The sequence below is a fragment of the Mytilus californianus genome, unplaced genomic scaffold (assembly GCF_021869535.1).
Source record: "Mytilus californianus isolate M0D057914Y unplaced genomic scaffold, xbMytCali1.0.p SCAF_32, whole genome shotgun sequence".
Classification (NCBI taxonomy): Eukaryota; Metazoa; Mollusca; class Bivalvia; order Mytilida; family Mytilidae; genus Mytilus; species Mytilus californianus.
Genome location: NW_026262682.1, coordinates 337,876 through 409,964, shown reverse-complemented (window position 1 = coordinate 409,964; position 72,089 = coordinate 337,876). Strand labels below are relative to the sequence as shown.

At 33.5% G+C, this 72,089-nt stretch overlaps 2 long non-coding RNA genes across 2 annotated transcripts; one reads left to right on the top strand and one right to left on the bottom strand.

The window, feature by feature from the left end:
* Positions 1-36,865: 36,865 nt before the first annotated feature.
* Positions 36,866-39,319, bottom strand: LOC127736541 (uncharacterized). Its single transcript, XR_007999008.1, has 3 exons — positions 39,229-39,319; positions 37,958-38,025; positions 36,866-37,073 (listed from the first exon to the last, which is right to left on the bottom strand). It is a non-coding gene; the product is annotated as an uncharacterized LOC127736541 (long non-coding RNA).
* On the top strand, positions 38,671-40,057 carry LOC127736542 (uncharacterized). Its single transcript, XR_007999009.1, has 3 exons — positions 38,671-38,742; positions 39,599-39,660; positions 39,958-40,057. It is a non-coding gene; the product is annotated as an uncharacterized LOC127736542 (long non-coding RNA).
* Positions 40,058-72,089: the final 32,032 nt, after the last annotated feature.

The window sequence follows — 72,089 nt, the reverse complement described above, 5'->3', positions numbered from 1 at the left end:
TAGTAGGACACTGTCTAAAACAGAAAGGAAATACTCGACAACAAAGATTAGCCGTTGTTTGGGCTTTTGAACAGTATCATTTGCACAAGTAATTATGTCTATACGAATTTAATCTTACGAACATATCTAAATAAAGGCAACAGTAGGATACCGCTGTTTGAAATTCATAAATTGATTTAGAAAACACAAATCCGGGTTACAAGCTAGAACTGAGGGAAAGAATAAAATCAAATATAACAGGAGAACAACGACACAACAGACACACTAAAATGTAATCTTTTATTTAATTCCAGTCGACCAGGAAAGATTGATTAGTGGGACGCACCAAATTTTAGCCAGTAGACCAAAGATCAATTGGTTAGCATTTTGGGGTAACTTATTAAAGTAAGTATCATTACAAATGTGATAATACTCTAGTACATAAACCACCAATAAACGATTCGTTTTAATGACACACTAATACGTCCCTATTCACATTAACTTTTGAGATGTTATCAGAACTGTATCGTAAGGTTAACTGATTAAAACGTTTACATATGTTTTGATATATACATAAGGAGATGTGGTATGGTTGCTAATGAGACAGAGACAGAGAATACAACGACCAATCGTATTAACAGCTAGTGAAAGATTCACGGGTAGGATTAGAAAACGTTGGTGAATTGTGATGGTTTAATTCAGTTGTTCAAATGTTCAGTAACACTTAATTTATGAGAAACATCAATGAACACATTCACATGGAGCTATGAGGAAAACATAAGGACAGTGTTGGGGTTGTCTTTGACATAGTTGGAAAAGGAAAAGAAGTAACCCGTGGTGCTCTTCAAAATGCATTGAATGATCTATATACACTATATGGCCTGAAGACGGAACAGCAACATGATGCACATGAATTTGTACAAACAGCCATACAACATTTGATGGAGCTGTATGGGGAGGACACGTACATCAAGGTATGTCAAGTCTATTGTTTTATTGTTTTATTGTTAGAGGGTTGGATTACCTGTAGTAAACCATAATAGTAATCATTCATAACCATTGTTAAATCTACTGTAGACTCTTATATGGACCAATTATACATATAACAGTGCAGGGAGGGGACATTTCCAGTCTTTGTAATATTTTTTTTATATCATGGTTAATGGTAAATTCTACTATCAAAATTTGAATGTTAATATATCTTCCATTTATATCTAATGTACAAGTAGTTAATGACTAGTATCAATTGGAAGAACGTCTCTTCAATCAATTTAGCATTTTGATTTTCTTTCTTCATCTGGTCTGTCCGCTCGGAATCTTTTCTTCAATTTTTCTTCGGTCTTTTTAATTTTCTTTTTATGTATTCCTCTCTTCTTGTAATCACGTGTTTTCTTCGCTCTATAATATACAAATAAGCATTCGAATCCTCGAATGACATGGAGGAATCAGGAGAGATGATTGCGGATGCAAGGTCTTATATATGAGTTTCATTTGCGGAATTTCTAACCTAGCGTCTTCTTGCAGTGTCATCAGTTCCTGTTAGTTGTTTTCGCGAGGCTGCATTTCTAAAAACAATTTCGTACTTGTCTTTGAAGTGCATGGTTTCGAGGTAATAGGAGAAATTTTCTGCGCAACGTATACTTTTGGAAAAGTTGAAGACTTGATAAGCTGATAACCATTTGTTAAAGTGTTATTTAAACGGAAATTTCACTTCAACTAGATTCTGCCCTTGACATTTACATGTCAACAGAACATCCCACGTAAGGCAATCTTGTTAAATTATGAAGTCCCATTTTCTCTAAATTATAGCCTTCATGTTTATTTTACACGCATATCACCGTTCAATGCAGGTTTCTCTTTCTTCTCCCCCATTCAAGATATGACATCAGAATGGGATAAATCATATTCCTTTATGTCCATTATTTCAGCATTACCTTCTTCTAAAAGTTCAAGAAGGTCGCGCGAGATTCGTTTATTCGGGATTTGTCGAGAGAAAAGTGGCAATCCCCCCCCCCCCCTTAAATTAAATAAATAACCTGATAAGATGTGGAACGTTTCCTAACGAACTACACCCAAAGAAGAAACATTGAAACTTCCGATAGCAACCAAAAAGGAAAAGAATATGAAACATCAAAAGTAAAATGAGAGTTGATTACTTCATGGACATTTATAACCGGTTGCAAGAATTATAAAAGAAACAATAGTTCGTGATGTCCTTGAATGCCCATAAAAGAAATGACAAATGAGTCAATAATGTGAGGCACATCACCATCTGCCTCCATCAGCGATATGAACACAGTCGTGTTTTACAAACAAGACATTCTAAGAAACGGTAATAGCATCGACAACTCCTACATGTAGCGTTACAATACATCACAAATGCAGATCAAAATCGAGTCGCCATATGTTGGTATAAGAGAGATTATTTAGTATAAGTACATGCCTGCTTGTTTCCAATTTGTATAAGAAAAAAATGATTGATGAATAAATCATTATTGAATTTTCATCCACTGGCATATACATAACACTGCCACAAATCTAGGGCAATGGCTTTTCAAGTACAGCAACTGTAAAGATATTTTGTATAATGCTCGAAGGACATGTACATCTAACATTAAATATATAATAATCAAACGTACTTTCCTTGAAGGAAGTATGATAAATATCTTCTCAAAACTTCAAATGCCACGCAATCTTACTTTCCTTGAAGGAAGTATGATAAATATCTTCTCAAAACTTCAAATGCCACGCAATACATCCTCATGTTCATGACCCCATATTCTTGTCCAGCAAACGACTCCTCTGCTTTACACACTTTGCATTTCTAAGTATTGACTATAATAAAGAGTATATCAATTAAAAAAGGTGTTAAAGATCAGTGTTAAGTCGTCAAACATTTTTCATGAATCTCCACTTTTAAAGAACATTAATCCACAAAATTCAATCATATATTATAGTTAAATATGAATCATCATCTTTGAATCACCCCCAAGGGTGACTGGGGAATAGAAGTATGGTCACCATTGGTCTTCCTCCGACCGGCAGTAAAACCCGTGCTAAAGTGGGGCGTCCGTTTGGCTGTGCGGGATGTACAAATTTGCAGCCACGTCCGGTCAGAATGGGGACGTTAAATCCGATGCCTCGTGTAAAGAAAGTGCCACGTTCTTTGCACGTTAAGAACCCTTGCAACAACTCTTTGAGGGGTCCGTAGGTGACCTGTTGCAAGGCTAAATTTCTGTCCTTATCCAATATACCCTCATTTCCCGTGGCAGTCTAAATTTCTCCGACCTTAATCCCTTAATCTATTACAGAACCTACCTATTGTATTTATTGTGAACTTGTTCTCGTCCTGAATATGCATGAAATATTTGCCACTGGACGTTAAGCAACCAACAATCAATCAATCAATCAATCATCTTTGAATCTTATATTTTGCTCTCTCTGTCATATGTTTTAGTTGAAGTTTTGAACTGTGATCTATTCATATATTTGAAAGTAAAACAAACAAAACGTTTCTTTGAAAGAAGAACAAATTAATTTATTGATAATGTAAAGTAGGACCATTTAACATAATGGATACCTCAATCTTGTTTCTGAAGTCCTTGCTGCCTGATGAGGTAAACACACACAATTTTTAAACTATTTCTTTCCATTTGAGTGATTAAAACCAGCTGTAAATTTCTAATCTTTGCAAATAATAAAAATATAGCAGTTAGTTTTATAATTGATAGATTCTAATTTTCATTCTTTAGGAGTACATCACATCACAAAATGATGTTTTTAATATGATCGACAATTTATTTTATGTAACTGTAAAGGCAGTTAATTACACATTGTGTGTAATTTTAGTCCAGTTATATCATTATCTTGCATAGTTCAGAGGCTTGGTGACTTGCAGTATTTAAGATGTAAAGTTTTCTTGTACCTAGTTTATCCATGTTTATAGTCTAGGAAAGATGAACACGGCTGCTAGAAAGACAGGCATTATAACACTGCCTTCAAGAATGCAATTTTTTCAGTTTAACTATAACTTAATATACTGTATATGAATAATGATATGTTATAAATGTATCTAAACATATCAACCATGAAATGCAACAACATAATTGCAAGGATCATTTTCTTTTTCAGATCATAGATGCTTATATATATTTGTTGACAGCAACCAGACAGGTTTGAATCAAATAAGAAATTTATATTTATTCCAAAGCATGGTTTTTAGTTCCTAATTTGATTTTATAACACTTTAAACAAATTTAAATGCATTTACACTATCAACAAAATTGCTGCTATATAGATATTGAAGTACAGATTGAATACTTTATGTACTCATACAATTTCTGTGTGTCAAAGCTGTATATAATATTAATAAAATGCTCCGCTGGGCGCAGCTTAATACGACCGCAGAGGTCGAACCCTGAACAGTTGGGGCAAGTATGGACACAACATTCAAGTTTGATACAGCTCTGAATTTGGATTGTGATTAAATATTTGACACAGCATGGGTTTCTGACACAGAATGAATGTGGTCTAAGAACTTAAAAATTTTTAATTTACCTATTATGGTCCAATATCCAAAATCTAAATACATGGTTAGATTCAGCATATCAAAGAATTCAATTTTTGATGAAATCAAACAAAGTTTAATTTTGGACCCTTTTGACCTCAATGTGGACCAATTGGATAACGGGGCCCACAAATAAAAAATCTAAAAACATGGTTAGATTCAGCATATCAAAGAACCCCATATATTCAATTTTTGTTGAAATCAAACAAAGTTTAATTTTGGACCCCAACTTGGACCAACTTAAAAACTGGGCCCATAATCAAAAATCTAAACACATTTTTAGATTCAGCATATGCAAGAACCCCAAGAATTCAATTTTTGTTAAAATCAAACTAAGTTTAATTTTGGACCCTTTGGACCTTAATGTAGACCAATTCAAAAAACGGGATCCAATTTAAAAATCTAAATACACGGTTAGATCTGGCATATCAAAGAACCCCAATAATTCAATTTTGATGAAATAAAACAAAGTTTAATTTTGGACCCTTTTGACCTCAATATGAACCAATTTGATAGCAGGGCCCACAAATAAAAAATCTAAATACATGGTTAGATTCAGCATATCAAAGAACCCCTATATTCAATTTTTGTTGAAATCAAACGAAGTTTAATTTTGGACCAACTTAAAAACTGGACCCGAAATCAAAAATCTAAATACATATTTAGATTCAGCATATCAAAGAACCGCATATATTCAATTTTTGTTAAAATCAAACTAAGTTTAATTTTGGACCCTTTGGACCTTATTGTAGACCAATTTGAAAACTGGACCCAAAATTAAAAATCTAAATACACGGTCAGATTTGGTATAACAAATAAATAAATGTGGTCAAAGATTTTACAAATCTAATGCGCCGTACTGTGCAATTAAAGATTACTTCTTGAAATTTTTCAATATTTGAAATTTGAAAAAAAAAAATTATTTGAAGAATTCTTTTTAATTTCTGAAATTTGAAATGAGAAAAAATTGACCCCCCACATTTTCTTTTTACTCCCCCCCCCCCCCCTTCCCCCTTTTTCCCAAAAAAATTCTTTCCCTCAAGATATGGTCATAATCTCAATTCAAATTTCACCCCCAAGGCTGACTGGGGAATAGAAAAATGGTCACCATTGGTCTTCCTCCTACCGGCGGTAAAACCCTCGCTAAAGTGGGGCGTCCGTTTGGCTGTGCGGGATGTACAAGTTCGCAGTCACGTCCGGTCAGAATGGGGACGTTAAATCCGATGCCTCGTGTAAAGAGAGTGCCACGTTCTTTGTACGTTAAGAACCCTTGCAACAACTCTTTGAGGGGTCCGTAGGTGGCCTGTTGCAAGGCTAAATTTCTGTCCTTATCCAATATACCCTCATTTTCCCGTGGCAGTCCAAATTTCCCCGACCTTCATCCCGGACGGCCTCTATTACAGGACCTACCTATTGTATTTATTGTTAACTTGTTCTCGTCCTGAACATGCATGAAATATTTGCCACTGGACGTTAAGCAACCAACAATCAATCAATCAATTCAAATTTCCAATGGAATTTGCAACCATAATTACCCATTTAAATTTACCATAGTGCTAACTTCGCAGGTAGGTTAAGGCACTTATGGACGTTTTTTTCCATAAAATCGGCCATAATCATTATATCAGATTTTTGTATTTCATCTAGCCATATTTCTTTACCTCAATTATAAAGAAAAATGTTCATACTGATGTAATAAAAAAATTTAGAACAACGGTTCATGTTTACGGTTACACACACCTGGTTTTTCATATCACGTCATTTCTGTGGTATGTCTAGTGACATTTACAAATAGGAAAAGCACAAGTTGTTCCTCACCATTAAATTGGGATTTGTTTTTACACATCACTTCAGAAATCTACACACTTTAGAAAAAATGATACTCGCAGACCCGGCTACCTCAAGTATTATTTAAAATAAAAAATGTATTCTGTAAATAGGTCCGTTGTTGTTAAATTGCGTAAAAAAAGACTAATTTTGTACATTAATCGTAATTTCTTAAAATGCGAGTAGCAATTTTTAAAAGCAGAAAAAAATTCTGAAAAAGATGATATAGACATCGCGTTGTTATAACATATGGAACAACTTGTACTTTAGGATTCTTTGTGTTTATCAACAAAGGTAAAAATATCACCGGTTACCGTCAAACGTTATAGAGACGTCAACAAAACAGAAAGGGACGCAACTCTGCAAAGATGCGGGAAATGTAAAAACGAAACCTCAAAAACTATATGACTCGCGACTGCAATCATCATTTCTTGCAATATTTTTTGCATTCATTAAAATAACTTACCTTTATGTTGATTTATATACTTTATAGTATTCCTTTGCAATTCCATCAAGTGTTTGGAACAGTTTTAACAGATGTAGTTTACGTTTATTACTCATGATATCTAGAAAGTATCTACAATCTAAATGAACTATCTCGGACAACTGAGGAAAAGACCAAACCTGAAGAGAATATCCGTTATCTTCCCTTGTACAGGCTACAAGCTAGTGATAATTGAAATAATTAGCTCTAGTTTGTTCTTGGAGAGGAGTTGGAATTGTCAACATTCTTACAACAATTTTCAAGGAATGTGAAATCTAAACAAGTTAACCATCTATTTGAAAGATTTCTAAAACGTCTATATTTAAGTGTCATATGTGTTAAGAATAAAATTTTGTATGCATATTTAAATAATTTATGATATAACTATACTATAAATAGAGAGTAAACTATGAACTAACTGAAAATAAGCCAATGTGATGTCCCTATTATTATCTGATAAACACTAGCATAAACCCTCACACACAAGAGACAACATTTTTATTGGGTGCCTTTGGGTGAAATATTGTTGAAATGCTATTTTCTTCTTTTGAAGGGCGTTAATGTGTATGAATATTAACAATTTGGCATACATGTACATGTATAATGTCCCATATACAGTTGAGGAAAATATATCCCCACCATTTATCATTGCAATAAAATGATGTAAATCTCACTTGTATCTTTTAATGATTATGTATATTTTTTCCACCCGTTTTCCCTGCGTCTTTTGCCGTTTTTGGGTATATATTTTTTTCTGTGTAGGAAGGGACCTTTGCACCAATTAGGGATCATTCAAGGACACAGCAGCCATACTGATTACAGGAGTCAAATTTGGTAAAATTCTGTCCTAACTTACCACAATAACAGTTAATGCATATTCCACTCTTCTATATTTTATTTCCATCAATGACACACTTATAACATGAACTACTGCAACTTTGCAAAGGTTATGTTGGCCAGATCAACAAAAGACAGTGCAGCAATTGATTTTTTTTAATAATTACGATAATTCCAAAACTACATCAAATTTTGTAAAAGCAAATTATATAAATAGTGTATCAATTCAGCAAAGACATGAAAACTACAACATTTTTATGACAAAATACAGAATTCTACAGATACCATCATATGACATATTCAAAAACCAGCTCCCTAAACTTCAAAATTATGTAACAAACAGCAAATATTTTGTGCATAATGGCAAAGCTGGTGAAGAAATGAGGTTCACTGATAACTTCTCTCTATTCAACTGGCTTAAACTTCCAGAAAATGAAAAGCAAAGCCACAAATTGCAAGATTGCTCCACCTGTTTGACCACCCATGGCATCATATCATCTCTGAACAAGTCATTTTCTCATGCTTCATCATTAGTACAGATCACACGGATCCTATTAATTATCGGCCAAATGCTTTTACCAGTTGTGTCTGTAAAACACTAGAACGGATGGTCAATGATCGCCTTGTTTGGTTCCTGGAATCCAATGGGCTTTTAGCCAATATCCAGTGTGGATTCCGCCAAGGTCGCAGTACTCTTGACCATCTTGTTCGATTCGAATCATTTGTCCGTAATGGTTTTGCGAAAAATGAACATGTAGTATCGGTCTTTTTCGATCTAGAAAAGCCTATGATACTGCATGGAAGTATGGTATTTTAAAAGATCTCTTTGATATACCGATTTTAAATCTAATATTAGAGAATATGTTTTTAATATATTGAAAAATGAATGGAGTAAAAAAGATGATAATAAATTACATGAAATTAAACCTAATTTAGGTAAACCTTTCAATAGTTTTATGTGCAGAAAAGATCAGTGTGTTATTTCTAGATGTCGTATTGGTCATACTAGAATAACACACGAATATCTTTTAAAAAATGAAGTAGAACCACAATGTATACCTTGTAACTGCAAGTATACTATTAAACATGTTTTAATCAATTGTATTGACTTTGCTGATATTCGTAAGAAGCATTTCAATGTCAATAATATGTATGATTTATTTAATAATGTTCCATTTACAAATATTGTTTCATTTTTAAAAGAAGTTGGAATATATTCTAAAATATAAAAATGTTATTATATTTAAAACGATTTTAAATTTTATCACGTTATTTTAATGTTCATTTTTATTTGTAAATAATCAATTTGCTTTAATCTAGAATTTTAGTTTATTGGAGGGCCTTTTGTCTGATTTTAAGAATATGCTTATATCTGTAACAAACATAAACTTTTAGCTACCGCTTTACAAGCAGAACCAAATACAATGAAAGTCCCAACTATGTATTGGCTTCCGAAGCTACACAAAACACCTTACAAATATAGATTCATTTCGTCTTCAAGCCATTGTTCCACTACTAAATTGTCTATTCTTCTTACCAGTACACTTGGTACAATCAAAAATCTGATAATAAATTGTTCAAATAAGGCCTTCGAAAATAGTGGAATTAATTACTTTTGGAGTGTCAAGAACTCGTTGGAAGTACTTGATAAATTGCATGCATATATTGGTGATTTTGAATCTGTTCAAAGTTTTGATTTCTCTACCCTATATACCACATTGCCTCACATTCTCATTAAGAAAAAATTCACACACCTAATTAAATGGGCATTTAAAAAGTCAGAATGTGAATATATATGTTCAAACTCTTTTAGGTCATTTTTTAGTAGCAATAAACAAAAAAACTATGTCAATTGGACATGCTTTGATACTATATATGCCCTTGAATTTTTACTAGATAACATTTTTTTCGCTTTGGAGATTCCGTATATCGTCAGGTTATCGGAATTCCAATGGGGACTAACTGTGCACCACTTATTGCGGACCTTTTTTTGTATTGCTATGAGTTACAATTTTTGACAAAAATCAGCAAAGACCCATCGAAACAACATCTGATACACAAATTTAATAATACTTTTAGATATTTGGATGATATTTTGGCTCTCAATAATGACGACTTCAGTATGTATACTAAAGAAATTTATCCTGTTGAACTTACTTTAAATAAAGCTAATACCAACAATGACCACTGCCCTTTCCTCGATCTTGATATCTATATCATTAACGGAAAGCTTAATACTAAAATATATGATAAATGAGATGATTTTTCATTTCCTATCGTTAATTATCCATTTTTAGATGGTGACGTTCCCTTGTCACCATCTTACGGTGTTTATATATCTCAACTTGTACGATTCGCTCGTGTATGTAACAATGTTTTAGATTTTAACGAGAGAAATTTATGTATTACTGAAAAATTATTACACCAGGGTTTTCGATATCACAAACTAGTCAAAACATTTACTTAATTTTATCATCGGTATAAGGACATCATTCGTAAATATAGCTCAACATGCAGACTTCTTATACGTTCAGGTATTTCACATCCATTTTTTTATGGAAATATTCTTTATAAAGCACAAAAATGTCAGTATTCACCTCTGAAGCTAACAAAACCTTTAAATAGACTTATTAAGAAGGGATATAGTTACGATACTGTTGTCAGGTCATTAAAGATTGCATATTTTGGCGTTAATATTGATTCACTTATAGGGTCTTTGCATCGGCACTAAACACATTTATTTAAAAACCAGTTGTTGGCATGACACGGGTTATGTTCTTCTCATTTTATGTTATGATGGTATGATACTAAACCCCTAACGGGAAGGATTGTGCCTGATATTCATATGATGAAGACATAATCTTTCAATCAGTTTAATTGAAGTCTGGAGCTGGCATATCAGTTAACTGCTAGTAGTCTGTTGTTATTTATGTATTATTGTCATTTTGTTTATTTTCTTTGGTTACATCTTCTGACATCAGACTCGGACTTCTCTTGAACTGAATTTTAATGTGCGTATTGTTATGCGTTTACTTTTCTACATTGGCTAGAGGTATAGGGGGAGGGTTGAGATCTCATAAACATGTTTAACCCCGCCGCATTTTTGCGCCTGTCCCAAGTCAGGAGCCTCTAGCCTTTGTCAGTCTTGTATTATTTTTAATTTTAGTTTCTTGTGTACAATTTGGAGTTTAGTATGGCGTTCATTATCACTGAACTAGTATATATATTTGTTTAGGGGCCAGCTGAAGGACGCCTCCGGGTGCGGGAATTTCTCGCTGCATTGAAGACCTGTTGGTGACCTTCTGCTGTTGTCTGTTCTATGGTCGGGTTGTTGTCTCTTTGACACATTCCCCATTTCCATTCTCAATTTTATTTAAATTGTAAAAAATATTCGAATTAGCTCTCGCCGCGATATAGCCTTGTTGTGCTAATGCGGCGTAAAGCAACCAACAATCAATCAATCATTAGTACAGCCATGTAAAGACCTTGTAACCAACATCAATGAGGTTATTGTGTCACCGTCTTCATCAATTGGGAAAAAAACAGTTCAAAATGTTATTAAAGTTTTAGAACCAATTATTGAAACCCAATATGACATTAATTTTAAGAAAACGTTAGCGGAAGTTATGAACATGTCACCTAGAGAATCGGTCGTTGAAAAAAACAACAAAATGATGACATCAATTCGAGAGACAACCCAACAAATAGCAGAATCAATGACTGAAAATGATGGCGACATTCAAAATTTGCTTGCCAGTGGTAAGTCTTTTCTACAGTATGTAAGGGAGCGACTTCAGACCTGTTACGTAACTACTGCCCAAGCTGAAAGACAAGCTGACGACCTACAGACCAAACTTGCCTCAGGTAAAAAGCCGAAGACACACATAGGCAAATACACCAATTATAGTTTTGATCAACAGGAATTTCTCGAGAAAGTAAAAAATTGTAAATCAACCATCATGAATTGGACCAGAATGGCTATCAAATACAACTTTACGTTAAACGGAAAGCTTGCTGGCAATGGGGGGCAAATCCTTAAGCAATTTGCAAAGGACAACAATATTGACGTCAACCGATTTAATCCACATTTAAGGATAAGTGGAAGGGACCATCTTCAAAGAATTAGGAGGTCAAAAAAGCGAGTCTTCAGGGGAAAACTTGCTATTCCAAATAAAAGAACAGCTAAAAAACTCAAATCGATCATCCAGCACAAATTGGTATCAGAAATTTACGACATTGGCCTAAAAATTGCCCCAAAGGAAATTCGAAAGAACACCATTGATTCTTCAGGTAATATTCAAGAAACATCAATTCAAGTATATGGCCGGAAAATTCCCCTTAAAGATATAATGCTGAAAGAAATTCAAAGGCTTACAAAATCTGGCATCTTAATATCTAGGAGTGACGAGCACTACCAATCATAATCAAAGGAGGCTGTCTATAATAGGTTAAAACAAATTTCATCTTCAACCAAGTCCACTGAAACAGACAGCACTTTAGCATCAGAAATTAACCGATTAATGACCATGGAGAGACAAATTAACCTTAAAATCTGGCATGACCATTCAGATATCCTTAACCATACATTTTTAAGCTTTATGGTCAGCTTCATCTATGACCATGCAAACTTCCTGATCAATGAAGAATTTAGGGAAACCTATCCGATTAATTGATTGATTGATTGTTGGTTGCTTAACGTCCAGTGGCAAATATTTCATGCATATTCAGGACGAGAACAAGTTCACAATAAATACAATAGGTAGGTTCTGTAATAGATTAAGGGATTGAGGTCGGAGAAATTTAGACTGCCACGGGAAATGAGGGTATATTGGATAGGGACAGGAATTTAGCCTTGCAACAGGTCACCTACGGACCCCTCAAAGAGTTGTTGCAAGGGTTCTTAACGTGCAAAGAACGTGGCACTTTCTTTACACGAGGCATCGGATTTAACGTCCCCATTCTGACCGGACGTGGCTGCAAATTTGTACATCCCGCACAGCCAAACGGACGCCCCACTTTAGCACGGGTTTTACTGCCGGTCGGAGGAAGACCAATGGTGACCATACTTCTATTCCCCAGTCACCCTTCAATGGTGACCATACTTCTATTCCCCAGTCCCCCAAGGGTGACTGGGGAATAGAAGTATGGTCACCATTGGTCTTCCTCCGACCGGCAGTAAAACCCGTGCTAAAGTGGGGCGTCCGTTTGGCTGTGCGGGATGTACAAATTTGCAGCCACGTCCGGTCAGAATGGGGACGTTAAATCCGATGCCTCGTGTAAAGAGAGTGCCACGCTCTTTGCACGTTAAGAACCTTTGCAACAACTCTTTGAGGGGTCCGTAGGTGACCTGTTGCAAGGCTAAATTTCTGTCCCTATCCAATATATCCTCATTTCCCGTGGCAGTCTAAAGTTCTCCGACCTTAATCCCGGAAGCCCCTATTACAGAACCTACCTATTGTATTTATTGTGAACTTGTTCTCGTCCTGAATATGCATGAAATATTTGCCACTGGACGTTAAGCAACCAACAATCAATCAATCTATTCCCCAGTCACCCTTGGGGGGGGAAACCTATCCGAAAAAGCCTGTAGATGTTCAAGCTGTAGTAGAGAGACAAAACCTGTACATTTTTCGACAATCAGGTAATGGCTACTAATGCACATGTTAACTCAAAAAGTTTCATTTTTCAGTAAAATACAAAAATTAAACCCTTTTTCAGATGATATTTCATGATCTTGAAGATAAATATTACTGTCTAAGTTTTATAACAATCTATGAAGGTTTAAAAATCTATAATGTCAAAAAAGTTAAATTCCAGACAGTCTGTAAATATCAACTGTAAATAATCAACCTATCAGTAAAATACTGAAATTTAAAAAAAAAAAAAACAAGTATGCTTCCGACATAATCTCTTTATCATTAAATAAGAGTGCACTCGCTGAAATGTCTCGTCTACTTTATTAACCATTGATTTATGTTGATAGTCCTTAATGTAAATTTAAAAGCTTTACTACAAGTATCACATAAACTTAACATGATCCAAGAAAATGAGGTCAAGGTCAGATAAACCAAACAAGAAATACATTTGCACCTTACAATCATTCAATACACCAAATATAGTTGACCTATTGTGATTATTGCCTATAGTTTCTATGAAATAGACTTAACCAAGAAAACTAATGAACCATGAAAATGAGGTCAAGGTCAGATGAACCATGCCAGACAGACATGTACACCTTACAATCAGTCTATACATTAAATATAGTTGACCTATTGCTTATAGTATCTAAGAAACAAACCTAACCATGAAAACTTAACATTGACCAATGAACCATTAAAACTAGGTGAAGGTCAGGTGATACCTGCCAGACAGACATATACACCTTACAATCATTCCATACAACAAATATAGTTGACCTATTGCTTATAGTTTAAGAACAACAGATCAAATCACAAAATTTTCACACTGAGCAATGAACCATGAAAATGAGGTCAAGGTCAAATAAAACCTGCAAGTCTGACATGTACATCATAAATTATTTCCATACAAAAATAGATGACCTATTTCACATAGTGTTAGAAAAAAGACCATAACTCAAAAACTTAAATTTGACCACTGAACCATGAAAATGAGGTCAAGGTCAGATGACACCTGCCAGTTGGACATGTACACCTTACAATCATTCCATACACCAAAAATATAGAAGGCCTATTGCTTATAGTATCTTGACCACCAAAACTGAACCTTGTTCACTGATCCATAAAATGAGGTCGAGGTCAAATATTAAAAACTGTCTGGTGGGCATAAGGTCAAGGACCTTGCAAGGTACACACATACTAAATATAGTTATCCTATTACTCATAATAAGAAAGAAATTAACATTACAGGGAGCTTTCGCCACTTGATATAAACATTTAAAAAAAAAAAAAAATCCGCCGCTTGAATATAGAATTGTTTTGTCTCATTTTCGCAACATAAATGTTGCATGCTGGACAAAACTATATCATATATACATGTACATCAACATGATTAAAAATTAAATGCATGAATAAAATATTGTACAAAAGTTCACCTGTAAATTATACACACAATATAATTTGATGTGATTTTATTTATATACATGCATGTAGTACCTAGGATAAGCACATACTCACTAAAACATTCTGATATTTTTTATTTTCGCTACTGTTTCAAAATAACCAAGCTTTCAAAAAGTGTTGTAAAATTTTGGTATATATAATTAATGATATATAAAATGATCCGCTGGGCGCAGCTTAATACGACCGCAGAGGTCGAACCCTGAACAGTTGGGGCAAGTATTGACACAACATTCAAGCTTAATACAGCACTGAATTTGGATTGTGATTAAATATTTGACACAGCATAGGTTTCTGACACAGAATGAATGTCGTCCAAGAACTTAAAAAAATTTAATTTACCTATTCAAACCATATCATTATTATTTGCTTTTATATATAAATCAGAAATAACCAATTTAAAATGGAAAATTTTAAAGAAAAAAAAAATCCCTCCCCCCAAATTTTTTGAACCCCCTTGTGATTCATCACCCCAAAACTCAATCCCAGCCTTCCCTTAATGGTATGGTACTTTGCAGTACAATTTCAGAGAGATCCATACACTTGAACACAAGTTATTGTCTGGAAACTAGAAAAATGCTTATTTTTGGCCCCTTAATCCTAAACGTTTTGGGCAATTACCCCCAAACTCAATTCCAGCTTTTCCTTTGTGATATGGAACCTTATGGTACAATGTCAGAGAGATCCATACAATAACACACAAGTTATGTCTGGAAGTTACAAAAATGCTTATTTTTGGCCCCTAATTCCTCAACTGTTGGTACCATAACCCCCAACCTTCCTTTTGTGGTATTGAACCTTACGGTAAAATTTCATAGAGATCCATTCACTTAAACTAAAGTTAGAGTGCGAAAACCAATGTGTCTTCGGACGACGACAACGCCAACGTCATACCAATATACGACCGCAAAATTTTTTTGCGGTCGTATAAAAAAGCAGAAATAAATGAAGGGTTTTTATTTTTTTTTGGAAAAAGTAACCCTTTCGGCCAGATGAACTATGAAGGATGTCGAGGTCAAATCAATGAACCCAATCTGATATACATGTACATCTTTAAATCATTCCATATACCAAATTAAATAATTTTTTTGCTTACGGCATTAGAGATTTAAACAATCACAATAAATCAACATGACCAGTGAAGCATGGAAATGAGGTCAAGAGGACCCAACCATATTATTAAATCTATACAACTACTTATAACAACCAAGGACTTCTAAATATCCTACACAACCATAAATATCCCCCAATTTGCTGACCAGACTCAAATTGATGTGCTGGCAATAACATGAATAACTATGATTTTTTTTTTTTTGACAATTTTTCGCACATACTTAAAATCCTTGGTGAAGTGACTTTGTGTTTTCATAAAAATAAAATATTAAGGCCTACAAAATGAACTTTAATTTCAAGGTTCCCTACATCATGTATATATGTATTTGTACCTACTCCAACTATATCATAAATATTTTGAACAAGCACTGTAAAAGTCTACAATTTTAGTTAGACATGTTAAAGTTCTGCAAGTTTTATGTAAACTTAGTAATTTTCTTTATAACTTGCGACTAGCGAATGTTTTTAAGTTTTTTTTTTTTGCAGGCTCAAAAGACACAGAACAAGTGTCGTACACACCTGCCAGAACTGAAGATCTAGAGGAACTGAGGAAAGGAATAATTTTTGATGGAATACCGTATACTTTTCAACTGAGATTTTTCAGCGGAGATGGACCAGCACGACAGTTTGAGGCTGGTCAGCAGAAAGGGGGAAATTTTTCTTGCTTATGCGGTGTTCACAGTAAAGAGCACATGAATTTGGAATGCTGTTTTAAGCGAACACCCTCTGATTTGAAAGACCGCAGGGCAGTATTTTTGAAAGGGGAAAGTATGGTAAAAATAAAGCAGGGAAATATCAACCCATTCCAAAATCTAACTAAAGATGAATTAATTGAAGAACTTGAATGTAGAGGTTTTGATACTTTTAGGCTTAAGACAAAAGCAAGACTTCAGGAAGAAATGTCAGATCTGCTGCATGGAATATCTCGCCCACCTGCCCTTCTCCTACACTATCCGGAAAAATCCTTGACAGAGAGTAACATCAGCTGCTATGAGGTACTCCCGTGTGAGCCACTACACGACATTTCAAATGTAGTCCAAAACATAATACAAGAATTGCCACATCATGTTAAACAAAAGTCTACAAAATTGGAGTTGGAAAATTTTGTAACAACACCATCGGAGACAAAAATCAAATTAAAGGATCTGACGTGCGACTTTATGCCATAAAACTTTCAAAGTTCATAGAAAATTTACAATTGGATGGAAAAATTTCGTCAGATATTTCACAACTTCTTAATTCTCTAGTAGAAATTATAAATATAGCTTACAGCTCAGTTGAAAGAAGAACTCCCAGACAAACTTTAAGGTTGTATAATCAAACTTTCCTTTTCGCTGTTTTGTCCAAATCAATCATAGGAATTCCAGTCAAGATGACACCAAGAAAATTTTACGGCAGTCATTTACATAGCTTAGCTTACAATGGCACTGAAATAGTTTTTCACGACTCTGTGAATGAGCCTGAATTCCGCATGCAAGGTCCTGATACTGCAAACTTCAGATCAACATCTTTGAAAAAAGAATTAGCTATCATTGACGACATTTGGCAAACCAGTTTGGACAAGGCTGCATCATCTGAACTTGTCCTTCCATTATTGCATGTCAAAACAAAGGAAGATGGAAAATTGATCTACAAAAGAACAAATCTCAAGTCAGGTACGTTATACAAAATATATATGTTGCAATTTGAATGAAATGAATGATACATGTCAATCTGACTTAAATACAGATCCTGATTGAACACATTGGTTACAATTATGTGAAAAAGTTCCACTTTCTGTCCTGTTTATAATCATTACTACATCAGCCAATGTCAATGACAAATCAGCCTTTTTATTTAATTTTGACAAAACCAGAGGATCCCGAAATTTATTATACAAACTGCCATACAAGAAGTTAAAACCCCTATAAATTTCAGTGTAAGACACATAAACAAACATAACCCCCAAGGGTGACTGGGGAATAGAAGTATGGTCACCATTGGTCTTCCTCCGACCGGCGGTAAAACCCTCGCCAAAGTATGGCGTCCGTTTTGGCTGTGCGGGATGTACAAATTTGCAGCCACGTCCGGTCAGAATGGGGACGTTAAATCCGATGCCTCGTGTAAAGAGAATGCCACGCTCTTTGCACGTTAAGAACCCTTGCAACAACTCTTTGAGGGGTCCGTAGGTGACCTGCTGCAAGGCTAAATTTCTGTCCCTATCCAATATACCCTCATTTCCCGTGGCAGTCTAAATTTCTCCGACCTTAATCCCGGACGCCCCTATTACAGAACCTACCTATTGTATTATATTATTATTACGTGATTATTTCTGTATTGGCCTTGTTATTGGTCCGAGGCTTACTGTATTGGCCTGAGGCGAAGCCGAAGGCCAATACAGCTGGCCGAGGACCAATAACAAGGCCAATACAGAAATAATCACGTAATGATATCTTTATTAATTAACTATGTGCATACAGTGTTTAACTTTTTTTGTGTTTTCTTTCATTTCACAAGATTTTAACATGTTTTACATTGAAATCGAACTATCCAAATTTGAATTTCCTTTTATAAGCTGCAATGTCAAATGATCTGGTGCTGTTTAGAAGAGTCTTCTACATTTTTTGATGATTTGTTAACCCTTTTCAGTCACTTTAAAGTGTTACGATACATATTCAAATGCAGCACATAAATAGTAATTGGAAAGGTACTGCCATTGCATGAGAGATTCAGAAACAAAATGACTAAATAAAACTAGGAGTTGAATATGATTGCCAATGAGACAACTATCCGTAAAGACTTGATCAATAGATTACAGGTCATCCTTCAACAATCCATATGAGGTTCGGGTTGAAAAAAATATGATACAAGAACATGAGAAGCGAAAGTAAACAGTAAATTGAAATGCACTCATTAAACTAATAAACTGTTTTAAATAGTTATGAGGTCGACAAAAAATGAGCTTTGTGATAATCTACAGACTCGTTGCCCAAACCTGAAATAATTCAATTGTCTGCTTATAAAATGCTTTTTTAATTGAATGTGACCGTCTTCAGCCTGAAATATTTGCCACACTGAACGTTTCGGCATGTTTATGGTGAGTAAATAAAACAGCGTCTTACATTACGTTGTGTTTATCATGATTTTCGATCTAAAAACTAAGAGACGTTCCGAAATCCTGTATTGGACGGATGAAAACTCGGCCAATACAGAAAAAATCCATATTGGCCGAGTTTTCCTGTATTGGCCGAGTTGACACTTTTGTATAGCAAAGACAGTTATCATCATATTAAGTCCAATAACAGAGTAGTTAATTAATAATTATTGTTAATTTGTTCTCGTCCTGAATATGCATGAAATATTTGCCACTGGACGTTAAGCAACCAACAATCAATCATGAACAAACACAACGTTTTGAAAATGGAGGCAAATAGATTTTTTAGAATACAATAGATCAAGAAAATGAAACCAATATATAAAACATTCATTTAATACATGCTTGTGTTTTTAAATGTTTATTGATGATTTTTTTTTATGGAAATATATTTGAATTCATGTTTTTTACAGTCATGAAACATGTGTCCAGTCCTACAAATACCATCAGTGAGGATGAAACAAATGAAATCTTGAGGAAACAGCACAGAAAGAGATAAATCAAGGTAAACTCATATTGAGCGTTGGTATATAGTTTTAAGGAACTTCTAACGAAAAAATAATTATGTAACAAAATAAGGGGCCTGTTTTTTTACGACTGTTGGGTAAAGATGCATTTCCTTACTATTAATTATATAAATGTACATTGATTTTTAAATGTAAATTTTAGGTAAGTTGAAAAGACAAGAATTATAAATAATTAATACTATTTTATAGTTATACACACCATAAAACATTAATAATAACATGTGTTTGACATGCATCTGTATCACTTTGTAAAGCCACCAGAATGTTCTGAAATTATATAATTTTAAAATAATATAATATAAAATACTATACAATAGGTTCTCATTCATACTGAATTTATACAATATACATGTATTGAAATTTACCTCAGTTATTTTTTGATAATTTTTTTTTTCACTCTACCATAGTTTCAAGTGAACTTGCATTATTAAATCCCATTAACTTTATTCCAGATGATAACTCTGAGTCCACAGAAGATTACATCACGAACATTCCCATTGTGCAAGGTAATGTAAATTGTATGGCAAATACAGTTCAAAATATTTGTGAAAAAATGTGAAATTTCATTTTGTTGTATTTCAATTTTATTTTTATTATATATTTGCCAAATTTACAGGTTAACTTCTGTCCATAAAGTCTTTATTGGTATCTCTAACCACATAAATGTGATATATTGATTGATTGATTGTTGGTTGCTTTACGCCGCATTAGCACAACAAGGCTATATCGCGGCGAGAGCTAATTCGAATATTTTTTACAATTTAAAGCATATTCTTAAAATCAGACAAAAGGTCCTTCAATAAATTAAAATTCTAGACTAAAGCAAATTGATTATTTACAAATAAAAATCAACACTAAGATAACGTGATAAAAATTAAAATCGTTTTAAATATAACATTTTTATATTTTATAATATATTCCAATTTCTTTTAAGAATGAAACAATATTTGTAAATGGAATATTATTAAATAAATCATACATATTATTGACATTGAAATGCTTCTTCCGAATATCAGCAAAGTCAATACAATTGATTAAAACATGTTTAATAGTATACTTTAGTATAGTAGTCATGATTTGTTAATAGACGGGCGAATGCTATCGAGTTTGCCAGCATTCTTATTTCGCTCACCCTGAGATTGTAATCTTTCGGGTGGCGGAACACTTTCGATTTCCATTTCTGATTCGTCGTTAAGTGTTGAAAATCTGTTGTGTGAGGAGAGTCGTCGATCTCCAGGACCACACGCGGCTGCTTTAACTCCACCTCGACCCCTACCCCGCGACCTCGAATCAGAAGACTTCTGAGAGGATGTATTTACTGGCTTCTTTTGGACATCCTTCTTTTCTGGAGAACGAAGAGGAGACGGGGCTCTAGTAGACTTTGTACTGGGTGTAGAAGATAACTTTTTAGATGCAGATGAAGGAAGACAATTTGAGATGGAAGAATCATCTATGTCACTGGGAAGATCCCAGACAGATTCACCGCCCCAACTGTCTGATTTAACTGCATCTTTTTTATCTGATTTCTTTTTTTCATTTTTTTTAGATGATGACATTGAGCTCTGTAAGGAAGATTGAGTTGACTGAGTACTGGTTTTAGAAGGCTTTGATTTTCTTGGAATAATTAATTTATCGGAAGTTTCTAATTGAACAGGCAACATTGTAAAAGTTTCAGCATCAATTGGCCACGTCATGCGAGTTTGTGTATTCTCATGACTGAATGAGCGGCCAACTTTGCTGGCGTACGATGGTTTGTTCGAAACTAGAGGATCACTCGAAACAGAAGCTATCTGTTTAGCTTCTGGGTAACTGATATTTCTTTCTGTTTTTATTTTAATAATATTTTTTTCTTTCAGGTAAACAGGGCAGTCCCTAGATGATGAAAAATGGGATTCACCACAGTTTACGCATTTTGAAGATTCAGAGCTACAGGTTGTTCCCTCGTGTCCTTCGCCAGAACACTTGAAACATCTCTGCGTACCACGACATTGTTTGGTTCCATGACCAAACTTTTGACAGGTGAAGCATCGAATTGGGTTAGGGATGAATCTGTCAACTCTGATTCCGAAGCAACCTAAAGTAATAGATGAGGGAGGAGTTGGAGTTTTAAAGGTCAAAAGATATGTATTTAATTTGGTTATATTTCCATTCTTTTTTATTTGAAATCTAACAACATCAGATACACCTTGGTTTGTTAATTCATCACTAATTTCTTCCACGGTAAGATCACCCAGATATTGACTTCTGTCTCGAATGATTCCTTTGCAACTGTTCAAACTATTGTGAGGAGAGACAGAAACAGAAAAGTCTGTAATTTTTGTCATGGTCAGCAAATTTGTTGATTGACTTTTGTTGGAACATTCAACCAACAAATTCCCTGATCTCATTTTTGAAACTTTTTTAACTGTACCAGCAATGCTTTGAATTTGTTTATGAATTACAAAAGGAGATATTTTTGAAACTGGTTTTTCATCTGTTCCTTTTATTACAATAAATCGGGGCCAACTATCATCTTCCTGACAGGGCGCAGAGTCATCACATTTTCTTTTTTTTGTTGAAGCTAATTGAGAAGTTTGGTTTTTGTTTGCCATATGAAAGGAGAAAGATTCACTATCCTTGTCATCCACCCACCTCGGAGTGCCTACAAGGGCGATGCTGTGTTTCCGTGGCGAGCCGGGGTCAAGCGCTAATGCTGAAAGCAAGCTGCAAGTATAATGCAGCCTGTCCCCAAAATTAGCACCCAAGATCCACTGCGGAAAGCACCAGATGTTCCAAGAATAGTATACTCAAGCAGAGCGTATCCATCAAGCGAAATAGAAAGCGTACCACTTGATTGACCCATGAGCCATCGCCTTCTTCAGTTATCCGAAATATAAATAGCTTAATTTAAATACATGTGTAAATAATGAAAATTGTTACAAGAAAGCTTATTGTTGAGGATTAACTGAAGGGCTCGACATGACCAGCCGATTGATCGAACCGGGTCCATCCGACCTCCCGTTTAGATGATATCAGAGCCAAAGCAGCTTATTGAACTATAGTCTCGTCCGTCCGGGTATTTTCTGACCGTAAGGAGTCTGACTACAGCCCTCATCCGCAAGGATCTCGTCAACCACCGACACGGGTAGCAACCCACGGCCAACGGGTTGGAGAGCCTATTTTATTCAAAACATCGGGCAACTCGTACGATGTTCGGATCACTTTAGTCTGGTCTCTACCCTTCGACCTGTCCAGCATGGGTAACCCTACCAGGAGACGAAGCTCCAGCTGGCATAGCTTTTGGGGTCACTGAGACACGCAAGCCCCCCGACCACGGCAAGGATAGCGATCCACCGGGGGGCAAATGTGATATAAGTTTGTAACCTTAATAGATAACAAATTCAGGTATAAAAAGTATCTTAGTACTTTTTCACAAACCTTCAATTTCTTATTCACTTTTCAATTATTGGTTAACTAGTGAATAGTTTTTGCGCGAAATCTGTACATCTTACATGTCTGTTAAGAATATATCTCATGGCAAGTGTATGTGTAAAAACATACATAAATGAACATCTCATTTTCTCGTAACAGAACCACCAGAAGTACCAGCAATAGACCAAGAGAGAAAACACCAGGAAGACAAGGAAAACAAGGAAAAGTACAAATCGTACATTAAAGGTAATTCTAATATGACGTGCTTCTTTCGCTTTGTAAACAACACCGTGATAAAATTCTGGATATATCTATACTTAGCGCAGACTCAGAGATATACATAATAATGGATGTTACAATATATCTCCCACGTAAATCCACATGTATCGGAACCTATTTGCAAACAATGTGCCGATTTTATTGTTTTAAAAGTTGCAATTGAAAACAAAGAACTGAACTTTTATTCTTATTCGGATGCATAACAAAAAGAAATTTATGCACAAGAGCTCGGAGAAATCTACAAAACCAGAATATTTAAAATTCCTCGAAAAGTCCATTAATGCTTTTGACGCGTTTAAGTCATTTCAAAACATGACGTCATACCAATGAAAACGTTAAAGCTGAAGGTTTTTCAGTTACGCGAACCATCGAAATTCGTATAATATTATATTAAGATGAATTTTTAATTAGGGGTTGTTTTATTTTCTATTCTGTTGCATTATTCGCATATTTACTAATTTCAGCAAGTCAACATGGCGGCTCTTTAGTTACGAAATGTCAACCTTGGATTTGACGGAAGCTTACGAGAAAAACATGTAAATTAGAAATGGGAAATGTTGGGTTTGAGAATTAAAAGAATTAATCACATTTTTTCTAGCGGCTATTTACGAAATGATTCATGCAAGCTACAGATTTATTAAAATGTTTTAGCAGGGAGTAAAAAAGAAATTAACTGACATTATTCAGATGATCATATGGTTTTTTTTCAGTATCAAGATGGACTGTACAACCTACATGTAGCAAAATTTATGTCCATGAGAGTCTGTTCAACAAACCAAACAAATTACCAGGTATTTACACAATCTTCAGATTCTCATTCTTAATATTGGAGGAATTTAAAGAGGCCAATTTTTTTCTTCTTTTTGTTGTTATTTTGCTGTTCACAACTCCTTTTTTTTCAAAACAAAACTTTCGATTTCAGCTAACAGGGCAAAGAAACCACTTTCATGCAAGAGGAAACTATTCGCGTCTGCAGTTTCCAAACAAGAAATTGGTGAGTATTAGAATGATAAGTATATATGATTACAAGTTTAATAGAGCATATAAAGATGTGAAATGAAATTTAAGAAGTGTCACAAATCAAATGTTTATATGAAATTTAAGATTATTTTTATTGTAGTTTTAAATTAATCAGTCATGACTGTATGCAGCATCAGATATTTTTGGAACAAAACATAGTTTTCAATGTAGCTATTTTTTTTAAGTTTGAAGGAATTGAAGAAAAAAATAATCTATAACTGCCAGCGAGACCAAATGATGGGGAAAACTCTTTATAATATGCTAAATACATACTTGTTTTATGCTTCAGCATCATGTAGAAAGAAAACAACACTAGACATGGTTGTCCAACTACTTGGCCCATCATCAGATGTGGATGACTGTCTTAAGTACAGGGTATTGAAGCTAAAACACCCTGGTCATAAGTCCTTTATATCGGCTTTTGATCAATCTTTCTCTAAGCTACAGATTGAGGTCAGCAAGAGATATTTTGTCCTGAAAGAAGAGACTACAAAAGATGATGGAAAGGAGAACAGGGAGAATCTGTTAGCGGACAAAGAGGTTGCTCAAAAGCTGCTTGATCACTGTGGAATGTACTACTTTTAGTGTCCAGTGCACTAAATAATGATTCTTAAACTTAAATGTTACACATAAAATAATTTTACCAAATTTCATACCTACTAAAGTTATAAAGTAAGGAGATGTGGAATGATTGTCAATTATACATTTATCTTTAATTGACCCAAAAAGATTGTTAGCAGCTATTGGTCAGTGTAGAGCAGAAGAAATTTGAGAAAAAACAATGTTCTAAATTTTACGCATAATACACCTTTTCACTAGTTATTTCTTAAATCATCCTATGAATATGCATATTTAGTTAAGTAAGTTATGTATCATACACTTTATAGATATACGAAAATGTGGTATGAGTGGAAATGAGAAAATTCTCCATCAAAGTCAAAATTTATAAAAGTTAACCATTATAGGTCAAATTACGGTCTTCAACAAGGAGCCTCGGCTCACAACGAACATCAAGCTACAAAGCATTAAAGGGCCCCAAAAAATTACTAGTGTAAAACCATTCAAACAGGAAAACCAATGGTCTAATTTATATAAAAAACGGGAAAATGAACCACATCAACAAACGACAACTTTAGTTATTATTTTTTTTAGCCTCATGGCAGGTGTTTAAAATCAAGTGGCAAATATTACATGCATATTAGGACTAGAACATGTTAATCATGTTAATGATATATGAATATGAACCCTGCTTTGTATTATTATCAACAACCGTTACATTAATGTACATTTAATAGTGAAAAGATTATTTTATACAATTGTATAATGAACACTTTAATATGTTAAATGGTGCACTGGACATTTTTATATAAGTGTGCACCCTTAGTGGCTTGGATCACAAGGCTATTTTCATAAAGACAAAATTCATAAAAGGGGGAAGGGGGCAGGTTGTTAAGAGGGTACCCTGGTAACACTTTTAAACAAGGGATAATTACAAACTACCATGACTGAATTTGTGTGTTGAATCCTCAGAAAAATTCCTGATGTATAAGGGCTGGAATATTTGACTTTCTGAAAATTTAAACAGTATGTAATAGGAGACAAAAATTAAGGAAATGTGATATAATTGCAAATGACACAATTATTCTTCATAGACAAACAGACTAGAATGTAATATTCCATTAATATAATCATGATAAGAATAAGGAAATGTGATATGATTGCAAATGACACAATTTTAGATCATTGTTTTAAAGGGGGGGGGGGGCTTCAACAATGAGCAAAACCAATACCATGAAGCAAGATACAATTGAACCTGGCATGAAAAAATTGAGAAATGATTCAAACAAGTAAACCTACAACCTGTTTCAGCAAAGCAATATATCAAAAATAAGACTGACAGCAACCCATGTAAACAACAGGCAATTACAAAATGACAAAACAAATGGCAGATCAGAAACGTTTTAATTGCCGCTTTTCCATGTGAACATTAAAATCACAATTTGACCTTCAACAGGAGCCTTTACTATAACCTTGTTTATACTACATTCATTTTCAAAGCCTGCCCCTGTTTTTTTTAAATAGATCTTGTGGTTAATATGAAAGGATTTATGAAGGGGAACTCTTCAATAGACAGACATGGCTGATGCTGTATTCATCTTCAGTATAAACTGTTTGAAACTTAAATGCATGTAAATACATTTTGTAATTAAGTCCATATCTGTAAATCTGCAGAAAAACCTTATCTAGAATGTCATATTGAGACTGATTGGTGAAAAAAAATGGGAACTTAAGTCAAATAAATGTCAGATTTTAAAATAGTTTCATACAATTGCAAGATTCATTCATATACAATTTTCAAATATATTATGACAATGGTACCAGTGAATTCCAGTTTTGTTCAATAATAAGCATGATTAGAAGCTTTGTCCTGATATCTTTTTTTCGAAACAGTGAATACAGCATCAGCCTCATTACCTGTACTTAAGTTACCCCCATGAGTACAACCAGAGATTTATACCAAGTTTCCAATAACATCAGGATGATACCACTGTCAGGATATGACAGAAAATTACCTATTATGACTGAAAAATATACTGGATATGACAATGATTTACTCGATAATCCCAGGGGTGTGGAAATTTGAAGTTCAACCCATAGGACAAGTACATCCATGCAACGGGACAAGTATTTTTAAACAAGTTATAAAGACAACATCTGAATTTAAGAGTCCTTCCTTCAACTACATGTATCTGATATGACTAGTATACCATGGGTCAGTGTGGTTTTTCCGCGCTATACCTTTCATTCTTAAAATAATAGGAAAAGGTCATTGATAGGGTTCTGAAAGAATTTAGGGTCAGTGTGGGTTTTTCTACGCTAAACCCATATTCCAATTCTTTGCTCAGAAGGAAATGTTGGAAGAGACACAAAAATCATGAAATACCAAGTCCACCATGTATCTAGAATTTAGAAGTAGACGTTTATACAGACTTCATAGGCAGGCTGGATGCTGCATTGGCCTTTCAGTACCAGACACCCCTGGGATATGACAACACAATTTACCGGATATGACATAGCAATTCACTGGATTTGACAACAATTAATGGATATGACTTGATTAATAATGTCACACTGACATGCACTGTAATTATTATTATTTTCCTTTCTAAAAAAAGGTAATGTTAATCTTTGCAATTTTATTAGGTATCCAGGTGATGGTTAAAATATCTGGTCATCTAAAATGTGTATAGGAAACAGTATCATGGTAGGTTGGCCATAGGGTTGGTCATTTGATTTATTATGATCTGTACCATTTTGAACAAAATTATGACAAGTGTTTTAGCTTCTCATCAGGATTTCATAAATATTCTGCTAAATTTCTAGCTTTTTTATAACTAATTTTGATGTTTATAATCATTGATAAAGTTTAAACATGTTTAAGTTTTGTACACAGTTTTTTTGTGCATTAAAGATTTCTTCTTTCAAAGAGTAAAGTTTAAAAATAATCTAATATAAATAAAGATGGAAAAAATTATTAAATAATTCAAAGTACTAGAAATATCAAAAAAGGCCATTAAAGATTTCTTCTTTCAAAGAGTAAAGTTTAAAAAATAATCTAATATAAATAAAGCTGGAAAAATTATTAAATAATTCAAAGTACTAGAAATAGCAAAAAGGGCCAACAATAAAATCCTAATGACTGGCATTATAACAAAATTATCCCGAATTTTTATTGGAATTTGAATTTAAATTTGTTTTGTTTCAAAGAAGGTGTAATAAAAAGTTGTTTCAAAGAAGAAGTAAAAACAAAGTGGTTTCAGAAAAGATGTGAATGGCATTTAAGGGTTTTCTTGCTGTGTAAAATTCTCCATGCTTCATTTCATGCCATATTTTGTATTGCATTATTTCATCAGTCCAAGTCAAGCACCTTCAGGAAATTCTGATATTAAATGAAACTGATTTTTTTCTCTCCTTGGACAATGTCTGACAAAAGTTATTTATAAATAGAGTAAATGATAAATATGCGAATAAGTCATATTCTTCTTTAATTTACCGGTTAACAGGTCAATGTTTAAAAAATATCAATTATGCCTGTATGTAACAATATTTCTTCAAATAATGGCAAGTATTTAATTTGCTAAAACCGTAAAAATAACAAGTAATTGAAATCACTAGTTTCTTAAGACTAAAAAATAAAGGTGGGCAGCAAACTTGGGAAAGTTTTGTAATCATTTTGTTATATAAATTACAATTAATACATACATAGAAATTCAACTAATTTTCACACAGCAATTTTGTTAAAGTGAACAGTATAAAAAAAGGTTCCCCTTGGACTGAAATTTGCAATGTGGTGGTGGGTGGGGAATGCAGCCAAGATATGTAAAATCTTGCCAGTCACAAGCCTGGAAGGAAGGTAACTTCAATCAATATGGAAGTGACCTTCTCAATGCAGAGTGAACCACCATAAGAAGGAATAAACTAGTTTAGTGTGATTTTTCAGAAAATAAATTTGTACAAATTAACAAAAGGCACTTTGAAAATGTTGCAACGAGAACGATCAATAGAGATTTACTACAGATTGAGTTCAATATTTGTGGGATATCAATTTTCGAACATTTCATTGGTGAACCAAATTAAAAAATTTCAATGAACAATATATCAAAATATGACTTCCTTAATAAGAGGGGCCTGATGGGTTATTTACGTTCTTCGTGATCGGCGTATTTTCGCTATCGTGATCCGTTTTTCTACAGATTTTTTTTTTTTATATTTTCGTGATCCGTGATCATGAAAATTTATGTTCTGTGAATCGTGATTGACAAAAAAATCAACTCGTGAATCGTGATGAGACCCCAACCCCCGCCCCCATCAGGCCCCTCTAATAAGGATCTGATATTTGTGACAATATTAATGTTCTGCATTTCTAGTACAATGAAGATTTGATTTAATTGTTTTTGTGTCAATCGAAAATTAAGTAATATTTTGAATAGTCCATTTCAATGCTTATTTAGATACAAAAGACACTTATCAGATTTACATGTACATGAGTTTTTTTGTAACACAGGCAAGGTAAGCAAAGAGATCTATTTTCATATATTTCCACTTACAATATTCAACCAAGTTAGTTTGGTACCCCTGATGCTGTTATAAGGTAATGATCCATTACATATAAATTGACAAATTTTGTACTGCATGGAATTCTGATGTTATCATGTGACAGCACATGGTGCGTGTAATAATGAAATCTAACCCGGAAAAACAGACAATCTCGGAACTTTATTACAACTATATATTAGCATGATTAGACTAGTTCAAACACTTTTTCAAATAATCAATTTATATCTACCATGTCTATATCAAATATGTCCTACTTGTTAGTAATTTTAGTAAAAATTCAAAGATTATTACTTGCGGATCTCTGTATTTTATCAGCATGTGCAATAATTTCCTATCTTACATTTCTTAAGCTACATGTACTTTGATGGATTGTAGCGCACCCTTCCTTTAATATTTACAGAACAGATAATACATTATATCATAGAAAAAAAGGTAGCAATTAGACTATATGGAAAAATAAGGAGATGGTGTATGACCAACAATGAGGCAAATATCTGTCACCGTATGGCCTTCAAAAGTCAATAATAAGAAAAACCATCATTTCCCTCGAGGCGTCCACTACAATACTTAATTGATGAGGGGTGCCGCTGAGATTCTGTTACACCACCCTTCGAGTGGAATATTTAGGGCTAAGATTCTGCAGTAATGATTACTTACAGCAAGACTTTTGGCTGAGAAAAATGACAGGGCTTTTCATATATATACATGTACAAGTAATTGGAACTATAATGACCTTAATGCTTATATATTTCTGATAGTTTTCCACACCTATTTAGTCTGGACCGTAAGCCACTAGTCCGATGCCCTAGACTATAGTAAAATTTCATTCGGACTAGTAAATTTTTGAAAACCTTTGCTTAGACACATACCATAAATGTGGCAATACGGTCTCCTTACTCCTTACTAGTCGGAAAAGTTTTTAGTGCAGACTGCCTATTCCAGCGGAACATTCCATCATCGTGTACATAGCAGACTATATGGTAATGGTAATTATTTACTGGTTAGAAAACTTGTTAAAAAATGAGAAGTATGCATTGATTTCATTCAACAATATACATGTTCAAGTCATGTGGACATATCACATATCGTTTTCTGTCAATGGGGAGTGGTTTCTATCCACACTCGTACGAGATTTAGTGATTTTTGTACGAGTGTGGATAGTTAAACCCCCCATTGACAGAAACAAGTGCATGTTTTCTAAACATCACATAACACATGTCATCGCCATCGAAGTCCGGGACTAATGCCACAAGAAGGGGTCTCTCAAATACTTCACGCTCAATAATACTTCTTATTCATTAGAATCAATCATACCTAAGGGACAGTTTGTCGCCGGATGATTAATCTGGCGACAGCATGGTGATACACACGTGGTTGCCCGTTAAAATTGACATTTTGCGACTAATTCTTGGTAAATATGAGTATTTATCGCTTGAATTACAACTTACCTATTTAAAAATGATCATTCTTGCTTTCCACACTGACTTGTCTGCCAAATAAACTACAAAACTGCAGCAAATTTCACGTTTAGACATGAAAATTCCTTTCTGTTGAAAACCCAGACAGGTGCTCGACTCATTCATCCTGCAAGCATCTTTACGACCCCGACAACATTTTGAATGGTCGTTTAATAAAAGTAGGCGGGGCCTAATCCGCGATAACAAAACGGCTAAATTTAATAAACTTTACGTAAATCTTTGAATATGAGGTTAAATATCAGTCACTATGATATAAATGCATCATATTTCAATAGTTTTATTAACAATTAGGCATCTAAATAAGTGCTACTAACAAATGTAGCCTTGTGACGCCGAGATTTATCTGATGACGTCATGAATAATAATGAGGAAAATAGAGTTATCTGCGCTTGGTAAAAACTCCGGGAAAAAAATCGAAAAACTGCCTTAACGTACCCGCGTTAATCTATTTTATAATAGAATCTAAAATATGGTGTCAAATCTTTCATATGGATTTTTTTTGTAAAAAAAAAAAAAAAAGATGCAACATTTGCAGATATAATTTAAAAGCAGTGTAAGGGAAGTAATCAAAATGTTGTATGTGGATTACCTCCCTTACACTGTTTTAAATTGTCTTAATTGTTCATTAACCATTACTTCATACATAATTTAAAAGCAGTGTAAGGGAGGTAATTCAAATGATGTATTTGATTTATCTCCCTTACACTGCTTTAAATTATGTTTTGTACTAAAGTATTTGTCCATATAAAAATACTTATTTTTTCTCCTTTTTTGGCCCCTTGTTCCTAAAATTTTGAGGCAATTACCCCCAAAATCAATCCCAGCATTCCCTCCCCTAAATTTTTTGAACCCCCTTATGATTCATCACCCCCCAAACTCAATCCCAGACTTCCCTTTGTGGTATGGTACCTTGCAGTACAATTTCAGAGACATCCATACACTTGAACACAAGTTATTGTCTGGAAACTAGAAAAATGCTTGTTTTTAGGCCCCTTTTTGGCCCCAAATTCCTAAACGTTAAGGCAATTACCCCCAAACTCAAACCCAGCTTTCCTTTTGTGATATGGAACCTTGTAGTACAATTCCATAGAGATCCATCCACTTACACACAATTTATTGTCCTGAAACTAAAAAATGCTTGTTTTTTGCCCCTTTTTTGCCCCTAATTCCTCAAATTTTGAGGCAATTAACCCCCAAAATCAATTCCAGCCTTCCCTTTGTGGTATGGTACCTTGCAGCATAATTTCAGAGAGATCCATACACTAGAACACAAGTTATTGTCTGGAAACTAGAAAAATGCTATTTTTGGCCCCTTTTTGGCCCCTTATTCCTAAACGTGTTGGGCAATTACCCCCAAACTCAATTCCAGCTTTCCCTTTGTGATACGGAACCTTGTAGTTCAATTTCAGAAAAATCCATACACTTACACACAAGTTATTATCATGAAACTAGAAAAATACTTGTTTTTTGCCCCTTTTTTGGCCCCTAATTCCTAAAATTTTGAGGCAATTACCCCCAAAATCAATCCCAGCATTTCCTTTGTGATATGGAACCTTGTAGTACAATGTAAGAGAGATCCATAAACTACCACACAAGTTATGTCTGAAAGTTACAAAAATGCTTATTTTTGGCCCCTTATTCCTAACTGTTGGTACCATAACCCCCAAAATCAATCACAACCTTCCTTTTGTGGTATTGAACCTTATGGTAAAATTTCAAGGAGATCCATTCACTTAAACTAAAGTTAGAGTGCGAAAACCAATGTGTCTTCGGACGACGACGACGACGACGCCAACGTCATACCAATATACGACCAAAAAAAATTTAATTTTTGCGGTCGTATAAAAACCCATGGTTTAATTAATAATTGAAGGCCTTTACACTTTCATTTTCTAATAATTAATAAGAAGCTGCTTTTGGTTAACTCTGTTACTTTTTGCATCCAATTAAATGATTAATCATTATGATTCAATAAAATAATGGTTTCATATATATTTTTAGACTGAAGAAAGAGAGATGTAAAAATGTGAAACCTATGAAATGAGAAACTCAAGACCTGATTTCTGTGAACAACCATACACTAAAGCTTAAACTTAAAATACATTATATTTTGTACCGATAAAGTTGATAAAAAGTTATAAAAATTATACCCAATTTCTAATTTACAGGATAAAAAAGTATTCCATATACCATCAGCTTGTGCGTCAGCAATAGTGTTAGGACAGCACGATATACACGGATATCTTATTAATGTAGGTAGACTTGAATTAACACACATACAGGTTGTCAGTAGCTATCTCAGAATTGTATCATCCTCTAATTAATAACAATACTAGGCACTTTTAACTTTTTCTACTTCAACATCAACAATTTTTTTTAACTCTACAAGAAGAAATAGTGATGTTAATATTGATCAGACTTAACTGTAGAGTTACATCTTCTGTCATACATACAAAAAAATTAAATCAAATTAGTGATTAACTACGAGAAAGGTAAATGTGTATTATTTTTCACAGGAAGAATTATCTAACTACAACATCTTGATTGGAGCCATCATTGAGTCCCAAAATCATTGGACACTTTTAGTGAGTATACCCCAATTTCCATAAACTTATTAGTGAAAGGTAATAATAGTACTAACAAAATATCTAAGTTTTAAAAAGAAAAACGTTCCCTATGGTAAGCTCTAAGTATCACTGGACCAATCAGAATGAATAAGATTTCAAAGCTTCCTTAAATTGAATTACTTTAGAATTAAAAACTATTTAACAAACATCTAAGAAATGAAGGTTTGAGTTAACACATTTCATATATTGACCATAACAACCTCAACAAAATAACTAATGCCAATTTTTTCCGTCCAAAAACCTGTTTAATAAATGTATATGTTTTGTTTTGCAAGGCTGTTTATCCAATGGAAAAAGTTCTGCTTTATATCAATCCATTGGAGGAAATACAAGAGTAAGAGACATTGAAAGGAAATGGAGGTAAAATATCTATAATTGTAAGAGATGAAAACATTGTTCAGAAATAAATAAAAAATAAGAGACTTGTTTAACATAATTCTGCAGTATACTTTATGAACAACCATATGGGTATTAGATATGTACTAACGAGGTTATTACAAAGGATTATAACATGTTAAATCATAAATGTAATACCTGTATCTCAAAAAAAAAACACAACAAGAGTCAGTTTAGACATTAAACAGCCATGCAAAAAAAGTATTGCTACCAAAATCCTTGAAGTATATTCTTATTCGAGAATAGAGCACCTTAAGATTGTATGATATGAAAAATGGCATGTAATGTTATTTTTATAATATACTTCAACAGAAGACATACAGATAAAAATCTTTTTTAAAACTTTGAAAAAATGCTTTTGTTGTAATATTTATTTTGCATTTTTTAATTATTTATTTTCCTGATTCCTAATAATTTTTTTATGTAATCAACTTTGGTATGTTTACACAAAAATTTGTACCAGTGAGGTATATTTTACGGAATTTGCAGAATGACGTAGAAATGTCATCCGATAACGTTACAGTAAAGCATGCGATAATAACCGGAAGCAGTTGATATGAAACAAAAGCAGTTGATATAAACCGGAAACAGTTGATAACAAAAGTCATATCACACGGCTAAGGCAATTATTCAACTTTAATGAAAAAAAATATGTACAAAGAAGTTTTATCATGGGGTACAATTAAACCATTACTTTCTATAAGTATATGATAATTATATATATATATCATAGATATTTTGTGGAAGGCAGAAACAATGAAGGTGTTGCTGATTTGTCCGGTAACTGGAAAATTCAGACAGTAAATCATGAACGACAGAAAGATTCCACTTCATGTGGTATTTACGTCATTAAAGTAAGAATATGTTTGGTACTATAATGTGGATAATTTCATATGCATATTTCCCTAATGGGGTGATATCACATATTCAAATATTCTGAGGTGATCATATCCATTATGAGGTGTTATAAAGACAAGAATTGCATTTATTAGATTAACAAGCATTCTGAGAGTATTGCATGGCAATACATAGTCCCCTACCGGTTAAAAATTCATTATACTGGAACAAAATGCTAACTTGTTCTATAACTTGTCATGGTGTAAACAAATAGAAAATATCAAGTCAATATCTTCAAGCATCACTAAAAACAGTGTGGAAAACTGAATATATGAATCCAAGGACCATAACTCTGCACAAAATTATCAGACTGAAAGAAAAATTTAAACTTGATCTGTAACTTGTCATGATAAAACTATATACCAATTGTCAATCAATATCTTCAAGCATGATGAAAAAAAGTGTGGAAAACCTATAACACTCTAACATTAGATATTACGTAATACAATGTATATCTATTTTCGAATTACAATCAAATATAATTAATAGTTCCAAATATTTTTTTTCTTTCATTTGTCACAAACTAATATAGATTTGTAACTTATCTATAAAATGTCAACAACTTTTATCTACACAATGTAATGTAATGAAATATATACTTTAATAAAAATAGATTATTATCAATTAAAGGATTTCACTTAATAAAAAAAAAAATATATATATATATATGTAGCATTCAAAAAATTAGTTTATACAAAATAACATATAAACCTGCAACAAAATTCCTCAAACAATTTACCAAAGAATGTCTTTTAAAAAATGAGTTATCTCCCTTTGTACAGATATATGGTTTAACATAGTACTCTAACATTAGTTATGGATTTTTTTTATGGACCATAACTCTGGACTTAATCATCAGACCCGAACAAAATTCGAACTTGATCTATAACTTGTCATTATAAAACTATATACCAAATATCAAATCAATATCTTCAAGAACGAAGAAAAAAAGTGTGGAAAGCTGAGTTGCCGGACTGACGGATGGACAGACAGAGTGCAAACCTAAAGTCCCCTTCGACTTCGTCGGTAGGGGACTATTAAAATCCTCATATTTTTTTAACCATCTATTTGAGAAAATGGTATGTGAATTTTACCTGAAATAGTTGAAATTGTGTGAAATTAATTATTTTACTTTTTGAGTATGTGGTGGAAGAGTCATTCAGTGAGCTTTTGTGACTGGGAATCTGATATAGATTTAGATGTAAACTATATTATACCTATTTGCTTTAATCTTGTCCTTCCAATGTCTCCTTTCATGGCTTATCTCATATATCATCTTCTTCTTAGTTTGCAGAATCATTGATATCCGGTGAGGATTTAATCTTTAATGACGAACAGGGCTTTCTACAAGATGTTCGTTATGGAATCGCCAAACAGCTACTAGATGTTTCTGGTAAGTAATGTTGTTTGTAGTCAAAATGTTCATTTGAATAGAAAAGAAAATATGTGATGTTCTGGTCAAATACCTACTTCGCTGAAAGAGAAAGAGGATTTAGCCATCACAAAATAAAATGTTTCTTGCTGTCAATGAAATGGTTTGAAACATGGTATATTAATATTAAATATGCATTCTTCTATTTTCATTTGATATTACAATCACATGTTTCAAAGATTATTTTTATGTATCTGTAGCCGTGTTTCTATTTTTACTTATATTGACTCTATGATTCTATTTATACGTATATTGGAGGTCAATATGACAATATCTTGCTAAATTTAAATGTATGACAATAAAAATAACAACCAGAGTAAGCTCTGCAGCAGTCAGCATGCACTAAACATTTCAAGAGTTTTTTTGTAGAATGCAGACCCTAAGAATACAAGACAGCTAAAGCAACAATCTATGAAGTTGTTAAAAAATATTGATATTTTCAATAACATGTTTTATTTCTTTCAAAAATACAATTTAAAAACATTGAACGCCATTTTCCTAATACATTATTAACATATGTAATATAAATTAGAAATTAAGAACTTTCACTCTAATAATATATTATATATGGACCTGTTAGATTGTATTGACAATTGGACTTCGTAATTGGTTAATTTAATCTGAACAGGTCCATATGTAACATATTGACCTCATCCCAAGTCCATAATTGATTAACGATTCTTCATTGCAGAAAGTATTGAAGGTACATGTTGGGCATGTCAAAATACGGCAACATTAACAGGATTCGTAAACTGGGTAAAATGTGTAACCTGCGAAAATTCCTTCCATGCAGTGTGTGTTTACACCAGCAGTAATTTAGGCAGTGAGAATTCAGTCTTTCAGTGCTACATCTGTGTCAGATTGAAAAAAAACCAGGTATATATTGTTATGTTTTACGGTATGCTTACATACTGTTGCAGTGCACATTATCAACACTGAATTTATATTGTTAGGTGACATTTTGGTGTTCTACTACCAAGAAAACCTCAATTAACATCATTTTGAGGTAGATTTTATTTTTAAGTCATGTTACCTTGTAAAAACAGATGCACATGATGTATTCTCTATAGTTTTAATTTTGATTTGCTAAAGAGTTGAAATTGGTACGTCATTTCATTTTGTTGGTAAGTTTTTTCATAGGCAACCAGATCACAAAAACTCATTTTTATATAGATTATTGCAATAATACAAATAGCTAATAGCTAATATTTGTACCAGTTATTAGAATACAAGTTTTAAAAAGCGTAAAATAAAAATAGTCATAAAATGTCATATAAGGCCAAAACAAATATATGTCTATTTACGGTTACCCAACCGACCCTAAGTCATTTTATTTTCATCGTAAAGTGAAAAATAAACTGAACTTGTGTAAGTTAGTTTTGCCAATAATATAAATCAATTTTCTGATACATTTAAGTGTTCACAATCGTGAATATGATACCTGTTTTAAGAAAATTCGCGACTGGTGTGATAAAATAAACACTTTGCGGCCATTTTTGTTCCAAACAATAACAAAGGAAAGTAATTCAATCATTAAAAATATGGCTTAACTCGGCCCATAATCAAATTGAACCAAGAAATGAAACAAAGGGCATAGCTCAAAATCATGTCACAAAAAAATAAAATGAAAAAGAAATTAAATTGGAAAACCGACCTACCTACCATATCTTTTTGAAGTATGCAACCTTAAACACACATATATTTTTATTTTGGCTTATTATTGCTTACTTATTACCTCTATTTCAATTGGTATTGTTTTTCAGCCAAGTGTAACAAACTCCCACCCGAAAGAACATGTTGTTCCTAAAAGGAAAATGAGAAGACCCAGGTTTAAAAAAAATACCAACCAATGAAGATACAATGCAGGTACTGTAATCAAAAATAAAAATATGATATACAAATTAACTGTTTACACAAAGATATGTTAAAGTTGTATTGGTTATTTTTAAAAATTCAAATATCTAAGTCAATAAACGATGGCTGCATGGGCAATATACAATTGCAAATAAAAATGTATACATACTAACATGGACATTTCCTACACACATGTAGGTAGTTCACAAAAAACAAAACAAACATAACAATTTTTTTTTAGAATTATTATTCAAAATGTTTGAAGTTTGTAATAAAAGAATAACCAAATAATCTACAAAGATAAAAATGTGTCACAGAAAATATTTTCTACGGTGTAACATCCAATTATATGTAGATTTAAACAAATGCATTGTTTGTTGTTTTTTTTTCAAGTGAACAGCACAGCTATTAACAGCAATCACAACGCACACTGGCTGTTTCAAGGAACTAATGCACAGGTACTGACAGAATATTGATAAATATACTGCAGCTGTGCTATTTGCGCAGTCAAATTGCATTGACCGTATATTCATATGTGATATACAGTCACTGACCGTATATCACTTTGTTTGTGACTTTGACAATGCGTTTCCGTACACATTGGATGATATGGATTTGTTAATCAAAGGATCATCAACAGTAGGTGAAGAGACTGTAGCAGAGATGGTATGTATAATTTAACAATGCATTTATTCATTCAACTGATATAGTTCATTACATAAAAAGCATTCTGACAGTTTTGCATAGCAATACGTAGTCCATACTAGCCTGGCAATACACAGTCCGTAGCCTGGCATCGTAACCAAATCTAATACTTTGTCAAAAGGGCCAGGCTTAAAACAATCCATATGACCAAATTTCATGCTTGAACAGAAACTGAATTACTGAGCATGCACATATTCTATAAACAAGAAATATATGTACCTCTATGGTCGGGTTGTTGTCTCTTTGACACACTCCCCATTTCCATTCGCAATTTTATGTACCGCATTGTTAATCAACTTGTGAATCACACTGTGAATTAATAAATAATATTTTGGATAAGATTTGCTAAATTATTCAAAATTTGCATTTTAAGCAAAATAAAAAAAAAGGATTTTCATAAAATTTGTTACAATACAAATATTTCCTACATTGTTTAAAAAAACTCACTATCCAATCATGCATCATTCTAACATCCAATTAACAAAACCATGTCGTTGTAATCTGCATTGCTCTACTACTAACTTGATCTGTAACTCCTATAAAATCAAATCAAATCAATATAGACGTGTGCAAAAGTGATTATTTGAGTGAGTTTTTAAGTCCAAGGACCATAACTGCAGAAAATCATCTAACCAAATCTAAACATATATTAACATCTGTAATTTTCCATAATAAAACGCCAATAAACGAATAAAAAATTCAAGCGTGAGGGAATAAGTGCCAAAAATTGAATATTATAGTGAAGTTTCTAAGTTTGAAAACCATAAATCTCGATAGACCAAGTGCAAACATTATAAAAAATATTTCCTGTTTTCAGTTTGAAACTTATGTAGAAGCCGGACTGAAGGAGGTTATGGAGATAAGAAATGGATGTACTGAGTAAGTTAATAATTCAATAAGAGGGTACAAATTTTCAGCATCTTAAAATTGTTCAACTTGCAATATAATGATATGGAAAAAATATAGTAGCATTTTAATTAAACTTTGATCTATCTGTAATAAATTTTAAAATGAATTCAAGTAACTATTTATAAGTAAATTCATTTCAGAGGATTAACTTAAGTTTGTTATGACACAGGATTAAATATGTGTCAAGATAACAGGATTAAAAATGTGTCATAATAAAAGTTGTCGATTAATCATATCTAGTGATAACCAATTTATTTCATTTAACAGATATCATAGTCCCCACTGGAGACACATCAGGTTTGTCAATAATATTCCACTCGTACATCACATTGAAATGCGGAATGATGCTGATGGAATGGGCCGTAGGTAGGGACTCTGTGGGAACGTCACGTCAATAAACTCATATCTGCCGTAATGCATAATTGGTGTTATCGACGTTGGTAAAAATTTCAAAAAAAAAAATGTTTTCATTCGATGTCAGTTAAAAATAAAATATCACAGGATACTTGAATTTTAGCTCTTCAAACTAGGCTACCCCCCAAGGGTGACTGGGGAATAGAAGTATGGTCACCATTGGTCTTCCTCCGACCGGCAGTAAAACCCGTGCTAAAGTGGGGCGTCCGTTTGGCTGTGCGGGATGTACAAATTTGCAGCCACGTCCGGTCAGAATGGGGACGTTAAATCCGATGCCTCGTGTAAAGAGAGTGCCACGCTCTTTGCACGTTAAGAACCCTTGCAACAACTCTTTGAGGGGTCCGTAGGTGACCTGTTGCAAGGCTAAATTTCTGTCCCTATCCAATATACCCTCATTTCCCGTGGCAGTCTAAATTTCTCCGACCTTAATCCCTTAATCTATTACAGAACCTACCTATTGTATTTATTGTGAACTTGTTCTCGTCCTGAATATGCATGAAATATTTGCCACTGGACGTTAAGCAACCAACAATCAATCAATCAAACTAGGCTAAAAGTTATAGACTTTACCCTTTTGTATCTATATTTCATAACAATGTGAAAATCGGTAATATTATCAACAACGTTTATTTTTCGCTATCATATGCAACAATTTGATATCCTATCGGGACCTAGCGCTATTTATAGAAACGTAAACAGACATCAAAATTTTGCATGCATCATTCTGAAGTTGAGAACAGTAAAATTTTGTAGGTATCCTAATCCAATTTCCTCAATAAGGTGTCTAATTTTGAAGAAAATCAACAAAATTTTGAGTTTTCACCCGAAAAGATACCCCATGTTCACATATTTTTCAAGGATTCATCGCTCCCCGCAATCTACAACATATTATCTTTACAAAAATGTCCAGTTTGTGTAAATGTGTTACGAATTGACGAGGCGCCAGTGCGTCAAAGGCGGTAAGGTCCATCATTAAAAAAACCAAAATAGCGCCGTAACGTTAGATTTATTCACTGTTCACATCATCATGCAGTCAGTTAAACTTTCAATTTCTGCTAAAAAAATTACACTCGAACGTAATGGTTGCGTTATTCACGATCCATTGTTGTCAATTAATCAGATTATAAATTCGAATACATATTTACTTGCACAAATACGACAAAGATTCGCTCGAAAACTAACTTCATGAAATATTGTCATTATAGATACCTGATAAGGGTTAATTCCCTTTGTTTATAAAAAAAAAATTTGAGTTTCTGTGCAGGATATTCTGTACACTTGAATTCACATAACTTAATAAAAATTGTAATGCAATAGTAAGAGTTAAGTATAAATAATCTATTTACTCAACCAATTAATACTTTCCTTTAAAGAAAAAATATATTATTATAATTGAATTCAAACAAAATATGCAATACAAGCGACGTAAACATTTTCTATTTTAAAAATTAGAATGGTCCAGGTTTTGTAAAAATAAACTATACCCCCCCCCCCCCCCTCCCCCACACTTTTCCAAAAGAAAAAACAAAAACAAAACAAATCAAACATAAAACAAGACGAAAAAGAAAAGTCAAAATGATTTAACGAAAAATTAAAATGAAAATAAGCAAAACAAGCAAAAAAGAATTAACAATATCATGTTTTATCTTAAAATAATATGGATACAAACAAAATAAAAATAAGGAGATGTGGTATGATTGCCAAAGAGACAACTATCCATCAAAGTTCAAATGAAGTGGATGTAAGCAATAATAGGCAACCGTACGGCCTTCAACAATGAGAAAAAAAACCCATACCCTATGGTCGGCTATAAAAGTTGTTATTGATTATCCTCAGTTATTACCATTCAGTATTGATTAAATTTGAAGGAAACAAGTATAATATTTATAATAAGCATTTGATTCAACATTGAATTTGTGTCACAAAACACATACTACATGAAACACGTCTTCTTTAAAATATTACACTTGTATGAAATTGAACTGATCTTTACTTAAATCGATCTTAAAAAGACCAGTTCACGTTTACATTTGCACAAGCAAGATCGATCGAGATCGATCTTATTTAATCTAGTGCGTTTACAATGCAACATAAACAGAACCGGTCTGACCTGATTACTTTACATTTCGTAAACAAATAATCGTAAAAATAGAATTGAATAATAAAGAGTGCATTTCGTGCGGACTATCACACACTGCAAAATTATGGAGAAAATAGTTGGATCATTGGAATTTCGTATGCAGTTACAATTATCTTTTTGGTACACACGTCACAAGTCATTAAACAAAGAAATGCGAGAAGACTATCACTTAAAAACAAACTGTCAATGCCTTTGAAGATTAGGATTTACAGCAAAGAACTAGAATTTATCGATTCAGAAGAATGATGCAAAAACGGCGGATTCTTTTCCCATCCATCGTTTTTAAACACGTGTGTTTTTGCCGCCGAACATGCGCATATTTATTTTCATATCTAAATATATCATTCACTTGAAGAAAGATCGATCGAGATCGATCTTAGCGTTTACACTTGAAGAAAGATCAATCTTTTTAAAACCACCTCTGGAGGTGGACTTTTTAAGCCCGATTGAAGATCGATCTTTCCCGTTAACATTAGACGAAGGATCGATCTTTTTTAGATCGATCTCAAGAAAGATCGATCTTTTTTAGAAGTGTAAACGGGGTCTTAGAAAGTTACATAAATGCTTCCAATAAAAAAAACACTATACCACTCACTAAATTCATTTCGAAATTTCAAAATTGCTGCACTTATTTGAACCAAGCGTATGTCAAAGTGTTGCATGTACATGTTTAAGATCTAACAACATAAATATCAAGTTGAATTAAGATTTTTTACCACGATACAGTTTATATTAATGTGATTTAGATTTACATGTAACAGCGTTCATTCGTAATAATAATATTTTTAAAACTATATATCCCTGAAAATCTTCCTTTCAAATTATATATATTATATATAAATTAAAGAAAGTTTTATTGAATCTAGCTGTATTTAACCCAGATGTAATGTTTCTAAGCTTGAACATTTTGTAACCTGAATTAAAAATATGCATGGCTATACTATCCCTTTTTCAAACGAAATTGTTGGCCCAGGTTTTTCGGATGTAAGACCCTTATTGAGGTGGCTATACTTTAGCTGTTTGGTATATCGGATGCATTAAATACGAAGCAACAGTATGTCAACTTTGAATTTGAAGCCTTTTGTTTGCGGAGAGCATTTATCTTTCTGCACGGCAAATCCACATACATACTTAACAATCCCGCCATAACGTTTGAAGTCTTAATTTCCTGCCCTTCATTCCGCGATCGTCTATTTTTGAAGACCATTAATAAATGAATAATTTGATTTGCTAACTTATTGAGCATATATGAAATGTTTGCCACTGGACATTAAGCCAATTATAATTATAAACCACATATCGTGTCATGTATAAAGATTAATCTACAGATGAATAAGAGTTTCTTAGCTGGTTTGACTCCTTCATGTGAAATAGTTGTCGTTTTCATCCACCACCACACGGCCGGATTTATTCAAATACATGCATTGTAATATTTCGATTAAATATTTTAAAAAAATAACATCTTATTATATATTCAACAAGTTTTTTTACTTGGGGGTTACAAATTTGAAGTATTCTAGAGTCTAAATCAATACATATTTAAGATTTTACAAAAAAATTTACAAATATCTATCTATTAATTCAAAAGGTTATTCAGTGCTATATATTGTTGTAGGGGACAGTTTTAAAACAGTATGTATAAAACAAAATATTATAAAATGATATTCGATATTTGGCATTGAAAGACATCCTTAAAATAACTAAAATGATTTGTATCTGAAAAACAAGAGGGAGCGTTACTTTGGAGTTTAGTGTGGCGTCCATTTCGATGAACTAGTATATATTATTATTGAGGGGGCCAGCTGAAGCCCGCCTCCGGGTGCGAGGTTTTCTAACTGTGTTGAAGACCCATTGGTAGTCTTCGGCTTTTTTCTGCTCTTTGGTCGGGTTGTTGTCTCTTTTGCCATCCCCGTTTGAACTTTCCATTCTCAATTTTATTGGTTTTGGTAAAGTATGCTATTCTTCTTCATTGTTGTGGTACAAATGTACATGTGCAGACTTTTAACAATCTACCTTAGTTGCAGCTTCGACCAATAATTAGGTGATATGTTTTTAAAGAAATGTCATAATGTTGTGGTTAGACCTTCAAAGTATACACAAGAAGATACCATACTCTAAATATTGATAATGATGAAGACTCTTTGGAAATTGTCCGGATGTCTAATATATTCAGGGAAATTTAGCTTTATTTTTTTTCAGAAGAAGATACCAACATAATAATATCTAAACATGGCCATATTAAATTAGATAAATTCATAACATATAATGAAATTGTTCATATTTTAAGTCCATATTTTGAATTGAATGTATGAAAGAGTGCCTGTACATATATATGTTACGTATATACAGGCCTGTGTTATTCTCATTTTCTGTACATACAAGACATGTACAGTAGCATGTCTTCATCCTTGAACCCCAAAGGTGACTGGTGGTATAGACCACAAGTAAAACCCTTGGCAAAGTGGAGCATCCGTTTGGTTGTGCGGGATGTGTGAATACACAACCACGTCCGGTTAGAATAGGGACGAATTGAGGCCTCGTGAAGAGAGAGTACCACGCTCCCTGCACGTTAGGAATTTTTGCAGCAACTCTTTTATGGGTCCGTGGGTAGCCTGATGCAAAGGAGAACATTCATGCCTTATCCATTATACCCACATTTTCAGCTTGTGACTGTTGAAATTCCCCTCCTTTTCCCCGGTCGATCCCTATTACAGAACCAAGCTATTACATCTATTTTTATTTTGTTCTCATCCTGAATGTGTTTGAAATATTTGCCACTGGAAATGAAACAAACTGTCAATAATTTTTTTATCTTGGCTCATGAATGAAAGGAGATGTATAAAGTAAAAAGACAGCAACGTAACCACAAAAATAATTACAAAATCATAACTTGAAGCAAAGCTGCGTGTCTTTCTTTTTGACTCTTTTGAGTTATTATTTGCAGTAAATATTAAAAACAAATTATGTGCATAATAAATATGATACGTGCCTGGATTTATGTTTTTAATTTTTATTTCTATGCTTAATTTATTATTATTGTCTGAAATCTGGAAATCTTTAAGGTTGATGTAGATAGTTTCACATGGAAAGGTGGATTGAAACTAATTTTCTTTGATTTTATCATAATAAAAAATGGTAGAAATAGGTGGTGGGGGGGGGGGGGTCAGTTCTTACCCTGGACCTTAAACAAACCGACTTTTGCATCCAACAACGGTAGTCTTATTAAAATTGCTACACTTCTAAAACAAGAAACTGCTATTTGTGTAAATCATATGGTCAAAAAAGTACATAGATTGATTGATTGTTGGTTGCTTAACGTCCAGTGGCAAATATTTCATGCATATTCAGGACGAGAACAAGTTCACAATAAATACAATAGGTAGGTTCTGTAATAGATTAAGGGATTATGGTCGGAGAAATTTAGACTGCCACGGGAAATGAGGGTATATTGGATAGAGACAGAAATTTAGCCTTGCAACAGGTCACCTACGGACCCCTCTAAGAGTTGTTGCAAGGGTTCTTAACGTGCAAAGAGCGTGGCACTCTCTTTACACGAGGCATCGGATTTAACGTCCCCATTCTGACCGGACGTGGCTGCAAATTTGTACATCCCGCACAGCCAAACGGACGCCCCACTTTAGCACGGGTTTTACTGCCGGTCGGAGGAAGACCAATGGTGACCATACTTCTATTCCCCAGTCACCCTTGGGGGCCATTGTCAATCGAAATTATAAACCTATAAAGACGGAAGTTTAAAATGCTGTTGCGCTTGAAAAACTGGCTCGCAAATGTTTTTTTGGAACACCCGAAAATGAAGATATCATCAGAATATCATGATAAATATAGTAATGTTGGTGTGGAAATCACTGAAGAATAGAAGTAAGTTTTCTCTCATTTTTTGATATGTATTTTATGTTTATGCCATTTTGTAGGTCTTTGTTGAAACAGTTATTTGATTATTCACTGATTAAGATTATATTTCAAGATTTACTGCTGTTGCCCAATTTTAGATGTTTTTACCTATTATGTGTTTGCTTTTTTTTCACACATGTGTGGCAACATAATGGAATTAAATGTGACTGTTATACAAATGAGATTGTTAGGAAACTGTGAAACCAAGTTGCAGCATCTATTTCCCACATACGTGAATGCTTGTAGTGTGTCAGGAATATGACAGTTGTTTTCCATTCGTTTGTGCTTTATGTTTTGCTTTTTTATAAAGCAATTTTATTTTTGAATTTTTAATATCAAATAATAAGGAATAAATAGTAAAACGGCGCCTCATACACTTGGGCTGCTCCTGAGGCTGTATGGATTTTTTCTGTAGGTTTCAAATTCTGTACACCTCTGATCGCACCAAGATATCTAATAAAATCACAACTAATATACCTACCTAACTTGGAAAATCCATTCTCCATATCTGTAGGGGCCTTGTCCTCTTCACTGCTTTGGGTTTGTTTATTATACAGTGGAGGCTGTAATCTTTGAACACCAATTTATTTGCAAAACATTGAAGGCAAATGAATCTCTAGAACATCTGGCTGGTCATAACCAAAATGCTTTGCATACTGTTCCAAATACTCTTTTGCTATGATGTTGTTGGCTTCAGTCGTATACCTCAATCCACTCCTTCAGACAATGCTATTTTTCACACCCGTGTTCAGCTTTTTGCGGATACACTGATATCTACAAAAGAGATATATTTTGTCCAAATTTTCTCAAAATCATAGGTCGAGTTGTCTTACATCTGTGTGGTGAAGTTGGATGACATTGTAAATTTTCTGTAGAAGTTCCGGTTATTGGTGAGGTTTTCATTTCAGTGCCAACTTAAAGGTTTTTTTGTAATTTTTCCTGTCTTGAAACCACATTTTTATTCTGTTTTTTTTTTAATTAACGTCTTTTGGCTACTGGGTAAAGTTGTCTTTAGCATCGACCTAAGCATAAGTTACACCATTCACTGGTCTCGATACAGTTGCGTTATCGTACCCTATCGTATCTCCAATCAATTGTAAGAACCACTCAGAGGCACACAAGCTCAAGGCTATACAAACTTGCTGTTCCACTGTCAAAGCAGTTTCCTTTGTTCCTCAATTGATCTCCCACAACATATGCAAGGAATATAGTCTCTATCAAACATCTTGTCCTCATCTTTCATTTACAAACACAGCTTGGCAGAGGCCTTGATTGCTCAACCTCCATTGGCATGGGAACAGAAGGAAAACAGTCCAGCGAATCCATCATTTTCTGATTCGGAAGTCAGTGATAGTTATTTTAACGAGTATCTGGGCTATCGGACGAGCGTATGCGTCGAATCCTGTCAGGCTTTCGATTTATTGTCAAGCTACACTGTCTCTTGTACGATTTATAAGTTTTCTTAAGCGTATTCCACTTCTCTATAAACTGATCTAGTGTCAAGTTTCGGCATGTCTAGGTTGTTCATGTCTCTCTTGTTTTGAATTAATAATTTTCGGCGTCCTAAGAGTTTTTAAATAATTAGGAGAAACTGTATAAGTTTCAGTTTGGGAGTGATATATACACTTGGCACACTTTCTTTAATTATTCTAATTGGCTAACTAGTATTTTCAGGTTCCGTTTGTGTCCCCATGGGTTGTGACATCCTTATGTTTATATTAGATACACTTATATCTAGCATTGTTTGTGGATTTAATGTTCGGTGAACTTAATGCAGATAAATTTGACACTTGATCTGCTACAGTGTTACATTGTTCAGTGAGGTCATTGATTCATGTAATTAAACTTTGGACTAATTCACTATTATCATAGTGACACAATCCAGATGTTGACCGATTTGTGGTGTAGACATAAATTTGGGATTTCCATAACCACAGAGTATTTCAATAGCACTTGTGTACATAACATCACTTGTTATTGTATCTGATAAGAGACTTTCTGCGTTTTCCAACATCGGTTTTGGGTCAGTTTCAGATTCATCCCGATCATCCCTTTGTAAATTGAGAGAATTGGTTTTAAATTTTTCATTAATTTTTTTCCAATACTTTTGAATATGTTGTCAAACCACAAAATACAACCTCCTTCCTTGAATGTGAAGTAATTTTATAGATTCATGCAAATGAACCACCTCTTTTCTATTCTCAAATTTAGTTTCATGTACTAATCCATTTTTGAGACGATTTTCACAGAAAGACTTTTCAATTTTATTAAATAAAGTTTGACTTAACTGGAATACTTCAGCAGTTGCAAATGTTATTGTAATTGACCATGTTTTGTCAGTATAATCAGCGATATCATAATACTCACAGTTTAAAATGTATATTTTTGTAACATTCATTGTTTGTCATATAATTAATCATCCGTTATAATTTATCACTTCTAATGTTAGTCATTTGTTAAAATTAATTTTAATGATGAACTTTAGTTATTTAGATATAAATCCAGGAGCTTTGGATGACACGTATGCCTCCATTAATAGGTATGTATATATATGCATGAACTATATATCAAACAACCTGAAAGTACGGAGACAAACTAAAAACAGATTAAATTTGAATCAAAGATAATATTCCGTTTCACGTTTTACATAGACTCAAAACGCGCCTAGATAGAGGTTCCAGGGGAATCGTCGCTTAATTTGAGAAAAGAATGGACCACGAAAAGGTGCTGGCGGCTGAGAGAAAAAGTGAAAAAAGTGACACTTTTCGTGTCCATGAACAATTTCCAGGGGAAGTTATACAGAGAAGGCATGAAGACGCTAGACAAAAGGGGCACTTAGCACATTTTCGTGATGACACATTTTATTTACATTGACATCAAGCAATTCTTTCTGTCCGCGACTTACACCGCTATTGCCATATAGACCAGTTTTTTTAATTTATGAACATGTGGTTTTTTTTAAGCTTAAAGAACAAAATATCAATTTTTCATTTTTTTTGCGGAGTTTCCCTTTAACTTCATTCATTTTACTAATCAATTGAATGTCATTTAATTATGTACTAAACGAAAGTGTCTACTGAGAAGACATCTTCTATCAAATGTCCTTGACACTTCTCGCATTTATTTAACGAAACATACCGAGTGTGTAATTTTTTCCAGTGCTTAATATATGCAAGATATGAGTTATAAGTATGTGTCTTGCACGATGGCACTTTACAAGCCATTCCTTCAATAGCGGAAGAGGGAGGGTACCCAATCTAGATTCACATTTTATTTTGAAAGAAAAAGGAACTATTCAACACGTCATAATTTTTTGCCCAACATATAAAGCGAGGATTCACACTATGTCACTGTCCCGAACACAAGAAGAGAGATGGGCTAGTATATATATTCATCTTGGTCAATGTAAAGAAAATTTAAACTTTAAAACTTAATACGCACCACGTACATTTTTTTATTCACACATTGTATACAAATATTTAGACTCCCTTTTCTTTGGAATAGGTGTGTATTTAGTGTCACAATGCATAAAAGCTTTATCATCTGGCCGGCCAAGTGTTGACAAACTGTGCACAAGGTAAGGGAAGAATTGTTGATTGTAAAATAATTCGTTTTTTTTTTAGAATATAGATAATTGTATCAGATTAAACCTTAAATCTACCACTTTTTTGATTATTTTACTTTATTTTACTCAAATTTGAACATGTTTTATTGATAGTTATATTTGATGTAACCTATAATCAGTCACATCTTTCTAGATTATTTCTTAGATGTGACGTTGCATCGGTCTCGTTTCTATATCGTTTTACTTTTAGAGATAATTCTAAGAACACCCTTTTCAGCTCCTTATTCACATCTTCCACACTGTCATGTCGGCCAAGACCAAACGAGCGCCGGCCAAAGTAATACTACTAGTAATGTCTCTTCATACGGTCCTTTACATTTATCTGAACAATGATGACATCATTCAGGTCAAGGCCACTGGAGTGTTTGTACACGAAAACGTGGTCGCCCAAGTAAACTGATTCAGTCTGGAGGGTTTTACGGTGGCCATTACTGCCGATTAGTATCTTAATCTAACTCTGAAAATACTGGGGGCAACCACCTTGTCTTTAGTTTTATGAAGATACTGTATAAAAAAAAATCCTTTAATTTTCTTGACATAATTGATATCCCTCTTAAGATACTTCATCTTCAAACAAATATTAAGTGACATCTAAATGTATTGTGCAAAGTTGATGATTGTTTTGATCAATGTTATTTTTCAGTGTCATGCGTCAAACATTGAAAATTAAAAGAATGCTGCACATATCATTTACAAGGCATTGTTTATGTCGACTCTGGTTTTACGACCATTCTTAATGCGTAAGGTTTTGTAAGTGCTTCTGCATTACGCATTAGAGGTATAATACCAAACCCCATGATTGTTTGTCTAGTTTGAAAGGATAAATCATCACTCCTTGCCTGACGATTAAGCAGGTTCCGAATCTTAGCATTTAGCCTATGAGGTGCCAACGACTTACTATAACAAGAAACTTTAAAATTCGTTGCAATTTCTTTGTATAAGATGGTGGGGAAAGGGGGAGGGGGATGGGTTCACATATTTCAGTACTGAAGATTGGCAGTGGCCATTGAAATATAAATCAATTGATTTAGATATACTGGTAAAATGTCATGTCAGTGGTCGAGTCTTGATTATTTTCAGTTTTAATGTTTGAATTAGAGAAAAATGAAAATAGTGTTTACATAGTTGCTTTAATTTGTTTCTTGTTCTGTCTCATAAGGCATTGTGAAATGTCTAAACAACTAGGTTACATACTACAGGAAGCTGACACAAAGCTGCAAGTCAGCAAATTATGACTAATGAAGGAAACTTTTGAAAGCGGCATAGGAGTTAATTGAAAACTTCAGAGCTGTAAAGACTCTCTGGCTAGGAAATATATTACTGTCACTTGGCAGTAAATAAACTCGGCAATTTCTATACTTATATTTGACCGGGTAAAATTACATGGAATATCAGGCGGCGCTGGCAAATTCATATTAATATTGTTCTGGGCCGCAAATATCGGTGAGACCTTAAAAAATGCAAAGAATTAAACTCAAGCTGCTGTTGTTGCCACAACAAAAGGCTGTAAAAGTACTTTTTTTTTTTTTTTTAATTTTTATTATTTATAACTTCCAATTTACAACATAATACAGTGTATACACAAATAATAACAATATATAATATATAAATCTATTGATATTATCTTAACAATACATCTTTTTATTAGGAAGCAATTTTTTTTTTAAATATACAAATATAAGATAAAGAGTAAAGCAGTCTGAACACCGGAGAGAGAGAGAAAAGAGAGTGAGAGAAAATAGTGTGGTGAGTTTTCATTACAATTCATCTAGACATTGAATTCTATTTTAGCATAGTAAATACAGCATTTTCATTTATTACATGTATAATATTAAATTTAAAGTGTATACAATTTTGTACTTAATTAAGTAATCTATTAAAAATGTTCCATTCTCTGTGAAACTGATGTTCACATTTGTTTTTCATAGCAATATTTTTGTCAATTGCATACACATATTTCATCTTCTCTTTTACTAAGTTTATTGACAGTTTTTTTTTAAAACATCTGGTATTATAAACATATTGCTTTATGGTAAGAAAAAGAGTATTTTCTGCATTGCCTTTTGATATTTTTGCAATGTTACCAAACAAAAAAACTTCTTTTGTAAAAAATACACTAACTCCATTGGTCAGAAACCAATTTTTAATCTGTTCTAATAATATCTGTGTATGTTCACAATCCCAAAATAAATGTTCTAATGTTTCAATTTCTCTATTACAAAATGTACAATTTGGATTATCATAAATCTTAATTTTATGAAGAAATTTGTTTGTAGCTAAGATTCGATGATTGAATCTATACTGCAGCCACTGTAACTTAGTGTTATTTGTGACAACAAATGGCACTTTATAAATTTTTTTCCAATGATTTTGATCAAAGCCAAAAATTTCAGTCCATCTTAACTGACTAGTGGGAACACTTTTATTTTTATTTAAAACAATATACATATCTTTAGATCCTTTTGAACTTTTAACAAGTCTTTTAATAGCAGATGGAATTAAAGGTAGTTCTAATTTGTGATTTTTTCCCACAAATGATTTTGATGCTTGATGTATAGCAGATATAATACTATTATATCTCATGAAATTCACATTTATCTGATACATTTCTTCTAATTCTTGTTGAGAGAAAAAAGTCCCATCTTCATTTACAATATCATTTATAAATCTTATACCATTTTCAAACCAATCTTTATAAAAAATAGGTTTATTTGCTACCTTTATATTATTGTTAAGCCAGATTGGACTAGCAAGAAAGCATTCCCAACTGTCATATTCATCTTTTTCTCTGAGAAGTTGCCATGCTTTCAGAACATCTTGCCAAAATTTATTTTTTATATTTTGTTGTAATTTTTGTATATAAACACTTCCACAACCATAAAATTTTTCAAGTTCTACATGAATATTTGACAAAAAAACATTCTGCCATTTGTTGTCTGTTTTAAATAATCTCCTTATCCATGTACACTTCAGTGCTAAAATAAATGCACTAAGATTTATCATTTTGAGTCCACCATCTTCAATATCATTTTGTAAAACATCTCTCTTTATTCTATCAATTGGTGAACTCCATATAAAATTGTACATAAGTTCAATAACATTTTTTAAAATATCATCACTTGGATTTGGTAAGGATATAAACAAATGATTTAAAATAGGCAATATCAATGTCTTTACAACAGTAATTCTACCAATAACAGTAAGATTTCGTTTTGACCATTGTTTAATTACACATTTTATTTGTACAATTTTTTCATCATAATTAATTTTTACAATTCTATCAAGATTAACATCAAAGCTTATACCTAATAACTTAAAACATGTTTCTCCCCATGTAAGGTTTCTATTTTGGCATAATACCTCATTACTATACTTTTTATTTCCTATCCAAATAACTTGTGTTTTAGAAAAATTAATATTTAAACCAGATATATTTCCAAACCAATCTAATTCATTTAATGCTTCATTCAAAGATTCTTCTTTACCATCTAAAATAAGAGATGTGTCATCAGCAAATTGTGAAAGTTTGTGCTCAGCTTGAGCAACTGTAATGCCATTTATTTTATCATTATTTCGTATTTTTAGTGCTAATATTTCAGCACAGAGAATAAAAATATAAGGCGACAAGGGATCACCTTGTCTACAGCCTCGTTCTATAGAAAAAAATTCTGATAGATGTCCTCCCTGATTAACAGCTGATTTAATATTGTTATAAAAAACTTTAACCCAATTAATTATTGATTCTCCAAAATTGAACAACTTCAAGACACTGGTTAAAAATTCCCAAGAAATTGAATCAAATGCCTTTTCGAAATCTATGAGCAATAAAAGTCCTGGAATGTCTTTTTCCTCAGTAAATTGCATAATATCATAAATTAAACGAAGATTTTCTCCAATATATCTCCCACTAATAAATCCAGTTTGATCGAAATCTATCAGTTTATCTAAAACTGTTTTAAAGCGTTTTGCTATAACTCCAGAGCCAATTTTATAAACTGTATTTAATAAAGATATAGGTCGCCATTTTTTTAAGAAATGTCTAGGTTTATTTCCTTTCGGCAGGCATGTAATGATTCCTTGTTTTTGCGATAGTTCACCAATCTCAGTACTGTAGTTCAAGGAGTCTACAACAAAAATTTTTAAATCTTTCCAAAAAAATTTAAAGAACTCTGTGGAGAAACCATCAGATCCTGGTGTTTTATTATTTTTCATATTTTTCAATATCAAACCAGCTTCTTCAATTGTTATTTTACCTTCAAGATTATTTTTCTCATCATCAGTTAATTTTTTAAACTTTATATCTTTCAATCCTTCTTCGAGTTTACTGAATTTATCTCCCTTTGACTGATCTTTATTCTTATATAAATTTTCATAAAAAGATTTCACTTCTTTCAAAATATCTTTTTTGTTTTGAAATTACATCTCCATTTTCTTTTTCTACTTTTGGTATTATCTTATTTGTAAATTTTTTTGATTCTAGCCCACAAAAATAGCTAGTAGGTTTTTCACCCTCTTCTACCCATTGTATTCTTGATCGAATTATTTTCCCTTTAATTTTTTCTTTTCTTATATTTTCTAATTCATATTTTTTATTTTCCAAAATCTTTATTGAACCTTCATCTACCTTTTCTTCCAAAATTAGGATTTCATTTCTAATATCTTTCTCTTGTTTTTCTTTTACTTTTTTCTTATAACTTGAATAAGATATAGTTTTGCCTCTAATTTCCATCAACATTGTCTCAAGAAATAAGTGACTGTTAATATTAAAATGGAGATCTTCATTATTTATGTCTTCAATTCTATCTATATCATAAACAGGTGTTACATATTGTTTTTTAACTTCTACTATTTTTTCCTTAACAATCTTTATATATTCTGGATCATACAATAATGAATTATTAAATTTCCACAATCCTCTACCTCGATCAAATGGATTAAATTCTAGATTTAATATAACCATAGAATGATCAGAGCGATAGCTAGGCTCAATATTACAATATTCAACAGCATAGTAAATTTTCAGACAAAAGAAAAAAATCTAGCCTTGCTTGTTTAAAGGGGGTTCTTTTTCTCCATGTGAAACGTTTCAAATCTGGGTAAAGTTCTCGGAAAGGGTCAATGAGACATCTTTCCTCAATGATTTCTAAAACTTTTCCCCGAGCATTTGGGTTATTGACATGTAAATAGTTAAAATAATCTATATCAGGGTTGAGAACAAGATTAAAATCACCACATATCATATAGCTATCATTACCAAAATCATCTATAATTGACATAATTTGATCATAAAAAATTGGATTATCTATATTTGGTCCATAAATAGTTACAAGTGTAAAATGTAAAGTATCAACAACTAAGTTTAACACTAAATAATTGCCACCAACATCTTTTTTTTCTTTTAGGACCTTAAACTCAAAGTTGTTATTAAACATAACTGCTACACCTCTTGAATTTGAACTATATGATGAAAAAAAACTATCATATCCCCACATAGCTCTTATATTATTTTCATTTTCACATAAGAAATGAGTATCTTGTAAACAGTAAATATTATAATTCTTTGTTCTTAAATAGTTAAAAACATCTCTTCTTTTAACTTTATCTCCCAAACCTTGGCAATTAACAGTTAATAACTTCAGGGCACACATGATATGATGTCGATAAATACACTAGCACATAACATGACCATAAAAAATTGTAATAGTAATATCTGATTATTCTCCATATGTATAAAAAATACTAAAGAAAAACATTTCACCAACATATAGAAGCATAAAAAATGATAAGTAGGAAACTCACCATAAACTAAACCAAAACAAAATGTAATGGAATGATATTGCAGAAATGCAATAATTAATAAAAAGAATAAAGGACTGGAAAGAAAAAGATAGAGATAAAAACAAAAATTTAGCATCAAGATGGCAGACATTTTTTATTAAATTAATGTCAAAACAATAGTTTTTTGCAGTATAATTGTTCTTTCAATTTTATATATCCTGTATATGATTTATCAGTTATGACATAGTCAACTATTTTACAAAGTGGAGACAACTTTTATAGTATTAAGATTTATCCCATGAAAATAAGAAAAACACTTTTAAAAAAAAAATTAAAATTCATCAAGACATAATGTACATGTAACAATGAAAGTCATATACTAAGTTAACTACTTATTTCCTTTGTCTCAATCTAAGAAAAATGTCATCAAAAATATTGAACTTCAGCTGTAGACCATCAGATATCCTTCCATATACACCACAGTTGAAGTACCATACGTCGCTGAACCATTCAGTCTCATTTAGTCTTTTCATCAATTCAATGTTTCTTTTGGAAATGTCATCATAAAATCTTACATGGTCTTGTAAATTCTTCTTTTCTCGCATCACTCTTCGTTTAACATCGCTACTAAATAATCTCACAATTAGAGGCTTTGGTCCTAGTTTGTCAGATGGAATTCTATGGATGGCGACAACATCTCTTTCCTCAAGTTCTACATTCATGTCCCTTTTCACTTTACTTATAAAGTCCGCACGCAGATCTTGTCGCTCTCGCCATGGAAAGTTTATAACTCTTATGTTGTTTTTGCGAGAATATTGTTCATTATAGTTGCTGCTGGTAATCGCTTCTCTTGTCAGTCTTTCATTTTGGTGTAATTCTTTCTTTGTTGCAGATAGGCTTTTCATAGCTACCTCAGCTTTCTCCCTCAAGTTCTCATTTTCAATTGATAATGCATCTATTTTCTCTTGCATTTCCCCTATAACTTCTGATACTTTTTCATCAATTTTTGTCTCTAATGATGAAGTAAATTCTTTAAATAAATTCTTCACAATAGATGTTACAATGACTTCCAGATCACTTGACTTAACAAGATCTTTTGTTGCATTTTCAAGGTCTATCTTTTTTAATCCACCCTCAAGGTTTTGTTTAATTTCATCTAAGTCCCTTTGTATACTAATTATACCAGTCAGATCAACACTTGTATTTGATTCATTTGACACTTCAGAGTGAGTTCTTTTTGGTTGTTTATTAGGTTTTTCTGTTTTTTCTTTGTCAACTTTATCTACTTTGGCAGCTAGTAAAATCTGAACAGTGTTTCCACATTTTCAACTTTTATTCACAGATCTGTTACTTGTAAGGCTATTGCCTCCAGGCATGTTGTATTAAATCCTTTGTGATCAAGTAAATATAATCAATAAATAGGTGAACACTTAAATCCAAAAAATGGTTTTCTGTAAATATCACAAAAGTTCCACCAAATTTTTCTCATAAGTTGGCATCCAATGATTCAGCAAATTGTTATCTATCAGTCTATCCACTTTTTATCATGCAACAATTCATATAAAACACATAAAACTGCAAAAAACTGGGAGCTGACTTTTCACAGTGTTTTCAACTCGGCAGCCATCTTAATCCTCCTTAAAAGTACTTATATATTAGCTCATCTTCCTGACCACAATAGGCTACATGAAAGTCAGCCTGATGCATGTCATACAAAAAAAAGATGTTATAAAAAGTGTTGTAAATTTAATTAACTGTATTGGATTGATTGATTGATTGTTGGTTGCTTAACGTCCAGTGGCAAATATTTCATGCATATTCAGGACGAGAACAAATTAACAATAAATACAATAGGTAGGTTCTGTAATAGGGGCGTCCGGGATTAAGGTCGGAGGAATTTAGACTGCCACGGGAAATGAGGGAATATTGGATAGGGACAGAAATTTAGCCTTGCAACAGGTCACCTACGGACCCCTCAAAGAGTTGTTGCAAGGGTTCTTAACGTGCAAAGAGCGTGGCACTCTCTTTACACGAGGCATCGGATTTAACGTCCCCATTCTGACCGGACGTGGCTGCAAATTTGTACATCCCGCACAGCCAAACGGACGCCCCACTTTAGCAAGGGTTTTACTGCCGGTCGGAGGAAGACCAATGGTGACCATACTTCTATTCCCCAGTCACCCTTGGGGACAACTGTATTGGATAAAACAATTACTTTATGCTCAATTTATATTCCTCCTCATTCTGTAATTGATTAAGCAAAACTTAAAATTTAACTGACCAGTTACCCTCACCTTATAGTCTGATGGGGGATTTCAATGCCCATAATCAAATGTGGGGTAGCAAATCTTTGAATGATAAAGGCAAAATTAAAGAAGACTTTGTGTCTCAAGAAGGCTTGTGTATTTTTAATGATGGATCCGATACTTATCTTCATCCCGGAAACGGTGCTTATTCTTCTATTGATTTAACTATATGCGATCCTTCTCTTCTACTAGATTTTGCGTTGCGTGTACACGATGATCTTTGTGGAAGTGACCACTTTCCACTAATTCTTAAACATCTCTTTACTTCAGCTCAACAAAGAATCCCTCGTTGGAAACTGGACAAGGCTGATTGGCTTTTGTTTGAAACTCTTTGCAGAGAGGAATTACAGTCGAAGATGTTTCAGACTGTTGAAGATCCAATTTTAACTTTTAATATCAATTGCTGACAGAACTATTCCTAAGACCTCGGCAAATCCGATTGATTGATTGTTGGTTGCTTAACGTCCAGTGGCAAATATTTCATGCATATTCAGGACGAGTTCACAATAAATACAATAGGTAGGTTCTGTAATAGATTAAGGGATTAAGGTCGGAGAAATTTAGACTGCAACGGGAAATGAGGGTATATTCGATAGGGACAGAAATTTAGCCTTGCAACAGGTCACCTACGGACTCCTCAAAGAGTTGTTGCATGGGTTCTTAACGTGCAAGGAACGTGGCACTTTCTTTACACGAGGCATCGGATTTAACGTCCCCATTCTGACCGGACGTGGCTGCAAATTTGCACATCCCGCACAGCCAAACGGACGCCGCACTTTAGCACGGGTTTTACTGCCGGTCGGAAGAAGACCATACTTCTATTCCCCAGTCACCCTTGGGGGTCGGCAAATCCGAAACATCCCAGCAAACCATGGTTTGATGACGCCTGTGATCAAGCCATAGGTGACCGTAAAAAATCTGAAAGACGGTTTAATCAACATCCTACAACGGAAATCTTGAGCAATTTCATTATTTTTCGCGCAAAGGCACGGTGGACTTGTAGGCAAGGACGACGAACGTCTTGGAAAAAATTTGTCTCGGGGATAACATCTCGCACTCCGATGACAAAAGTATGGAACATGATACAAAAGATCAAAGGTAAAAATTATAAAGAAACATTTAAAAAATGGCAATGATTTATTAACATCTGAAAAGGATATTGCCAACAAGCTTGGTGAAACTTTTGCGAAATCTTCTTCTTCTAACAACTACAGGGAAGATTTTAAAAATGTTAAAAAACAAAAAGAAAAAATAAAGTTGAACATTAAATCCAAAAATGGTGAAAATTATAATAAACTCTTTTCTCTTGAAGAACTTAAAATATCTCTGTCAAAAGCCAACGACACAGCTTGTGGGCCTGATAATATTCACTACCAACTCTTAAAACACTTGCCAGATTCTTCGCTGAAAGCTCTTTTGCAGCTCATGAATAACATCTGGGAATCTGGTGATTTACCATCAGTCTGGAAGCTTGCAACCGTCGTGCCTAATACCAAACCAAGTAAAGATCACACAGATCCAATCAATTATCGGCCAATTGCTCTTACCAGTTGTGTCTGTAAAACACTAGAACGGATGGTCAATGATCGCCTTGTTTGGTTCCTGGAATCAAATGGGCTTTTAGCCAATATCCAGTGTGGATTCCGATAAGGTCGCAGTACTCTTGATCATCTAGTTCGATTCGAATCTTTTGTCCGTAATGGTTTTGCGAAAAATTAACATGTGGTGTCGGTCTTTTTCGATCGTGAAAAGGCCTATGACACTGCATGGAAGTATGGCATTTTAAAAGATCTGTTTGATATGAGGTTGAAAGGCAAAATGCCAAATTTTATTTCAAATTTTCTGTCTAACAGACAATTTAATGTTAGAGTAAATTCAACCATGTCTGATCTATATGATCAAGAAATGGGTGTCTCTCAGGGGAGTATTTTATCAGTTACATTATTTAGTCTTAAAATCAACAGCATTGTTGAAGTTTTAAAAAGTAATATTGAAAGTTCATTGTACGTTGAAGATTTTTTAATATGTTACAGAGGCTAAAATATAAACAACATAGAAAGACAATTACAATTATGTCTTGGAAGAATTGAAAAATGGGCCTCGGAAAATGTTTTAAAACATTGTCCACTTCAAAAACGGTCCGGATGCATTTTTGTAACAAAAGGAAATTGCATCTCGACCCAGAACTCACTTTGTATGGAAACCCAATTAAAATGGTTGATGAAACCAAATTTCTTTAGTTAATTTTAGATAAAAAGTTAACCTTCATACCCCATATTAAAATGTTAAAATCGAGATGTTTAAAGGCAGTATATATTTTAAAAGTTGTCGGCAGCACTGACAGGGGTGCTGATCGCAACATTTTACTTAATTTATATAGATCTGTAGTTAAATCTAAACTAGATTATGGCTCAATTGTGTATGGCTCTGCAAGGAAGTCCTACATACGGATTCTTGATGCTGTTCATCACCAGGGTTTGCGTCTTTGTCTTGGCGCCTTTAAAACCTCACCAGTTGAGAGTCTGTATATAGAGGCTGACGAGCACTCACTCTCTAACAGACGTTTAAAGCTTGGACTTCATACGCTGTCAAGCTAAAAGCATATCCAGAAAACCCTGCCTACGACTGTGTCTTTAATCCCATTTATGAAGATATATTTGCAAAACATGAGAACTTCCCAAACCTAAAATGATTTTAGATCTCCGTAAATACAATAAAAAATGAAACAAACCATCTTTTAATTCAACAACATTTTGCTAAAATTAAAGCAAATTATTCAAATTTTTCAACTGTTTATACTGATAGATCGAAGGATGGTAACCGAGTTGCATCTGCTGCTATCTTTAGAGACAGAGCTGCGACTCTCCGTTTGTTATCTGACGCATCCATATTTACTGCTGAAGCACAGGCAATAATTTAAGCTTTGAAAGTTATTGCTACTTCAAACAAATCCAAATTTATAATCTGTTCTGATTCACTTTCATGCTTACAAGCTATACAACATACTAAAAATAAAAACCCGATAATTCTCAAAATTCTATCAGTAATGAGGAATTTTAAAATTCTTCATAAAGAAATAGGTTTTCTATGGGTGCCGAGTCATGTTGGAATCCATGAAAACACAGCTGTAGACCCTGATGCAAAGAATGCCCTGGGTGACACTTTATCTAACTGTGATTTACCATATACCGATTTTAAATCTAATATTAGAGAATATGTTTTTAATATTTTGAAAAATGAATGGAGTAAGAGAGATGGTAACAAATTACATGAAATTAAACCTAATTTAGGTAAACCTTTTAATAATTTTATGTGCAGAAAGATCAGTGTGTTATTTCTAGATGCCGAAATTGACACACGAGTATCTTTTAAAAAATGATTGATTGATTGATTGATTATTGGTTGCTTAACGTCCAGTGGCAAATATTTCATGCATATTCAGGACGAGAACAAATTAACAATAAATACAAAAGGTAGGTTCTGTAATAGGGGCGTCCGGGATTTAGGTCTGAGAAATTTAGACTGCCACGGGGAATGAGGGTATATTGGATAGGGACAGAAATTTTGCCTTGCAACAGGTCACCTACGGACCCCTCAAAGAGTTGTTACAAGGGTTCTTAACGTGCAAAGAGCGTGGCACTCTCTTTACACGAGGCATCGGATTTAACGTCCCCATTCTGACCGGACGTGGCTGCAAATTTGTACATCCCGCACAGCCAAACGGACGCCCCACTTTAGCAAGGGTTTTACTGCCGGTCGGAGGAAGACCAATGGTGACCATACTTCTATACCCCAGTCACCCTTGGGGTTTTTTAAAAAATGAAGATGAACCACAATGTGTACCTTGCAACTGCAAGAATACTATTAAACATGGTTTAATTAATTGTATTGACTTTGCAGATATTCGTAAGAAGCATTTCAATGTCAATAATATGTATGATTTATTTAATAGTGTTCCTATTACAAATTTGTTTCATTCTTGAAAGAAATTGGAATATATTATAAAATATAAAAAATGTTGTTATATTTAAAACGATTTTAATTTTTATCACGTTATCTTAGGGTTGATTTTTATTTGTAAATAATCATTTTGCTTTAGTCTAGAATTTTAGTTTATTTAAAGACCTTTTGTCTGATTTTAAAAATATACCTTAAATTGTTATAATATTCGAATTAGCTCTTGCCGCGATATAGCCTTTCTATGCTAATGCTGCGTAAGGCAAACAACACCCAATCAATCAATTAATTAACTATAGACATACGAAAATGCCTGTTCCAAGTCAGGAGTATGATAGTTGTTATTCGTTCTATTGATGTGGTTTAGCTTTTGAATTTGCCATTCGTGTTGAATTTTCTTCGAAGTTTAGTATTTTTGTGATAATACTTTTTGCGGGGAAATGTGTTGGAACACATGGTGCTATATTTATGACACAATAGGATCCCCTAGTTCGTTTGACGATGGAGCAAGGATTATTTTAGGGTTTAATGTGATAAACCAACCTTATAAGAGCTGTCTAAGACAATTGAGAAATTAATAATAATTTGATATTTTAACCCCCCCCCCCCTCCCCCCCCCCCCCCCCCATTGAACTAAAAGAGTGGCTACTAACATGATGGTTAAGGGGGAACAGCTAATGTGCCATGAAGAGTGGCATAATTTGAATAAACATTTTTTGGAAACTTGCATTTATATTTTTTTGTCTAAAAAGTCGGAGCATTTGTTATTAACCGACACAGTTGTTAGTACAACAGGTCTGGGTGCAACACTTGTTTCAGTAGTCTTCATCATAGGATACGAGGGTATTACCAGCTCAGTAGTCAGATTATCAGATTGTCTGCTAGTAGATCTTCTGCTAGATGGGCTTCTTAAAGAACTCCCCCTTGAACTGCTTCTTTTACCGGAGGAACTAGGACCTCTGTAATGTGATGTCCTACAAGTACTTTCAAAACGCCTCCTCGATTTGCTTCTTTTACTGGAGGAACTAGGCCGTCTGTAGTCTGATGTCCTACATGTACTTTCAGAACGCTTCCTCGATCTGCTTCTTTTACTGGAGGAACCAGGCCGTCTGTAATCTGATGTCCTCTTTCAGAACGACTTCTCGATCTGCTTCTATTCTTAAGAGGAACTAGGCCTTCTGTAATCTTATGTCCCACTGATTGAAAACCTCCTCGATCTGCTTATTTTATTAGAGGAACAAGCCTTCTGTAACCAGATGATTCTCTACTGCTAGAACGGCTTATTCATTACTTCCAGACCTACTTCTTGTCCTTTCTTAGGCACAACCATTCTTTAAGCGTTCTGAAGAAAGAGATGAAATCTTCTGTTGAGGCGTTGGGAGTCCTTGGGTCATACTTTGGGTCTGGAGTAAAACATAACATTCTTACAAAATTATATAGTGTGTCTGGTAGTTTTTAAGGCATTCTTTTTTTTATTAATTCTCAACAAAATTAAGTGTCTGTCTGCAGCGCATTATATATATATATATTTTTTTTTTAATTGAAAATTAAAAAAATGGCCCTTGATGCAAAATGTTTAAGAAGTCATTCAAACAGATATTTTAGGTCAGAAAGACCTAATCAAAGTAGTGGACTAGGTTGTACCACCTAAGATCAATATACTGGCAAAGTAGCATAAATGCTCCATGTCTTCATGTAGTAGCTGAGAGAACGACCTAAACACAAATAGCGACGTAGCTCAAGCTGAAAATATAGGAAAAAGTGACAAATTGTCAGATTTTTGGAATCCTCTGGTTTTATCTACCGAAGCGACATTAAAACATTTGCCCTGGTCCCACACTTTTCTTTTTTAAATTTCAATTTCATATAATTTAAAAAATCCTTGTTATTTTTCATAGTTAATAGTAAAGATAGAAAAAATTAAGAAAAAAATCAATCACTCCCTCCAAAATTTGAATAAATATGCGTACATTAATTTTATGATTGGGATATAAACATAATAGAATAAAATTGAGAATGGAAATAGGGAATGTGTCAAAGAGACAACAACCCGACCATAGAGCAGACAACAGCCAAAGGCCATCAATGGGTCTTCAGTGCAGCGAGAAACTCCCGCACCTGGAGGCGTCCTTCAGCTGGCCCCATAACAAATATGTATACTAGTTCAGTGATAATGGACGTCATACTAAATTTTGAATTACACACAAGAAACTAAAATCAAAAATCATACTAGACTAACAAAGGCAAGAGGCTCCTGACTTGGGACAGGCGCAAAAATGCAGCGGGGTTAAACATGTTTTTGAGATCTCAACCCTCCCCTATACCGATAGCCATTTTTTTTTTAGTTTATCTTTTGCTTAGTTTATTATAAGCTTGATATCAGAAAAAATAAGGGATTCCTTCTGAAACTGTTTAGAAATATCTACAAGAACTTGTAATATATCTCTCCTAATGTATATGGTGCCTAGAAATTTAATAGATTACATCTCCTTCATTAGCCCTGTGGTTGCAACATCTCCCGACTGATCCAAGATAGACAATGTGTGCAAAATTGCCTCATAATCACCATGCACTGCACGCGCTGATCTTTCTAGGCTCAACCATTTAGTACAACAAGCCTTTTTTAGTCTCCTGCTTACAATCTTTTTAGCCTCAAAGAACTTTCAAATACAGGTCACATTGAAGCCTTAACAATGAGCAAAAACATACTGAATTGTATGCAATACATGACGAAAAAGGCCTTGAAATTGGAAATAAATCACATTTCATTGAAAAAAATCCTCATTTAAAATATTAATATTTTCCTCATGGATATCTTTATTTTCCTCATTACTATTATTTTCCACAAAATGGAAAGCTCTAATTGCTGTGGACATACAGGTTGAGGCTGTTGGTCCGATTTCACATGGTATCAGGGTTTATCTCATTAGAAGAATTAGGCTAAGGATTAGTTACATTGTGATGAAGTTGGTCATAAAAACGCAGAATAGCTAGCACTAAAGAAGTTATTGTTATAGTAGGGGTGTGGTGGAGTGGAAGGGAAATAAAAGGCAGAAAAAAAGGATGGAGTGGATGTTGAGTTTCCGGGTTATAGTAGGCTGGCGTGTTTGGATAATATGGAAGTCGTGATAAAATATTACACTGCTGGGTGTGTTATGATGTAATGGCAGTTGAGTTGCAGGGATAGAAAGGACATGCCGGTAATGAATTTGAGAGGTATGAAAATTATTTAATGATGTCATAATTTGCAATGATATACAAAAATAGTTTATTATTATTATTCCTGTCAAGAACGAAACGTACTTCCACGACAGGGACAGTCGGTGTTGGTAAATCAGTTACATTGTCCCTACCTGAAAGAACTGTTCTTCCCAGACGGGATTTAACTTCAAATCATAAGATATTAAATGTCTTAAATAAAAGAACAGCATATAATTATTTTTTTTAAGTCTGTTTTTTTAGAAAAGCTACTACTTTGACTAAGTCAGCTTTTAAAAAAAGCTAATTTCTTTGAATAAATTTAAATCGCACTCCTAATTTTCTCAAACATTACATGCTGGTTACTTAGCACTTACACAATTACTATAATACAATAAAAGCATATTAAACATCAAATGAATTGTCTACCTCTATATTTACATTAATTATTTCTACTGTGTCTGAATTGGAAGATGAACTGTCATTGTCACTATCACTGCTCTCGCCGCTCGACGATTTGGAGTCATTAATCACAATCATAGACCCATCAATGACTGGTTTTCTCTCAGTAATGTCCTCAGTATCTGAAATAATTTCAATTGGTATTTCCACGGGCTTTTCATCGGACTCAACAGTGCTTGTGGAAGCGTCAGTGGTAGACAAATCTGTACCAGTGGCAGCATCAGCTATCGGCCACACCACATAAGACATAGTGTTTGTTGATGTTTCTTTACACTCATAACTATCTGTCTGGATGTTTATGCTTTTCATACCAGCTAACTTTGGGTCAGCTACCCAAGTAGCACTAAGGGAATAAATAGTCCCATCCGGGAAGACTACTTTTTCTTCCTTCCTTACACATCCATAACCGTAGGGAATAATGGAACCAACATAGTTATCATTGTGAACAGCGGCTTTTCTAATTTGAAATATCTCGGTAGCCTTTGAGGATTTATCAAACTCACTAAGGGAGTCAAAAATCTCTGCCATTTCAATATTAGAAAAAAAGAAAAAAAAAAGGTTGGTTATTTAAAATTTAATTTTGTATTAAATAGTGTTTAAACTATTTAGAATATACATTAATGTATATTACATATCTAGTAGGGAGATTACGCACACATGCATTAGGCAAATACACTGTTCAAGTTTACTGATAACTTTATTACAGAGTCGGTTAGAAAAAAAACATAGCTGTAAAGAGTCTTCAGATAAGGAGATACAGGATGCAGCTAAAGATTGGCTGCGGTTTAGCCTTAACAGAGAAGGGAAAGAAAGAAACATAAATAATAATGACACTGTTGAAATCAAATTGAGGAGGACAATACTCGTGGTGACGACCAATGATATCAAATTTAAAATAAATAAAGTTTCATCTTCTGAATTATTTAATTTTCAATCTGAATCTGGAACTAATACAACTAAAATTACCTCTCATAAATTTGATCGATTTAAGGTACAATCTAATACAATTATCAAAAAAGTGGTAAAGATTTCTGAAAAATGTTGTAAAATTATCAATAAAGCTATGGATGGATCAGGTTTACATCCAAGACAACTATCAATACAAATTTGTTGAATTGATTTTAAAAAATAGTTAAATAATCAATAAAGGAAGTGACCGATTAAAGGTTACATCTAATACAGTTATCTATAAAAAGTGGTTGAGTCTTGTAAATTTAATATAATTATCAATTAAGTAAGTTGCCGACCAAATATGTCATCTGATATAATTATCTATAATACAAAGTGGATTAAAGATAACATCATACCTTATCTATAAAATATGGTTGAATCTTGTCAAATATCATATAATTATCGATTAAGAAAGTGACCGATTTAAGGTTATATCTAATAAAATTATCTTAACTAGAGGCTCTAAAGAGCCTGTGTCGCTCACCTTGGTCTATGTGCATATTAAACAAAGGACACAGATGGATCCATGACAAAATTGTGTTTTGGTGATGGTGATGTGTTTGTAGATCTTACTTTACTGAACATTATTGCTGCTTACAATTATCTCTATCTATAATGAACTTGGCCCAGTAGTTACAGTGGAAAATATTTTGTAAAAATTTACAAAAATTTAAAAAATTTATGAAAATTGTAAAAAATTGACTATAAAGGGCAATAACTCCTTAAGAGGTCAATTGACAATTTTGGTCATGTTGACTTATTTGTAGATCTTACTTTGCTGTACATTATTGCTGTTTACAATTTATCTCTAAATAATATTCAAAATAATAATCAAAAACTGCAAAATGTTCTTAAAATTACCAATTCAGGGGCAGCAACCCAACAACGTGTTGCCTGATTGGTCTGAAAATTTCAGGGCAGATAGATCTTGACCTAATGAACAATTTTATCCTTGTCAGATTTGCTCTAAATGCTTTGGTTTCAGAGATATGAGCCAAAACTGCATTTTACCCTATGTACTATTTTTTAGCCATGTCGGCCATCTTGGTTCGCGGGCGGGGTCATCGGACACATTCTTTAAACTAGATACCCTAATGATAATTGTGGACAAGTTTGGTTAAAGGACAAGGTACGATAAGCCCCCGTTTTGGCCCCCCTATTTTCTCATTTTTCAAATTTTGTCTTGGAAAGCTACTTATCATGTTAAAATATTCCCTCAGGTTTGAAGTTTGTTTGGATGAACTTCAAAACCATTGATTTCAGCAACTGGGTGAGGTGAGGGGGGTAAACTTCCCATTATTTTTCAGATATTGTAATTTTTATTAACTTTGGAGGTGTATCGTACAACGAATTTTTAGTTTTTAAGTGCCTGCGCCAACGTGACCCAGAATTTTTTTTATACCAATGTCATTATCACTGTTTTTGCTGTTTAAATCGCCATTGTTTTCTCCGGGTCACGTAGGCGCACGCTTTTAAATTTTAAGAAATACAGGCCAAAAATCGTTATTTTTCCTACTTTTGGCGTTTTGGATGCCCTTTTACCCCCCTCACCTCACCCAGTTGCTGAAATCAATGGTTTTGAAGTTCATCCAAACAAACTTCAAACCTCGGGGAATATTTTAACATGATAAGTAGCTTTCCAAAACAAAATTTGTAAAATGAGGAAATTGGGGGGCCAAAACGGGGGCTTATCGTACCTTGTCCTTTGTCTTAGTAGTTTCAGAGGAGAAGATTTTTGTAAAAGATTAAAAAAAATTTCAAAAAATGGTTAAAAATTGACTATAAAGGGCAATAACTCCTTAAGGGGTCAACTGACCATTTTGATCAAGTTGACTTATTTTTAGATCTTACTTTGCTGAACATTATTGCTGTTTACAGTTTATCTCTATCTATAATAATATTCAAGATAATAACCAAAAACGGCAAAATTTCCTTAAAATTACCAATTCAGGGGTAGCAACCAAACAACGGGTTGTCAGATTCATCTGACAATTTCAGGGAAGATAGATCTTGAGCTGATAAACAATTTTACCCCATATCAGATTTGCTCTAAATGCTTTAGTTTCAGAGATATAAGCCAAAATCTACATTTTACCCCTATGTTCTATTTTTAGCCATGATGGCCATCTTAGTTGGTTGGCCGGGTCACCGGACACATTTTTAAAACTAGATACCCCAATGATGATTGTGGCCAAGTTTGGTTTAATTTGGCCCAGTAGTTTCAGAGGAGAAGATTTTTGTAAAAATTAACGACGACGGACGACGACAACGACGGACGACGGACGCCAAGTGATGAGAAAAGCTCACTTGGCCCTGTGGGCCAGGTGAGCTAAAAAGAGGTTGAATCATGTTGTTAAATCTAATCTTATAAAGGTATCTTGAAAAAAATGACCGATTAATGGTAACAACTTATACAATTAATAAAAGTAGTGACATTTTCTGAAAAATGTAGTAAAATTACAATTACTACAACTATCTTTACAAATTATATGTAAGAAAGGGGTTGAAGCTTGTAAAAGTAAATTATAATTAACAACAAATAAAGTGGTCGATTGAATACTTCATTTGAAATAATAATCTTAAGAAGATGGTCGATTTAAGTAAACAACTTATACATTTTCTTCAAACAATGTCGAATATTGTAAAATGTTATTCTATTATCAATAAAGAAAGTGACCGATTTTATGTAACATCTAATAAAGTAATCTGAAGAAGAAAAATGACCGATTAAATTTTAAATTGTAAAAGTGAAACATACAAAGTTGTCTATAAAACTGTGGTTGGTTCAATGTTACATTTTCTAAAACTATCTATAAACGTTGGTTGAATTCATTGGAAAATATTTGCAAGGAATGAGTTGAAAAAGAACTTTGGTGACTTGGTCATATGACAGAATTATGTCAACAAGAATGTGTCCAAAGTACAGGGATGCCCTACTTGCACTATCATCTTCCATGTTCAATGGACCGTGAAATTGGGTAAAAAATCTAATTTTGCATTAAATTAGAAAGATCATACCATAGGGAACATGTGTACTAAGTTTCAAGTTAATTGGACTTCAACTTCATCAAAAACTACCTTGACCAAAAACTTTAACCTGAAGCGGGACAGATGAACGAACGAACGGACGCACAGACCAGAAAACATAATGCCCCTCTACTATTGTAGGTTGGGTATAAAAATAACACATTACTAGCCAATTGGAAGACGTCTTGCATCCAAAATTAAATTGTATGAAAATGTTCAATCTCAGTTCATTTATGTGCTGGCAAGTGAAGAAGATTCAAGTCTTGTTTAACAATTGATCTAAAGCTTTCTGGAGTTGTGCATTTGCAATTCATTGATTTTTTACTCTACGTCATGTGTTTTGCCTCATGTTTTGTACCTCAGGTCAGTTGTTTTCACATTTGAAATGAGAATTTGAGACTTTTGACATCTTACTGTCAGGTTTTTCCTAAGTATTGGTGAACAGGTTAAGGCTGTATAGTAACATGATAGCAAAATTTTATGTCATGGATCTCTGGTTTAAAATTCTCATTGCCATTCAATGAATTTGATTTTTATTTTGTTGCAGTTTTCTGTTACTTTAAAATTATATCATATCAAATTTCTTAAAGTTCTGTATATCAGAATAAGACTTCTTAAAACCCTGACAAGACAGTTTCAGAACTTCTTGTGTATACATATATACATATTTAAAAATATCTTTTTAAAACGAACTGTGATGCGTGTTGTTGAGGTGGAATTAGCTTCAATTTTCCACCGAAATTCACTGATTTCTAGTCCATGTATGGTGACATTGTCTTTTTTCTCCGGCATTTTCATTCAGGCTTTGCTCCCCACAATTTCACCGCGATCGTTGCATTATTTCCAGTAATGTTAAGTATCCTTCTTTTTGCATTTTCATTCTCATACACCTGTGAAGACTAAAAGATTTTTTTTTATGAAATTAAGGTTCCAATGTATTTTTTTATAGTTCTTAGGCTTACCCTGGTGTATACTGGTAAAGTTGTGTTATTGCTCTACCATATCAAACAAACTTGAAACCTGAAACTTATTAAATTAACACTAAGGGATGAATAGACACAAAATAGCAAAACATTTGCTTTTGCACATGGGGCATATAACCACATCAAGTATAATCGAGACATATTTTAAAACAATTAATGACCACACATGATAAAATTTCTATAAAAGAGGGACGAAAGATACCAGAGGGACAGTCAAACTCATAGATCGAAAAAAAACTGACAACGTCATGGCCAAAAATAAAAATAAACGGAAATCCGTAAAAAGTATACTTTCCGTAACACCGTAATTTCCGGTCAAAAAATCGTACCAAATGGTTGGCATCTATGCAGTACTGAATTTCGATTATTTATAAATAAACATAAAAACTACTTAGCCTGGGATCCTGGCTCACTGCTTGACAGTAGCCTATCGACGAAGTATGATTTGGTCAGGATGCCAGGCAAAAAACTATTGAACAAAGTTGTGAAATTGGGCAGAGAATTACGAACGCGGGGCAAGGTAGATATTCGGAATTTCGTCGTTTGCGCAAACGGGGCTGGTTGACAGGTAGAATGGGCAATTTGTCTGATATGCATAATTGATGGGTTTTTTTTTTTCAAAAAAAACTTTTTTCCGGCTTCTAATCTAGAGTTTTTCTTTATTATATGAACACAGATATAACCGATATTCAATGTTGCTGTTTAATTATACTATCAATAGTTTTCACATCAGTTGTACGCACGCCTAAATCTGGGCAAGATTTGTTTTTATTCCACATTTTATCTTGCAGGAGTCGTGAACAATTTTTAGTACAAGATTAATTCTCGTCTAAATAAGTACAAATGTAGTGAACATTTATATTTCAACAAGCTCTGTCACATACATTTCAACTAAAATAAGTATTTAAACTTACAGATGTGGACGATGAAGCCATGTTGTTTACGACCTGAACGTTGCGAAGTCTTAGAGTAAAAGGATAGGTTACCGCCTTTTAAATCTGCACGAGCTAAAATAACTGGCGGGAAAATATCGACCAATCGTAATCCAGTGAGTGGAAATGGGGTTCTGGCATATGAAAGAATGGCGATTTTTCAAAATTTACTTTTAAAATTAAAATAAAAAAGTACTAGATTTAAGGGACCTGCCATTTGATTTATATGGGGAGAGAGAGGGGGGCTAGGATGAAAAATGTCCTGCCTTTTTATTTTTCACTCTATTCGGTCCTGCCTTTTTTTTAATTTTACCTGGACTGATTTTACATAAATTGTCATTCTGCCTTTTTTTGCAAAGTGTCTAATCCAGCCTTTTTTTAACTCACTCCTGCACCGCCTATTTTTTTCAAATTTCATCATCCTAGCCCCCCCCCTCCATAAAAAAAAATGGAAGGGAAATAGTTTAAGATCAGCGGCGGATTAAGGGGGACGACACATATTTCAACTTGAATAAATATTTAAACTTACAGATGTGGATGAAGAAGTCATGTTGTACGATTAGTACGTTCTGCAGTCTGAAGTAAAAGGATACCTTACCGCCTTTAAAATCTGCTCGAGCTAAAATAACTGGCGGGAAAATAATCGACCAATCATAATCAAGCGAGTGGAAATGGGGGTTCTGGCACATGAAAGAATAGCGATTTTTCAAAATT